Source organism: Ctenocephalides felis, unplaced genomic scaffold (assembly GCF_003426905.1).
Source record: "Ctenocephalides felis isolate EL2017-DRISC unplaced genomic scaffold, ASM342690v1 CF-g0.4_SCAFFOLD_01170, whole genome shotgun sequence".
Classification (NCBI taxonomy): domain Eukaryota; kingdom Metazoa; phylum Arthropoda; class Insecta; order Siphonaptera; family Pulicidae; genus Ctenocephalides; species Ctenocephalides felis.
In genome coordinates, this window is record NW_020537324.1 from 30,469,774 (window position 1) to 30,541,862 (window position 72,089).

A 72,089-nucleotide genomic window follows, 5' to 3' on the forward strand; every position below is an offset into this window, starting at 1 on the left:
ATATTATTTAGTGCTCTGGAAACATAACATTCACTCCTTTTTACCAAAATCTGTATATACTATACTGACACTTTTTTTTTTAATACATACAAGAGCTTGAATACATTTAACTGCAATTATTATTCTAAATTATTAATTCATTTAAGTCATTAACTGCCTAATCGTAAAATTAATTATAAAAATATGGCAACTAATAGAGCAGAACGCAGATATGACAATATTTTATTTGTCCAATGATCCAGCCACTCGTTTGAGCACAAAGTTTGTATAGAAAAATATTCAATAGAATTTCTGTAAAATTGCATTTTGTTACGTTCGTATAATCTGAGTTTTGCTTTAAAGTTTTCAGTACATTTCATATTCATAGTAACGAGAATATAACAATGACAAATGAATTCCAATAGCCGAGTCATAAAAGCCGTTTGTTTCATACGGCAACAGATTTGCATAGGGTCAGAGGAAGGGAACATGTGCGGTGCGGATTTTTAATATAATATTATATTTTGTCTACGTCAAATGCAGAGCAAATTATGTGCAGATGCAATATATAGGTACAACACAAAATACTATGCAGGATGATTTACGATCCGTTTGACATTTTAGTTTCTCAAATGTGGAGAAAATTATAAAAGCATGAATAAGGAAGATTGTTTAAGATATATGTCACACATTTAAGTAAAAATGATTACATCATATAACAATTTTGAATAATGTTTATTAGTAATATGGTAACACTTATGATGCACATATTTATTAGTGCTAACCATTATACACATTTACATAATAATAAATTATAAATTTTATATTTATAATAGCATTAAAAATATGTATAATATTTAAAAACAAAAATGTAATTAAAGTCATACTTCAAATATGACATGATCGGTTTGTCATTGTAATTAGCATTTAGAAATGAACCTTCATTAAAAAAATGAAGTAATTGCTGATTATTAACTTCTATAATATTCGTTCACACAGTGGATTATCTTAAACAACGTCTAAACAAATATTGTTATCGTAACTTCACTCATCATGTAATAATTGTGTTTGAAGAACTTCATGTAATTAAAATTTTATCATCACATACATTCATTGACTGATGGTATTTTTTTACTTTTTCGATGGCAATATAATCTCTGTCTTTGAACAGCTGTAATATCTGTTTTGCCTAAACATATTTTCCATTTTAATAACCTCAAAGATTTATAGAAACTACGAATAATATAGAAATTATTTCAATAAACTTATGTTTCATACACGGCGTAAATGTTGCGTTTGTTTTATTATTTTCATTATTATTTACGGGGACATAGTAAAATATTCTTCTGATTCAGGCATTTTTCATTAAATCAAGATTTGTACTAAGATGTAACTTTAAAATATTTATCTATGCCGATTTCCTTGTTGATATCGGTACGCATACAACGTTGACGCCGGTACGCATACAACGACAGATCTCTATTCACATACGCAACGACGAATGACGAATCATTGACACTTGAATCTTAGCTTATCTTATCTGCTGTAACGCACTTCCGTTGCATTTGTACAGATTTATATCCTAGTCGCGCCTAAAGAAGTTTTACTTCAAAAATTAAAGAAAATATTATCAGATAATAATTTAACTGTACACTAACTGAGAGAGGAGAAAAAACAGCCAAGGTTTTAAAGGAAAACAAAGACTGATTAACTGTTTTGCCATGTACTAATAACGCACGCCGCTCTCTTAAAAGGTTGTTTTCACCAATGGACTTATACTGTAAGATATCATTAGAAAAATATATGTATTAATAGAAGTTTTTTTATCTTATGCAGGAATAACTTGCTTTCTTACAAAGTTATCAATTTTTTTAGCAAAACTTTTTGTTCAATCCGATGAATATTTTATTCTTCCCCAACCATCAATAGTAAATATGAAGTTGAATTTTATATTTCGTACGACTAGCGATGAATTTATAAACAGCCGTGGGCACAAACTGGAAAAAAGCAACTGGCACTAGCCAATAATTTTCGCGAGTTTCTCATTTTCATGACACGATTTTTCCATCAGCGCACTTCGCTGAAATTTATGACGCTTGTGACTTCAATTGGTTCCGATGTGCCTCTGTTTGGTATATTTCATAAATTCTGAGCTCTTGAAATGAGAGTTATGACAAGCTAATAAAATGCTCGATGGATGGAAACAAATTGAACTACAGGGCTAAACTAATGGACAGGATTTTACGAGTATAGGCGCATTAAGGTTAGAGATATAGATATTAAAGCTCTGCTTCACCTCAAGATCTGTTCGACGTTGTTTATCTTCAAGATTTTAAATTTAATATATATTAATATATATACAAATGTAATATATATACGTGTAATATTGTTGATATTAATCACTTTCAATAAGAAAAATGTAATGACTACATTATTTTTGCCGAAGAGCATCTGAAACGTGCCAAAAATTAAAATATTGTAAGATCACACTATATCTTTGGCAGATGTAATTATATAATTCAGTTTAACAGATGTAGAATTATGAATGTACTTGAATTTTTATTTAAGAGCTGTGATATATGTTGAATTCAAAGCCGGTCAAAAATATGCCAAAATTATTATTACCAAAATGCAAAAACTTTGCATATCGTTAACTGAGTGCAATATCAAAAACAGATGGCAACCTTTGCAACAAAATTACATTAATGTTGACACGAATTATTCTACTCGTATGAATATATAAAATATTTTCTATATATATTAACAATTATGCCTAACAGGGCACACACATTTTAGTTTATAATAATGCATACAATAAACTTTTGCGGAATTAATTTAGAAAATTCACGTTTTAGTCATGACCAACTAAATGTGGCCTGCTCGAGAGTTATATTAGAAATCCAAACAATTTATTCATTTATAAATCTACAGATCTTCAAAGGATATTGTGTATTCCTCGACATTAAAATAAATTAATATGTTGAAAATCAAACTTCCAGTTTGATTGTGTTAGAAAAATTTGGTCAAACGAATATTGTTAATATAAACTATATTATATTTAACAAAAAGGGTTTAGAATTTTGCTTTCATTATACCTTATTGTCTATACCACTCATACAACACGTCCTTACAGACTTACAAGAAATTAGAAATTCTCGATTCTCTAGAAATCGTTTACAAATGATTTATATGGTAAAACAACGTTTTACAAGGTTAGCTAATATATATATAAGTATATATATATATATATATATATATATACTATCTTGTGCTTCCTAATATTCTATTCAATGTCCTTCCATTTATGGTCTTAGCATAACCTATATACGTAAATATTAGAAACTGCAGTTTTTTGATCTGTATAATAAATTCAGAAGGAATAAATATAGTATGGAAAAAGTGGACAAAGAACAATATCACCTTTGTTATTTTTAACAAATATAATTGCTTCAATAATTTATATAATGTATAATAGTCTATAATTTTTATAATAGCATACCCTATATTAGTTGCTTTTTTGCAATAACAATTTCTCAATTACATTTTTTTCACTAGTAATTTAATAAACATTATTACTTTAATTAAAATATTAGGTGAATTAATTTGTAAAATGTAGTTCATATGGCACTGTTCAATTCTAAGATTATGTGCTTGCTAAATACTTCATATTCAATGCTAAACAAATGAATTTTTGATACATGAAACAAAAATCTAATACATCTTTTTAATAACTAGATTCTTTTATATAAATAATTTAGTAGAATAAAGCAAAATATAATATGCGTAAGTTTAAAAAATAATGTATATCAATTTTGGACGTATGATGTTATTTATTATATTAAATTATATAATTTCATCTGCCAAAAAAATATTTTCTTATATTGTTTTAATTTCTGGCACATCTCAGCTGGTTTTCGGCAATAATTTTGTAGATATTACATTTTTCTTATTCATAATCATGAATATGGATATTATATACTAATATTAAACTAAATTCAAATTTCAAGTGAATTGACGTTTTGACCAGATGACAGATCTCATGTATCAAATTATTTTTAATGTCAAATAATGACATGTCGTTTTTTGCAATTTTTTTTCCATTTATTTCTACATTTTTTTTATTATCTCTTTTATTTACAACTGTCCAGTAAAGGACATTCAATAAATTTGATGAATATACAATAGTCGGCCGAAAAGGGACATTGTATACTACACGGGCATGTTGAAAAAAACAACTCTGTAGTTGTTTTTTCCATTCGATATAAAATTCACAATATTTTATTAACAATTATATAATTTTAACTATTTACTTATTGAATAATTTCTTATAAATAATGATTAGGTTATCTCCATTTTTTATCAGGAGAGTTGATGGCTTAAATCTAGTGGCGCTTTTCTTTTCAATCTTCTTGGATGTTCTCTGTTATCAATGAGTTTGCTAATGAATTTCTACAATATTACTATATTTTTATAATCACATACTTCCTAAAAGAATCCCTGAACAAACTTCGGAATAATTTATCAAAATCCGAATAATCGTTTAGGAGGAGTATATTTACATACATCGTTACAGAAGAATTTTATATATATATATATATATATATATATATATATAAGATATTAAAGTAAAATATATGTCACTGTGTATATATTCATTCATGAGAAGTACATGACATATAAATTTAATGCCTTCTGTCAAAGCAATAGCATGCACGATCTTCTGAGCACGTATACACTTGTATAGTTCCCCTCGGACTTCCGTGCGGTGGCGATTAGTACGTGAAAACTCGAAGGAAAAATTTGGCCGAATTGTAGTAGAAGCTGAGCGATCGTCGTCCTCGTTTAGCACACAAAGCCACATCGAATTCTCTATAACTACACAGTCATCACATGCCTTACGAACAGCACACACTTCAAACAATCTCCGAAGTCAATCGATACATTAAGCCGTGACTTTCCGTCGATAAGTTTGCACAACTTTCCTACTCTATAATAAATCAATCTGAAAACCCGAGCTTTCGTTTGCAGACGATTCGCGCTCTACGACTGCGGCTTGCACGTGCGTCTTGGAGCATATAATTACGGGAAAAATAAAATATAAACATAATAACGGGAAAAGTAGCCAATTTATATCCTATACATGGGTACAGATATATACGTAGTAAGAGAAAACTTATTTATTTCCAGATTTAGGACAAATTCAGGTTTATGACCATGACTTTCTTATATTCTTACCAGACCCCAGAAAAAGTTTTTTTTTAATTGAGAAAACGAATTTTCAATAAAAAAATTAAAATTCATAGCTTAATCTCGGATAATCTGGTTGTCAATCTGTTACCTTATCATGTTTAGAAACATATAAGCAATCAAGAACAAAACAATCAATTTAATTGCATAAATGGTGTCCCAGTAACATCAAGCCGAAATTAGATGATAGTATTGACCTTAACTCCCTTGAAAGGAATTACAAAGAAAATATCTCACGTTATCTGGAAATTGAGTTTTTTATTACAACCCTGAGTTTAGTGTTTCTACGTGAATATTTAAATAAATTTAGAACTTTAGCAGTGGCTTTTGCTTGACAAAATCGTGTATAATCAATTAAAGTCAAAATATTTCTGTTATCGGAGCAGACAGCACACTTTTAGGATTTTTCTAGCAATGCTATATTGCAAAATAAAGAATCATTAGCATAGTAAACTAATAAACGATCACTTAAAGTTGATATAGTCGGTTATTATTTTTACAACTTCTACAGTCAGCAACACACCGATCACTCCAGGTACTGAAAAATAAAATATACTAATTCATTTTCTGATATTTGTAAATGTGACTTCAACAAAAAAATGGTAAAATTATGACCATTTTTTGTTTTTGTGGTTTGTTTTTATTTATTTTTTTAACTTTGAATATTTCAAGGGCCACAGTATAATAGTCATTTCAGGTCTGTATTTTTTTACTAAAAATTCTTCAATAATGAAATTATGAAGTATTTTACCATTTTACAATCCTGATCAAATTAATTAATTAATTAATTAAATACGTCAACTTAGGATGAAATTTCTAATACACTTTAGTAAATGTTTTTTTTTTGAAAAAAAGGTCTTCTCAAAGTCGACTGACATTAACAATTTTTATTTCATAGATCAACAAAGTTCAGGTTCCAAAGTTTCTCGGCACATAATTAACCACAATAATAATTAACCCCAATAACCGATAAATGATAATAATTTTACCGACGTTTTTGGTTGCACTTAAAAGTTCATAATTCGCAAACAACGTAAATTTTTTTTTAGGACGGTTAAGATCCTAATCACCCCGGCTTGACTGCTTCGCGTTAAGTTCTTGGACACTCTGTATATTTAAGTTATGTAGATCATTGCTGTAATATGTTAAATTAATAATTCTGAAGACGAAGCTAAATATTTTAAATAATTCAATGTCTCTACTCAATAATTTTACCAAATTCATGTATAAGTTATAATTTTAATTTCATAGCTGAGCACTTGTTCTAATAACTAGCTTTATATGTTATGATAGATATTTTTATAGTTTTTACAAAATACCACGTATTTAAATTTTTACATATAATTTATAATTAAGAAATGAAGTTTATAGTTTTGAATTTAATTATAGCATATTATTAAAATATTATATCTGCGTCATGATATTTATATTATAACTGAATATAATATTTATATTCAGTTATAATATAATATTTATAATTTTTTTTCTTATTTTATTATCATATTTTCTTAAAGCTGTACACAAAACTAATACTGCTGTTATTATCAATTTTTGTAATGTGAAGTAAAATATACAACCAGATGCAATCTCAGTATTTTTACGTCGCAGAGTAAATGCATTTCCAATGAGTTTTTAAGGATGTTTTGATGTTATGCTGAAGCAGATATCACTGCAAGAACATTCGCTTTGCATTTCATCATAGTGAAACATCACTTGGTTGAATTTATTATATAGTTTGCTATGTTTTATTGGCATTTTTTGAGGAAGTAGATATACTAAAAGTTTACGTAGATATATCAAGAATATTCCAATTTTAATTTGATCCAATAAAAAATATTGCCGACACTTGTTAAAGCTCAGTGTATTGATATTTTCTCAGAAGTACTTATCTGTATTTGTACATATATTATTGCCAATATTAAACAACTATTTATAATTGATCGTGGTGTATATGTGTATGTACTCGTATATGTAAGTTACATGAATATCCGCATGTTCACTTTTTTCTATTTTTATGAATATCAATCAGAACTATTTTCAAGCATTTTATGAGCTGGTGTGAAGTAATTTTTTATAACATAGTATTATTAGAAGACAACCCACTGGTTGCCCTCTAATAATGATTTGTTATTAGACTATTAGATATTTTCAGTAGTGCTATGTTCCATTATGCTATTTTCGCTTAGATTTTAGTTATTATTTAGTTAAATTTTTATTTTCACTACATCTTCATATGGTAATTTTCTGGCGTGAATAAAACCTACAATATTGTGCTTGTAAGGTTAAAGCTCTTACCACTTAAACCACGACCAAACCTTACATAATAAATAAACGACTTTAGAAAGTTTTTCTTAAAAATAGCAAAAATAAAACTGTTAGTACTGTGTTTTACATAATCTAGAACTGTGTTATGAAATATTTAACTTAAGCATCTCTGGCTTACAACTTAGCGAGTTAATTATTATTATAAGCCATGAGTTCCATTGTATTCGCGTGTGTGGTAATTCACAACTTTTGATATTGTTTATTATATATTTGATATTACTTTTTAATTATTCTGTACTCCTTTAATATATAACATTTCGTTGCCAAATTTTTGATATTTTCGATTTTTTATGCCATTGATGATTTGAATAGTAAACTATCTGAACCAATGAAAAATGACCATAAAGGTTTATAATTTGATTTACAGTAATTATACTGTCTAAACCTAAAAAACTATGTCACAGCCTATAACACAAATGAAACAACCAACTATCGAAATATGGTTAGTAAAATTCCCAGTTAATTCCCATTTTTGTTTTTTTCTTCTGTTTTTCTTTTTACTTCTGTCTAAAATTTGTCATCTAGTCTTTTTTTACTTTTTAGGCGGGTAAAAAGGGAGAACCAAGGTGCAACAGATCTAACTTCGTATTCTTAATTTTATAGGGATCAAATAGTAGATACAATATTTAACCAGTGCAATATACAAATTTCATGGGCACATTTTTTACAAAGATCACCCTGTTTATCACCTTTATCTAGAATTTTTTCAAACTGCAATTTATCTTTTGACGGCGATGTCGTAAAAATTTAGCTGACAGCTTTTCACCCTCTACTTTAAAATAGTGTAGTTAAAAAGATCTGTACTTTATTCCTTTGTATTAAATTTTTGGTTATTGGTAGTGACCGATAGGATGCTCCTACGATCCTATTTGAACGACTAAAATGTATAAACATCTATCAGAAAAACACAAACTGTTTAGTTTTGTTGGAGCCACCAATGACACCAAAATATTTGAAATTCCACCGCTGCCACCAAATCAATGTAGGAACTATCAATGAGACCAAAATAATGTTGGAACCACTGATGACACCAATAAAATGTAGTTCTATGTGTCGCTAACAAATATGGAATCCGCTGTCACCAAATATGTGTGAAAACATTGACCAGTATGGACAGAAAATGACCTTTGATATGATTATATATCTCATTATTAATTTACACTTCACAAAACTGATTTACATTATCGAACTTCTGAATTACAACTGCTTAACACTGAAATACAACTAATGACATGAGCTTCTAATTACAAACTAAACTTCTGCGTCTCAACCATTTTTAAATAACAAAATGATTTACAACTTTGTTGATTTCGTTATAGAGTACATACATTGTAAGAAACAATAGATGACTAAGAAAATGTTTTTGCTGTGCCTTGGTGGTTTTAGCAAGGCTGATAAAGCAGATGTTATCGATACACGTGTGTGTTTCTAACAAGCACAAAGACAATTTACAATATTGTAGGGAATGAGTAATCCACAGTTTACGTAGTTTATGCATTAACCGTTCTAGTTATTAATAATATTATTAATTGTTCCGAATGAGGTACATATCTCTAACAATACATACATACATTCATGTATCGTATTCGCAAATAATTCATTTAACATATCTCTATGAACGTAGTTCCGTCATGCGTCTCTCTATCAGTACCTCTATCAGTACCGGCTCAATATGCCTATTCATGAAGAGACATGGAAGACAAAGGAGGAACAAAAAACGTTCGCTTTCTGTTGGAAATCAACGGGCGTGAACATTGATTGCATGTTCGAATGTTTCATTACAGTCGAACGGCCACACACAGAACATAACATGCAGACTCCGATAACAGCGCGGACCGGAGCGGGAACCGGAGCGCCCGGAGTAGAGACCGAACGCCGAACGCCGAACGCCCGGACTCGTTGCGAGACATAAAAGCTGATACCGCCGCGACGCGTAATTATCGATGTATGCATTTTCGGTTTTTGGCGCTTGGCTGATTTCATTCAGGCCAAATTAAAGTGCGAATTTTATCATAGACCTGTAATAGATACCACATTAAATGATTTAAATTTTTGTGGTTAATGAGAATTGAACATTGTTTGAAATAGACAACTTTAGAAACTGGAAGTAGTTGCGCTAGAGATACAATAGATGGAGCTAATATACATATTAATTGTCAAAATCGGGCAATACTAAATCTCTGGCAATTAAAAAGATAAGATGTGGCTGCCACATGAGCTATTAGCTTTAATCATTTTGCTATGTTGATTATTGGTTACTTATTTTTGTTGTGTGAGGTTTGTTTTCGTATGTTTTTTGACTTTAGTATTTTTCGAGAGTTATCTATTTTCCACGAAATAAATCTTATAATTAATTTCAACTTGCTTTCCTTATTGTGTTTGGTGTATTAAAAGTCCCGGTGAACTAAGAGTTCCAGACTTCAAACAACTACAATTTGTTCACGATTCCGAGTGCACGAATTAACTAATTTGAATGATTTGTGCCATTAGTTTTTGAAAAAGACAGGTATAGCTGTTTTGGAGATACAAAGCAAATATTGCTAAAAATGGCAGTTTTTGAGAGGACTTAAGATCTGATTCGTATGATTCAAACATCTTTCTATTTCTATTGACGGAGTGAAAAATCGATTAAATTCGCCAAAATTGACTTTTGATGGTCACAATGATCATCACAATTCATTATTATTGATGCATATGCATGTAGAAACACTAATAACCAGATGGCCAGTAGACAGGTGAACATGTAGTTATGTAGAAAGGTAGACAAGTAGATAAATAGGGAAGTCGACTGGCAGATAGAGTGGTGAATAGGTAGAAAAGTAGACTGCTGAATGGGTCGACAAGTAGGCAGTTATAAAAGTAGACCAGTTGAAACTTAGACAGGTAGTCACAGAGACATTTGTACAGGTAAATGAAATGGCTCTCACATAGATATATAATTTACAAATCTAATATTTATTGATTTAATCTTATTTAATTTATTTAAATGATTAGTAACTTATCTCGACTAATGCTTTTTAGTTTTTGGAACTGGTAATACCTCATTCAAGAAAATTATATTTCAGAACATATGCATTTTAGGGTTCTAATCATTACCTGTTATCACGATTTGTTATTTATCCCACAGTTGTATTTCAATATTCGATTTATATTGATTATCTCATACGTCTTTTTTACATTATTTGAGATATTGTCATCAAAACGACATTTATACATTATAGCCCCTTTTTAGTCACTGGAAGGCTTTATACAATATTTTTAAGTAAATGGATTTAATTCATTTTAAGATTTTGTCCAGTTTTATGACTCAATTGTAATAATAAGTTAGTACTTTGTAACAAAGATTTTTGGGATATGCAATAGAATGAGCAAGCAGATATATTGCTTAATTTACATGTTATTTTTGTGAATCGTTGATAACAATGAAAATGATCAAAGCACGTTGCGTATGACAGAGAATCTACAATGTTTAGTAGTATGAATAATCTAATGTACTGCGTAGTTTGAATATATGAACCGATAGTAATAATGAATATGATCGATACACGTGGTGTCTAACATGTTCTATTAGTACATACTTCAATAAATTACATTTACAAGTTACTAGTATAAATACAAGTTAATCAATAACAGATTAAAACATTATAGAAAAACTACATATACATAAATTTTATGTTTCTGTGAGTTTTTATTATATGACTTCAAGAGTTATCTATTCCCTTCAATTAATTTCAACTTGCTTTCCTTATTGTGTTTGGAGTATTCAAAGTCCGAGTGAGCTAAGAGTTCTAAACTTCAAGCAACTACCGACTAGAAATGTATGTGTTTCGTGTTTCTTTTTTATCCACGATTTCGATGGATTATCACGGATTATCTAATTTGGATGATTCGTGCCAATAGATACAAACCAAATATTGCTAAAAATGGCAGTTTTTGAGAGTACGCAGCATTCGATTAGAATGATTCAAACATCATTATATTTCTATTGACTGAGTAAAAAACAAACTATGTTAGTACATACTTAAAGTTAAAAGATTAAAACATTATAGAAGAACGACATATATAATTTTTTAATGTTTCAGGGAGTTTTTATTAAATATATTAAATTTTAAACCGACTGGCGTTGTTTAATAAAATCAAACAAAATAATAACCAAAACCTGTATATTCAATTTAAACTTTTTCACTTGTCGCAATTCCAAACGTATTAAAGCAACGGCTGAAGATGAAGTTAACAATACGTATTTATACGGATGCCTCCCGCTGGCGTTGGTGTACGTGAAATTAGCTTCTCTCTCGTCTAAAGCACGCCAAATATACTTACAAGTAACGCAGTTACATGCACACATGTATTACCGGCAAGAGAGGAAGTTCAAAGCATCGATAGAAATTAATTCCATGTCATGTTCTGCGTCTCGCAATTTAATGATCTAAAGATATTCCGAACTCGTCTGTGCGAGCACAAGAAAATGAGAGAACGGCGACGTCTTAGAAAGATATCCCTCCGACTCCGACTACGTATTGCCATGCACGTTCATTGTACGTGGAATTGGTTATAATTAATCACATTCAATTAACAACGCGACATACGCCTCGTCAGCTCTTGATTATGGGCTTTGGCTTGTTTGTTTGGAAATTGCCTCGAGGATTATTACATCAATTTTTAGTTGTATACAATAATTTATTCGAACGACGTTTACTTATTATAACCTTACTGCAAAAAGGATGCCATCAATTTTCCTCTTATATTTCAGATAATTTTGAATATAAGCTAGTGGGACGCATGGCATCGTGCCTTAAGGCAAATTGCTGCAACATCCCGAAAATTGAAAATAATCAACAATTGTTTTGAATAATTTCAAATAAATTTTATATTCTATATATACTTATAAGTGCTTTTTAAATTAGGCGACGAGCATATTCTACAAACAACTTTGTGTATGTTTATAAGAAATTTGATTATTTTTGATAATTAAAATTTTTTTTTTTGAAGATTTTCAAAATTACGAATGTTTTTTTAATGAATTTAATCGGATGATCCGTTCTCTCAAAAACTGAATTACAATTTTTGGCACTTTTTGCCCCGTATCTTTGAAACGGCTAGACCTGCCTATACCTAAAAACTGATCACTTTGTCTACTTATCAATACGAAACGAATGTTTTTTTTTTAATTATTCAAACCGTTTATTCCATACTGTCGAAAGAGTCGAGGACATTTGTTTGAAACAAATAAGTGAATTTTAGAATTGAAAATCTTGGTACGGAACCCAATAAATGTACACAAACTATGCACACATTATTAAAATCTCTATAAAATATCTTATAATTTGATGTACATATATCCAATGAACATTTTTGACCGCCAATTGGCATTTTTTAACTTATTTTATTGAGAGTCCGTAACCGCTAGTCCTGTCTTTCCAAAAAACAAAAATTAATAATCAGTTGTTTATCTTGCCAATACAAGCATAGTGTTTTTCGAATTATTAAAATCGGACGCTCGGTTCCCTTGAAAACTGAGTTACCGTTTTTGGAACTTTTTGCCCCGTATCTTTGGAACGGCTAGACCTGCCTTCGCCAAAAACTATAGGAGCACGTCTCCTTATCAATACGAATCGAATGTTTTTTGAATTATTCAAATCGGTTGATCGGTGTTCTCGAAATCGTCGACGAAAATTTGTATTCGCACGCACGCACACATCCATTTTTTCTAAGGTATACCAAAATGTTCGGAAACTTTTGAAACGTAAAGATATATACAAACTTTCATTTTCGATTTTTTTTGCGATTACTATAATTTATCCTCCGGGAAGTTAATAAAGAAAAATCTATAAAATTCATAAAGAACGTTATAAATTATATATAAGTACAAACATCAATAATATAAGTATTATTATATATAAGTACAAACATCATATAAACGAGTTTTTCTATCAAATTTAAATTATATCTACTATCTCTAAAATCACATAATTATCTTTTTTGCCATCAAAAATACATCCACAAATAAATTTCTATTCGAGCATTTCGAAATTTTCGGATTTTGTAAAAACGCTAGAGGGTATTGCAAGCTAAATTTATCAAAAATTCCACGAATTTAGAAATTCAAAAACTTACTTTCTCCACACTGTCCCTTCCAATCACTTGAATTTTGATTGATATAAATATTGTACCAACTATCATACAGACATCATTGTTTACTGACAAGTCAAATAAAACTCAAAAATGGCTCATTTAATCGCTGTATTCCTGGCTACAATCGCTGTAGCAAATGCTGGTTTGATCGACGCACCAGGACACTTGGCTTACACTGGGGATTATTATGATTTAGCAGGTTTGGGTAGAAATTTCTATGCCGCACCTGCACCAACTTATGGTCTTCCTGTAGTAAAAAGTCCGTCAAAAACTGTGGAATATACCTCGACCACAGTGCATCCAGTGCCAACTCCTATTTTCAACTATGCACCAATCCAGGCGACATATGGAGCACCAGCTCAAACTTATGGGGCTCCTTTGAGTATCCAAGCTCATGTATTGGGTAAACCGATTGTGTCCAAGAATTTCCAATACCAGCTCCAGTAATCAGCTACTCACCAATTCAAACAACTTATGGAGTACCAGCCCAATCTTACTCAGCACCAATGTTTCAAAAACCGATTATTGCCAAGAACTTCGCATACTCTTCAGCAGCTTTCCACCCTGTCCAGGCACCAGTCTTCAGCTACTCTCCAATCCAATCAACTTATGGAGTACCCGAAGTGAGTTATGAAGCTCCTTTTGAGACACAAGTTTCTTTTGAGGCACCAGTTAATGTACCAGCATCTTATGGACCACCTGCTGACAGCCCAAACACACCAACAACCTTACCAGCTGTACCAGAGACAACATCTAAACCAGAAACTTTACCAGCTGTACCAGCCTTCAGTGCACCTTACCCATAGTAGATTAATTATGTAAATAGTTATGTACCACCTTAGTGTATGAATAGAAATAAAAATAATTTGTAGAATTCGCTGTCACATATAATATGTTGGAGCGCCAATCAGTTTTGACAAACAAGGTCTTTTTTTCTCAGAACATTAGTTATATTCTATGAGCTATTTGATTGGCAATAATAAAATATATTTATATATAGTAGTTACCTCAATGGGTATGTACTATTTGATGCAGTTGCACTAGATTAAGTTATTTGTCTTCTTGATTGTTGTGTATGGAACAACGGAGCAACGAGTGAATTTGGGGGATTTTCTAATTTTTTTCAGGGTCATCTTCTTGTTATTATAAGATCTTTTTTTTGAATTTGCATTCTAAAATTGCAAAAAAAATGATCAGATAAATCAATTTTCTGTATTACTTTAATTTTATATACGAAATGGTTTGAAATTTAAGGCTTTTTACTACATCGCAAGCAATGCTACTTGTTTTAAGAAATTCAGAATTTAAACTTCCTAAAATAAGACGAGTGTTACTTCCATAGTGTATTCATATTTTGACAGATTTTCTCTAAATCACACATACAGTCCACCATAGTTTCACACTAGCACATAGATAATGATGAAAAAACAGAATTATTTGAAATCGGACATTAATAAAATTCTAATAAAAATAAAATAAATTTAATCATTACTTATTATATATTGATACAATAATCGAAGCTAAACGTTTGCGAAGTAGCTGTATTTATGATTCCCAACCTTCTACCCAGAATCAAATTAAATGAATCTTATTCTAAAATAGGAATCTCATAATTTTCGTTTTTCTGATAATCAATTAAACTTGTAGGTATATATTTTTGTGACTAAAATCAAATCTTTTCATGTTTAATAGAAAATGAAGATTTCAAATTCTCTGTAGATATTGTGTTGCTCTGCACGTACATCGTACGTGGAATTAGTCATAATTAATGACATTCAATTAGCATATACCTTACCTTGTCTTGAACAGAGGGTTTTCCTATTACTTTGATGACTTCTGTGAGAATTATACTATCAATTTGTACGCTAATTTAATAAAAGAATTGTTAAAATGTAAATATACTAAATACAACACTTAATCTCTTATACTATGTTAGATATGAGAAGGATGAAATCAGAGCTGTTAGAAAAAAGTACATTAAAAGATTTCGGAAATTTGATTCAACCATTAAATGTATCTCAAATTTTATACAGCAGCTCATTACGTATATTTTTAACTTCCCGTAGGGTAAGTTATTGTAATGGGCCGAAAATCGGAATTGAAAATTTTTACATTTCTCGACGTTTTGAAGGTTTCTGAACGTTTTGGCATACCTCAAAAAAAATGGATGTGTGTGTGTGTGTATGTGTGTGTGTGTATGTATGTGTGGATACAAATTTCCAGTCACGTTTTAGGGCGCACGGATCAACCGATTTGAATGGTTCAAAAAACATTCGATTCCTATTGATAGGGAAAGAGCTGATTAGTTTTTGGCAAAGGCAGGTCCAGCCGTTTCGGAGATACGGAGCGAAGAGTGCGGAAAATAGAAATCGAATTTTTGGGAGAACGGAGTATCCGATTTGAATGATCTAAAAAACATTCAATTAGTAATGATTGGGAGAAGTGTTTATTAGTTTTTGGCAAAGGCAGGCCCAGCCATTTCGAAGATACGGAGCTAAATATGTAAAAAATGGCAGTTTTTTGAGAGAACTAAGCGTCCGATTTGAATGATTCAAAAAACTCTGCTTGTCTTAACAAAATAATTGATTTTGGAAAAAAAAATTTTGTTAGATTTTTTTTTTTTTAGTTTTTTGTTGAAACAAATAATTTCAACTTTGCAATTCAGTTAATATAATTCTTATAAATATTAGACAATGTTACAATATTTATAATAATCTGTTTGAAAACATTCAGTATTCCTCGAACATTTCGTTACGGTACGGGAAGTTCCAGCAATTTGCCTTAAGGCACGATGCCACCCACGCCACTAAGGGGACATTTATTTAAATTATCTTTAATTCTTATTATTGTTGAAACAAATATTCATTTTCACAAGTATGTAATCTTGAACTTGTTAATATACTTCAATTTCAAGTAGCTTTTTCGTGGTTATGCGTTAATAGCATTAGTCTTGAAACCGTACGTAACTTGATATGAAGCAGACAAAACTTTTACATCGGGGTTCTTGTATAAAAAGTTAAAGTTAAAGAAACATTGCTGAATGTTGATATAAGTTGCAAACCTGAATATTTCACTTCAAATTACTCAATTTTTAAAATTAGTTAAAGTTACTTTGAGCTATTCAGAACATGTAACAATAAGTATATTCTTCAGGGTCATCGTTGTCTATTTTATGGGCATTCCAGAACTTACTGTAATCGGCTATATGTATGTTTGAAGTGTAGTGATGCCCATTCTACGTCATTATGTATAATGATGTATGCCCAGCCTGCAAACTATGAATCATGTAAATTTTACCCCAAACATGAAAACATTGAGACGTGTAATCTCAATTATTGTGTTCCTGCATGGGTGTTTATAATTCGAAAAGTGATTTATGCTGTTTAAAAATCAATATCTTAATATTAATATTAATATTAACAATTTTATAAAGGCTAAGAAAAGAATTGTTATTTTCAATCCTTCAATTCAAAAAAATATTAATTAAAACTATTTATATTATGCATTTGCAGAAAACTATTGTAATATATCTAATTTTTTATATTGTTCTATGAGTAAAATATAAAATTTATAAATTCAATATTACATGCATGTTTTCTGAAAATATCCAAAAAGACAATAATGAAAATATACAATAAAATTTGCTAAACAAAAGTTTCATGTTTCGAGTGAGAAATGCAATAACCGCTTCACATCTTTCAATATTGCGACCGAGCGATAGGATACGCATAGCAGTGTAGCATCAGGCCACAAAGAGAATGTTTGAACCCAAAAAATAGAGTTGTGAAAAACGACATATAAAATGGTTTAGATACGTTAAAATGCATTTCTACTCGTATGTAGATAGTTTTCGAGCTAACGCATATCGTCTGCTTTCGATTGCGAATGATTTTCATCTGGTCCTTTTGGTGAATATGCACCATTGCTATGGACGAAGTATGTTCCGAGGATTGACACGATGAATACGCTTGGAAACATTGCAAATTGGATTTTTTTTTTCAAATTTCTTGGATTTTTATGATTCTCAATAACTATTGGTAGGCGTATCAATAACTTCACCAAAAAAAATTACTTTATAAAAAAGACAAGAAATCGCGAATCTGAAAATATACGTAGATACGTATTTACTCTACAGGTTATAAGGGCTCAAATGTCCATGGGTAAAAGGGTTTACCGCCATTATCTAAAAAAAACACTAAAGTATATAAGTTTTTAACGATACTATTTTGATGTAGAAGACAAAAAAAATATGTAACCACCATAATTTTTACGACGTTATCAGAAGATAAATTTTGTTTTTAAGTATATGTTATTTAATTGTTTTAGTTTATTTTGTTATTATAAAACCTAGATTTTACAATTTTATGTATATAATTTCTTTAGAAGTGTACATGTAATTGGGGTAAAAAGGACCAACTTAACCCTCACACTAGAAAAAGTGTAAATAATAAGTAAATGGTATTTGAAAAAGTAAATTTTGTTAAAATAGCAATACTACGAAAGATGAATAATAATATTATAATTTATTTCAATTCTGTTGTTAAACAAATCTGTTAAAATGCCTGATCTAGGTTATATACATATTATATATATATATATATATATATATATATATATACATATACAGTGATTTTTGTAAAAATGTGTTCAAGTAGTTAATTTTTGCATTGGTTCAATAATGTAGCAATGTAAAACCTTTTTAAGATTGAAAATATGACATTGAATTTGTAAAAAGGGACAAATGCCAAATTATAGAAAAATGTAAAAAGAAAAAATTCTATAACTAAATATTACCTGAAAGTTTTACTGAACATAGTTGTTCATTGTATACGTGTTACATTTTATATTGTAGTTCCTTTGGTTTAGACATTAAAATTTTTCTCTGTTCATTATCTTACTTATTTTAATTTTTAAAATAGGTTAGTAATATTTGTTATATTTTTCCTTGTTAAATAATTTATTTTTAATCGTCTAATTTTTTATGAAACCTTACAACTCAATATGATTTATACAAAGAAAAAGTTTTGTCTTACAAAAAAAAAGAAAAATTCAAGCATATTTTCGATCTAGTATCGACTTGTTGGACTTACAAAATAATTTCAGAGCATTTCACATATTTTTATGTAATTTTGCACTTTTAGTATCAAATTCCATGTAGTTTATGCTTAATTGCTGAATTATGACATACATATCAATCTTGTAATAAAGGTACAGAAAAAAAGGTTAAATGTTAGCCATTTGATGATGATGTTGATGATTTAACCCGCATCCGTCCCTTAAAACTTCAAACGTTAAAGTTCCTATGTATCAATTTGATACAGGCTAGAAAAACAGGCATAAATCATACAAAAATATAAACAAATCGATTTGTTTTTGTTGTTGATCAAAGGTTGTTTATTTGTGAGTATTTCTAAAATAACAAAAATGTAAAAATTACGTGCATTTGTCACAAATTTTGAAGAAATGCTGAGCACAAATGTACTTTTTACACATGTCACAGCGACTTCTGTACAAATTCGAGTTATTTTTCGATGTACAGATATGACAACGGGATCTTTTGTTTGCCGGTGGTAATTTTTTCTAATACCCACTTGCTCTTGAACTGGAAGGATCTTGGGTGTCGTACAATAATTTTTTTGTATGCAGTGTACTCAAAAGAGTAACACACCGGTTTTTTTTCGGTATATATGAGACCATAGTAAGGCGCAAATTATGATCGAACATAAACTCTGAATGGTATTGTGGCTTTCGCTTCATGTCCAATAGAATCGGTGGTATTTCTTTGCGGTTCTTCCTTATGGTGCCAACGATCGTCATCTTGCGTTGTTTCAGCTCTTTGCCAACTTTACTACTATTGGTGTAGATTTGCATGTTGCGTTGTTATCTACTTTTGGTGTAGATTTGCATGTGTATGCATAAAATGTACGCGAGTCACATAACGCCCATGCTTTTATGCCATATTTGTACGGTTTAGATGGGATGTATTGTGTGAACGGTGATTTGCCACGAAACGGAATCAATTGTTCGTCGACAGTAACGCAATCGCCAACCACATACATTGTTCGCAAATTTTTATTCCATTTGTCGAAAACATTACGAATCGCAGCGAGCTTATCTCTTGCAAGTCGATCAAGTCGATTCTCTTTGTCATCGAAACGTATGCATGAATTCAAATACTTGAAGTATTTCAACGACATTGTTGCTCTAAATATCGGCCGTCCACGCTTGTCATCCCACAATTCAGTCATGCATTCACCTTTCGAACGGTAAACACCCGCCAATAATAGCAAACCAAAATAAGCTCGTAAGGTGACCAAATCGATGTTTTCCCATGTCTCTTTGAATTTCCTTAGACCATACAAATTCGTCATATCAAGCACAATCGTCTCGATTGGTTTCAGAAATAGCAAAAATGCAGAAACTGGATTAAGTGATACGTGAAGTAGCATATGTAGTTGGACCTAAACATACACAAATGTGTTATTTCATATGATCAACGACAAGCCATAAAAAACATACCTTTATGAATTGTTGGTATTGAATTTCTTCGAGTATCTGGTGGACAATCATCTCTCGAATATTGAATTTTTTTGTCTTTCGATAAAATCCATGTATTCGGTTGAAGAATTGCTTGCTCACGCTCTTCTTGAGTGGCACACACCAATTCATCTTCGCTCTCCTCACCCTCCTCTTCAGTTTCAGCATCAATTGGCTGGTTATCCTCATCGTCATCACTTGAACCACAATACCAAAAAATAAGTAGAACGATATATGTACGTATACTATACTCTATACAGCTGTATGTGCCACACACCAATAATGTATCAATATGATACAAAGAACCGATTTGTAACATTTTTTGTAGGGCCTTTCCATGACGTCACGCACATGCATTGAATGTTTTTTTTTGTTCATTTAGAATAGTTAGGAAGGTAGCCAAAAACTCGAATCCAAATATTTATACGTATCCCTTTTTTTTTTAGTTTGAATTTTGAATTTGTATCAAATTGATACTAGGGACGGATGCGGGTTAAAAAGCAATACTAAAATTGAATATCCACAATGTGTTGTCATTTGGTTTTTATTCTGTTTCCATTTTTTTTATAAAATCATATTTCGATTTTTATATCAGCATTTTTATCACATTGAAATGTTATTTTCTCAGAAGCAAATTAACAGTTTGCTATTCACTGAACATATAAGTCGAATTATACTACAATACAAATAACTGCCTAATTAAGGTAACTCAAATTATTAAATTTTAGTATGAAATATACTTCATTATAAATATATATATATATATATATATATATATATAAATCCTTATAGAAATTTGAATGTATGTGTATTTATATATTCATGTGCCGCATAAATGAAGCGCAAAGATTTGGAAAACTCCCCTTAATTTAATTTCCTCTTTGGAAAGTTATGAACTAATTAAAATATTGAATTCGTTTCTGATTATTTAATAAGATAATTGAATATAAAGTCATCGGGCATATTATTTCTCTGAGTTTACGATGATATAATTATTGTGCTTTGACGGTTTCAGATGTTTTAATTCGAAATTCAGCTTGCAAGTCTGCGGGTGAACATATTTTTAATAAAACGTAGCAATATATATTTCTTTGAAGATTTCAATCGTGAAATATTGGTTAAAATGAATTTTATCAGATATGTGGTTGACTATATTTTATCATATATACTAAGTACTTATAACCTATATCATATTCTAGGCAGTGAAAAATAGAATGGAATAAATTATATCTAACTGCTTCTTTTGCAGTTTTACTTTATTAACAATTAGTATACTTAAATTTATTTCATGAATACATAATTATTGTTTGAAGTGATAACGATAATAGATATACATATGCTAATTTGTTAATCTGTTAACTTGAAATAAATCTGTACATCTACACATCTACATTCACACACTTTTCTTACAGATGATTATAAGTAACGGTTGATAATTTCTTCTAAGAAAAATAAAAAAGGGCAATTTCAATAGTGGTCAAATAACCTCTAAGGAAAAATAGTAGAATAGTATACAGGCTCAAAACGGCTCGGTTGATTTTTATCTTAAACTAATCAGCATCATTTCCAATTAATGATTCGAACAATTTTTGATTTTTTAAATTCGATTCGAGTTGAACACCTTTTCCCAAATTATAAAGAAACGGCTCGACAGATTGTCGCATAAAACTGACGAATGATAACCCTCATCGAGATACATCAAATGGATTCTAAATTTCTGAAATTGGTTCAGACGTTTTTGAGAAAACGTCGATGAAAGGTCTGATTTTACAAACACCAAATAGACGTTACTAATTTTTGCAAACTTGGACAAATTTTCAAAAATAAACGACTTGTCGTAGGGCCATAATATATTAGTATGATCTAGAAGACTATGGTATCTACCGTCAAAAAAATCGTAAAGATCGTCAAAAAGTATCATACTTATATCAGAATGTTTTATAAGTTCGTAATACGTCAGTAGGCTAAATTTATTATGATGATGTAATGAAGTTATGCTAATAACTTATTCATATAATTATGTATATACATATATGGAGGTGTGGTCCATATTAAATACCAAAATGATAGACAATGATAAATTTCATAAAATATTATTTATATTTCGTTTATTTTATATATGATTAATATCCACGACACTATGTGTTGTCATACTGATCATTAATAAAACGTTATTGGTATTTTCTTATTTATAATAGAAAAGAAAGGTTTCAAGAATTATACATTTTTTTGGCAAAAACTACTAGGGAGAAACAAAAGCCATGTTCGATCTGACACTTGAATTTCCTTTTGTTTTTCTCCGTGCTGTCACTATATGGGCCAATCTGTCCAGTAACATGTGATGCGTGTTGACGAGCCGCGATGCGTGTTGACAACCCGCTATACATACATATATATATATATATATATATATATATATATATATATATATCATATTTGTCGGAACTTTATATCCGAGTATGAGAATCATTAATTTTATTTATTGTCAATAACTTTATGTTTGAAATAATTAAAAACTGGTTGTGGAAAATTGGTGAACAGAATATTTTGGTGCTTATTTACAAATTTCATGTAGAACAAAGTACTGTATTGAATCGAAAAAAAAATAGTGCGATCCGTGTAATTATGATAATAATAAGGTTCAACACAAAAGCCTGATTTATGGAAATTTTATATCTACTAAAACCGAACAATACAATGATAATTCAAATCCTAAGTAATAATTATATAATACGGAATATTTTTCCATTATCTTGGTTAACAATTTTGTAACAATAATATTTGAATCAAAGAAGACAATACCCGTCGAACAATTCTATGATAAAATCAGATTGTGCTATTCTCATATTATTCTGGTGGAAGAATTATGGCACTTAATAGAGAGAAAACGAGGTATACGAGTGAGAAAAAAACGAACAAACAAATATACGGAAAACATTCCCAAGGATTTATGCCGAGGAAACCGGAGCCGGCTTACGAATAAAACAAATAAAAACCCAATGCAAAAATACTTACTTTATAGAAAGAGTTTATTATTTTATGAATTTGTATGCAAAGCAATATAAAACATCTAAGCCGAGATTTTGTTAGTTTCAGTATTATGATTTATTGTTTTTATGCAGGTTCTGTAATCCTGCCGTTGCAAAATGTAGAAGTTTTACTTTAATGGATATATTTTTAATACGTTACGGAAATTGTTAAAGAAAATAAAAAAATGTTGTTTCTAGAAAATTTATATTTTATAAAAATAATTATTTGTGCTTATAATTAATTTATATTTTACCAATTATGCAATGCAATATATACTTGCTTTTCTACAAACTTATAAATAATATTTATAAAGATTAATTCAATTAATTATAAGCTAGGTTAAACATAAAGCATTTAAAATCTGTATAATTGCAATTTGTGTATTACTTATCCTGGGGCAACTTATTATAAACATAGACGCTTTACAACTTTTTTACAATTTTAAAAGATTTATTGAGAAACTCTCTTTTTTATAGTTTCAAAATTAATTTAGATATTTCAAAGCCTTAGATTAATTCATCAAAATTTATCAAAATTTTCATACGTGTACAGATAATATAAGTAATTGAATGAAGTTTGGAATAAAAAAATCCTAAATTAAATTTTAAGATTTATAACATTGTATTTACATTTTTTACATTTTACATTATTATTGAGTTCAACACCATCAACATAAAGATTTTATTTTATTCACCTAATAAGTATAAAATATGAATTTTCTTCAGTAGTTATAATTTATTAATACAAGCTAGTGGTGCATGGCATTGTGCTCTAAGGCAATTTGTAGTAACATCCCGTACCGTAAATAAATATTCGAGTAATAAAGATAATCAATTAATAATTGATAATTCATCAATGATAATTGTTTTAAACAGTTTCAATTAGATTATTATCTATACTTACAGGTCCAGTCTTTTTCGAGATACGGAGCAAAAAGTAAAAAAACGACCAAAAACCAATAGAAATCTCTCCCCATCAATAGGAATCGAATGTTCTTTTAATCATTCAAATCGGTTGATCCGTGCTATTGAGAACTTTGGGGAAAAATTGTATCTGCATATACATACACACATACATAACTACATATATACCCATATACATACACACATATATACACATATATATATACATATATATACATGCATACATATATACATACAAACGTACATACATACACGCATATGCATCATTTTTTTCTAAAGTATGCCAAAATGTTCAGAAACCTTTGAAAAGCAAAGATCTGAAAAAAAATCTAGTTTTTAGTTTTTGCGATTTTTGTAATGTATCCAATGTGAAATTAATAAATATACTTACACTCATTACACTATATAAAAAATCACATACATCAATTTATTATAAGTTATACCAAAATGTTTAGAAACTTTGAAATTTTGTATTTTCGTTTGTTTAATTATACAGTTTTTCTATGAATACAGATTTTTTGATTATGTGAAAGTAACTTCCATGTTGAAAATAAAGAATAATGGTTTTAGGCTTTACGTTCATAATAATAATATAGTTAATTAACACTTCAATAAATACGTCCTTCGAATTTGTATCCAATAATTCACATTTAATTCCCCTGATGTAGAATCTCGACAATCTGATTTACAAATAAAATATTGCCGGACCAGAAGAGATCTGTTTGCGAAGCGATAGAACGCTAACGCTCTCTGAGAAAAGTAATAACAAACCCTGGAATTATAAATTGTTATTTATGAACCACGCTGAAAACTTACAACAGAAAGCGACTCGAAACATTGTCAGGAAATAAATAAAGTCTTGTTAAAATGATCTAATGAGGAAAAATTACACAAGTTTCTTTTGTGCGAGAGGAATTTCCAAGAATTAATATTTTTTATGGAAGCCAAAGAAGTGGGGAAAGCGATTTAGTTCAACCTTTTTGTGCTTTACGTTATTATATCAGTCATAAAAACCGCATTCGAGATAAAAAATAATGTGATGGTAATATTATACGATTTATGCGGACGAATATTAACTTTTATGGAATGTCTATGAAAACAATTGTTTGTAATAATTTAATGTTACAAACTACTGAAGTAGTCGGTGAAAGCTCATTTGTTGATGATGCCATGACAATGAAGCAAATAAACTAGCGCTGCATGGCATCGTGCGTTAACAATTTAATGGAAGTTTCCGTATCGTCATATAATATTGTTATATATTTTCAAACTTTCGAAAATTTTGAGTTTTGATTTTTTTAAATTGATTTTTTGAACTTTTTTTAAAATTTTTGAAAATTTAATTTAAAAAAAAAAAACCTTTGAATGTATTTCAATGTGATGGCGTTGCGCTGCTCTTTTAGATGCAAAATATTAAAGCGCTTAAGCGCCTTGTTGCCATATCAAGCTTCAGCAATATAAGTCTTGGTACGGAACGTTTAGAAATGTAAACAAATTGTACTTATCATTAAAATCTTTGTAAAATATCTGATAATTTGTGTGCATATGTCTAATGATCATTATTAGGCGCCGAACGGCAGTTTTTTTTTTAACTTTTTTTTATTGGATTTCCGAAACCGCTGGACCTGCATTCTCAAATATTCAATTAAAACAGTGCTTTGTCAATACATGTGAAATTTTTTTTGAATCATTAATTTTGGACACTCTGTATTCTCAAAATCTGAATTACCGATTTTTGCACATTTTGTCCCGTATTTTTGCCAAAAACAAATCATCAAGTTTCCCCATCAAAAGAAATTCAATATTTTTTAATTCATTTACATGGGTTGATTCTAAATCGTCGACGTTCGAAGATTTGTATTCGAACATACATACATACACATACTACACACACGTACATCAATTTTTTCTAAGTATGCTAAAATGTTCAAAAACCTCTAAAACGTAAAAATATGCAAAAATTTTTACTTTCCATTTTTTTGTGATTACTATAATTTGCCCTATGGTATGTTAATAAAACTTGTTTTTCAAGTGAAATCCATTTGAAATGCTACTTCATAAAACACATAAAAATAGATAAAATAATAAATCAATTTCATTGTACAAATTACATATGCAATAATTTAGAGAGATCTTCATATTGTACGTTTTGGTCTTAGATTATAAAATATACACAATAAAAAAATAAGAATTACTTACAAATATTACACATCAAATGCAAAATTCACAATAATTTTATCATAGATATTTCTTAAAGTTGTCTAAATTAGAAGATAATAGTTGTCTATCTCTATCTTAAAGACTACAAATATTGTGGCAATATGGCAAGCCAGGAAAATTATCCTCAAATGACTGTTTTAAGTAGTGATTTATAATTAATTAAATGTTTAATACTATTAGATTATATTTTGGTTAAATACTTAGTTTATGTTAAGTGTTATGCATATATTGTAGAAGCTGTCTATGATCTCATACTCTAATTTCCCCAAATATTATCTTTAGTTTATAACTTGTACTCTTTAAAATGTAATTATATTGTATTATTTCCATGGGCGTTAATTAAAATATATATATATATATATATATATATATGTATGTATATGTATGTATGTATATATATATATATATATATATATGTATATATATCTGGGATGTTCAACATTGTATTATCACCCAAAAATATTTGTTCGGATACCCCATCAAGATCTATGAAGGTATTTCTTATCCATTGCCATGAGGCTATAAAACTTGACCGTACCTAAAATAGCATATCCTTATTGTTATCATGTGTATTATTTGGATATCATTTATTTTTTATCCTGATGGAAAAAGTAATATAAATACGTCTGTGGGTGTTTCGTACAACAGATTTATATGTAGCTTCGAAATTTATAATATTATTATTACATGTATTTATATAGTATTATTATTTTCGATCCGAAAATGTTTAGTTAAGCCCGGTGCACACGACGCCAGTTTTCATGCTGGACAGTTTTTGTTTGTTTGTTACCCTAGGAACGACATGATAAACCATAATTTACGATCTTGCGCGACATAATTTGCGATCTGGCCTGCTAGATTTCACGCATTCATAACGGCGGTATACTCATCATAATTTCTAAGTAAAACCGTTGCCTTAACAACGTCGAAATTTGATTTCATAACAACTTCAGTCCTTGCAAATTCCTGCCGTATTTTACGAATGGAGCATGTCCTATGTCGGCGATAGATGAACGATCTCGTGGCCGATACCTCAGTGTCCAATAGGAAAGCTGTATTTTGACACGAAAATATCAATGCGTACTTGATTCATTTACTTCGATTTGGAAGCGCTTAGTTTTTATTTTGTAAATAGCTATTGTGTATATATAGCGGCGTGAATAAATGATTAGTTTAGGAAAGGCAGTTCAGTAATTTTAAAATATTCAAATTTCCGAAAAAATTTAAATATGCATTTTTTTTCAAATTTTCGTAATTTTATCTGAAATATCAAAAAAAATCAAAATTTCCAAAAAATTACAAAAAAATTCAAATCGTTTTATTTCAAAAATTTCGAAATTTGCAAAAATACTCAAAATTAAAAAAAAATTAGTTGGGTGTATGGCATCGTGCCTTAAAGCAAATTGCTGGAACTTCCCGTACCGTAACGAAATGATCGAGGAATATTAAATGTTTTAAAATAGATTATTATAAATATTGTAACATTGTCTAATATTTATAAGAATTATATAAACTGAATTGGAAAGTTGAAATTATTTGTTTAAAGTATATTAGAACAGAATTAAAATAAAAATCTGAATTATTTTCAATATACAAAAAAAATTTTTTTTTCAAAAAAAAAAATTTGAAACAAGAATTTTTTTTCCAAAATTAATTGTTTCGCTAAAACAAGCAGAAAGTTCTTTGAATCATTGGAATCGGACGCTTAGTTCTCTCAAAAACTGCCATTTTTTGCACATTTAGCACTGTATCTTCGAAATGGGCTGGGCCTGCCTTTGCCAAAAACTAATTACCACTTCTCCCAATCATTACTAGTTGAATGTTTTTAGATCATTCAAATCGGATGCTCCGTTCTCTCAAAAACTCGATTTAAATTTTCTGCACTCATTGCTCTTTATCTCCGTAATTGCTGGACCTGCCTTTGCCAAAAACTAATCAGCACATCTCAAAATTTTTGAAGAAAAAAACTAAATATCTTTTAAGTTATCGTCGATCTCCAACGGCACAAAAAAGGCCTTTCACTGCTGCAGTGATTCCGGCCTTCTACGTGGATCAAATCCAAAAAAAAAATCGTTAAACTAGATAATGTTGTCTGTAAAATGAACTATGATAAAACAGAAATCAAAAAATGATTAAATGGCGGCGTTTTTTTTATAAAAAAGTTTTTGGACTGCAAAATTCGATTTTTGATCCTATCAAAAAATCGATAGTTTATTTTACGAGAACTATATTATAAAGCATGTACAAAAAAAATGATAGTGATCGGATCATTTGTTTTTGAGTAATCGCTGCAGCAAATTCGAAAAATGCTGTTTCGAGAAAAACGCGTTTAAAGATAAAATGATCGTTATACTATATACTATATATATACTCTTTAAATGGCTGTGACTCAAAAACTATTCAAGATATCGATTTGAAATTTTGGTATGTTATTTTTAAAGGTATAACCTATCGAAATATGAAAAAATATGAAAATTCGACTACAGTTTGAAAATTTCACGCTAGTTGTGCCCCTTAAACTGAAGCATTTTATTATCTTTTAATTATTATTATTTCACTTAATTCTAATCAGATGCGATACGTACATGTTTTTGTTTACAATTCATACAATTCTCTGTTTGTACACTTATAAGCATTAGTGTATTTTAGACCTATAAAATATAAATTGTGAAATTCACAGTATATATTTATAATAATCTATTTGAAAATGTACGAAATTAATATTAATCATAAAATAAGTGAAAATCTGGCGCAAAATTCTTGCTCGCTAGAAATCCTGTTACGATAGAAATCATATTACAAGGAATACTGGCGTCGTGTGCACCGGGCTTTACTAACTTCCATTTTTATTATTATTATTACATATCTATTATTAATATTATACTATATTTTACATGGTACATTTATTTATTTAAATCCGCAATGGTCGTATAATTTGTTCTCTTGAAGATGTTTTATTGTGGAATTAACATATTGAATTACAATTTTAAAATAATTTTTTATAATGTTGCAAATAACATTTTTATACAAATTGTAATTAATTTTTTTGATGTAGTAATCCTATGACTGCATGTCGATAGCATTTAATTAATTGAATTAAACCCATAATTATAATTTTAATTAGGTGTAACTCTACCTTTTTTTTCAATTGTTAATACTTGAATAATTGTTTACATATATAGTATGTACTGTTAGATTTTATATTTAGTATTCAATTAAATAGTGTGATAATTAATCAATTTAATCACGTTTATTAATATTGCTTTTTATGTGCAGCGTATTACCTTTTTTCTTATATTTATTTTTATTAATATTGATACTTTTTTCTATAACTTGTCAAAAATTTCAGCTTGTAAGAATGTGATAAAATATGTATTAAGAATTCTAAAATTTACTTTTCATACACATATAATAAAATTAAATACCTGGGGTTTAAAGGTCCGTGAGTAAAAAGTTATCTAAAAAAACAAGTAGAGTTATTTTAAAGAAAAGAAAAAGAAAAGGGAAAGAAACAGAAAAGAAAAAGTAAAAGAAAAGGAAAAGGAAAAGGAAAAGGAAAGAAAATAAGTAAAAAAAGAGCGGAATAAAAATGCAAAAGAAAGGAAAGAGGAAAAAGAAAAAGGAACAAGAAAGAAAGAAAGAAAAAGAAAGTAAAAGAAAGAAAGGCAAAGAAAGGAAAAGAAAGAAAGGTAAAAGAAGAAAAAAAAAAGAATGATGTGTAATCAGTCATTGCCTAAAATCGAACACTAGACATCGTCGAATTCCTATCTAAAATATTTTTAGTAGTTGTTGATTTGTTTTTAAATGAAACACGGTTGTTTATTTTGCAAAACCTCAAAAGGAAAAAAACACATAGTTCTGCAAGTTTGGTTTTCAAAGTATAATTACTAGAAGTCCCGGGTATATACAGGCCTGTATCAACCTATTGCTCATTGTTATACTCGTCTTTCTTTAGAATTCACAGTTTCATATAAGCAATAAATATAATTAATAATTTCTATGACATTTCATAAATGTCGTTAGATTTCTATAAGTCAAACAATTTCAAAGTATTTTTATCCTAAAAGGTTTTATATCGTACATATATGTAACCTCTTACATCCCCAACCTATTACCCATTCTATTTCCGAACTTCTCGACTTCTTTTTTGCTACGCTTACCTAGTTCTGAGTTTTTTTTTGTTATAAATACCTAATATTTTGGGAAGCCGTCAGACTCGTGGTTTTCTCGTTTATATATCGAGGATTTAGTCTGAAAGTCCCAAGTTCTTCTCGGGTGAACGACGTTCCTCTGTCTGGGGGAGAAGAGCCGGGTCAATCCCTCACGACATTATCTCTTCTGTGCCTTCGCTGGCAGGCCTTGCGGCCAAGTTTGAAATCGGAACATGTAGATTATTTCCCTAGATAAGTCAGTCAGAAAATTACTAACGTAAGATTTACGTCTGACGCTTTGATTAATTGATTCCGAAACGAATGTGGGAAATTCGTTAAGAGTTTAAAGGCGTTTTTAGAGCGCTCTACTTACGTGCAGTTGTTTGACCTGAAAGATTTTTATTAAACGAATTTGTAGTGGAACGTATTTGTAGATCGATATTGATCTAATTGTTAATGTATAGGCATATTGTGAAATTTCCCTTTAATTATTACATAATTGCTAGGTGACAACTATTTCGAGAACGTTGAAATACACGTTTATATACATTCATATACTACTAACTAAAACTTTCCATATGTCACATCAAAAACAATACACTCATTTATACCATTTAACTATACTTTTCTGACAATCATTCATATTTACATCATTTTTATTCATATGTCAACCCATCTATTATTTGCTCACCCATCTATCATTACAGACTAAATTTTTATCAAAATAATTTTTCACTGTTAAATATTTTATAAACAATTGTTTTAATTGAACTTTCGAATAATATACAATAACAACAAAACTGTATTTATATAAAAATGATAACAATAGAATTTTAATAAAAAGTTTGAAATATGTAATCACTTTTTGTTGACATAATATCTTTATTACATTAATATGTATTATCAACAAGTACTATAATTCAAAATTGATTTTCGAGTAGTATTATTTATGCAAATATTCAAAGTAGTGTAATATTATTGTCTATCAATAAAAATATTGTAGTAATTTACATAAAACGTGAAATTTGAAGAAAACTTGTTAATTTTTATGTACTACAATCAGTCTCAATCAGAACAACTATTCATCAGTTCATTTTTTAACCAAAGGCAAAATAATTTTAATAAGCAATTAATCATTTATTGTCGAGGCGAGGTTTCAAATTGAATATAAAATTCATTAAAAGCAATAAAATATTTATTGTTAACTGTATGAAAATTATTTGTTATAGTTTAAGATATTTTGTCAATAACAAACAAAATCATTGTTATAAGAGCTTAAATAATTTTGTACTTTTCTATTGATTCTTAAAAAAATGGTCCGACTGATCGTCTCTTAAAATTAATGTTCTAAACGCCAATTTTTTATCGAGTTGCATATAGTATCCTCTAAATTTTTGAAGCTCAAATGCATTCTAATTTCTAATGCATTTCATTTCTAATTTAATTTTAGTTCCAATATATTGAGAATGACGAAAAAACATATCAGCAAGTTCGATTTTTCATCAGAAACAAACTTCGCTTTCGACCAGTTAATTTTTTTAATATAAATTTATATAACATAGATTCATTTGGTTTATAAAAGTTTGTGAAAATATAACAAATTAACATGTTCGCGGACAGTAAAAGTTCTAGTAAGATAAAAAAAATTACAGTCGTTTTAATTTTAAGCTGATTTGATATCAAAAATTTTACTAAACGCGGTTGATAAGCGTAGTGAGATTGTGAATATATAATCGTAATATACGACGAATGCTTTAGCATCCACGTCAAGTACAACCCTTATATTTTACGCAATGTGCTCGCGCAAACTCTAATTCATGACCAGAAGAAGAGACACGATAATATAAAAATACATATATAATCTATTAGTCATTATATTGACATGTATAATACTTACTAAAATTAAATTCAAAATAATTTAATTTAAATTTTGAATGTTACAGCATCTTCGTCATTTTGCATCATAATGCAAAATTTTCCATCGACTTTGTTTCTAATATCCAAGGTCACTTTGCTTTAACTTTGAAAAAAAGTATTTTTTTGCATTGTCTACGTTTTTTCTTTCATTAAGAACTCATGCAAATTTAACAATTTCTAAGCATTTCAAATTATATATCTAAAGACAAAAAGAGCGAAAAAACAGACATAAAATCAAAGTGCAAATTGATTTCTTTTGTAAGCGAACTAAAAGGATTGAAAGCAAAACGATTATTGTTACTCTGAATGATTGGGGATTATAACCAATCATCTAAAAGCTTATAGGCTTACTTTGTATATTAAAAAGAGTTTTGTACGCTCTTTATTTGAATTTGTAATTTTGAATCGACCAGTTTCAGCGAAAAGATTATTAACAAGACAAACAAATGCTGAAATCGTATGGCAAAGTAACTTATAAATAGAGCTACAAATAATTGAATGAAATTATTGAAATGAAGAAGTGGATTAACTTTGATATGTTAGAAAAATTTTGTATGAGTTTTAGAACACTATCTTGCATTGATTTCAAAAATATCTTATAATAGATAGCCACTGCTTACAGATTACGTCTGTAGTTGTATTATTTTTTAAAACACGCAATGAATGAAGTGAAACATGTTAAACGAATTAATTTATTTTATACAATTACAGATATTATAATTATGTTCAAAAAACATCAATATAACAACGTTTTTAGCGCAAAAGATTTTAGAATAAACAGTTGAATGTTTTATCTAAATAACTAATTGTAATTCTTGCTGATGAACTCCATTATTTACACAATTGGGAAGTTTGTGTAGTTTGCATTAAGGCAAAATGCTACTTAAAACTAGTTCAGCATTTATATAAAGTCGCTTTGTATATGAATTATACATTTGTTTCTCAAATATAGTTATACAAGAAATAACATATATTCTCAAGTTTCATCTACTGTTACCAGATCTGTTGCCAAATTAGACGTAAATATTAATAAGGACAGAATAGAAGCTGAGGCTATGAGAATGCTGAGTTGATGCTAAATCTCATCTATTATTAACACTGTCCTGAACGCACTCTCGTATCACCATGTTCCCTGAGCTTGCCATTTTCCACATTGCCCAAATGCAGATTTTATCACAAGATCGTAAAAACTTTTTAGGATTTTACAAAGTGTTTTGGGAAATTAACTCTCGCCTATGTTGATACGACATGCAAACGCTTGTAGGCTGTAACCAAGCTGTAACTGATTATACAACTTATTCGTTGTAATCCTTTTTTTCTCTAGATTCAAGATTTTTTTAAAAAAAATTTTCTTCCAAATTCAAAATTAATTTGGCAGCACTTCCAAAAATCAATGATATGATTTGCTATAATTTTTTTTATTCAAAAATTGGATTTTTAATTTATTAATTAGACTAAATTCTCCAAGATCATATTTTAATGCAAACTCAAAAAACTTTCTAAGCACTTTAATCATAAACCTTTTACATCATTTGATTAAAATAAAATGTATCACTAATTTACCAATACTAACAAAGTAAAGCGCAATGTTAGAGAATAATTATTGTTCTCTCCATGAACAATATCGCTAAATTTTATTACTGATTTCAAAATTAAATTAAAATGTTTTAGCATTCTAAAGGAGTTCATGTTCTGAGTTCAGAATTATCGGTTTTCTCCGATAAGCCCGTTTTAATTGCAAGAAGTTAGATTTTGTAATTCGATTGTCGGGAGCATTTTAATGCCTTTATACTCTTCTACCTTCATCCTGTGAATTTGGGGTCACCGATTATCTTTTCAGAGCTATCTTTTGAAATATACATAAAATCAGCTAATTGAAAACATTATTCTATATTTCCATTTGAAAATTTATTAAATTCTTAATATTTATGCTAGCTTACAGGCTAAATATTTTTCTCATGATAGTTTTTTAAAAAATATGATCAATGTACATACTTTACATATTAGTAATTTATACTATAAACGAATAAAATGATGATTAATATTTTGAAATTTTTAAAAAATACACATGTTTTAAATTATATTTTTTATTTTTAAATCGTTTGCTAGTCTTTGCCATTTTCTACTAATCTGATTTAAATAACAAATATTTGTTTCTTTTTTCATTCGCAAAGTTTGAATTTTAAGCAATTTAATCGGATGTAATTAAAGCGATACTTTTTGCTAGTGTAACATGTTTTTGAATAAAAAGTAAGATAAAATTTAGTAAACTGCTTATATACATCTTTACCAAATCTTTGCAAAAAAAAAATGATTATTTGAATTTTTTATGATAAATTTTCATTTTGTGATCCGGACGGGTTGTGTTTTTTCTATTTAGCATGCAAGACTGTACTAGTTTTTTCAAAAGGACCAATATGTTCAAAATACCATAATTTTATAATTTTCAGAGAATAAGTCATTCATCCCAAAATCTTTACTGATATTTAAATTCTAAGTATATGCACCACTTATAGGGTAGAACGGGGATTAAAGGACCGCCGGTAAAAACTCTTATTTTTTAATGATAATATCTTATTTGAAGTTGTAATACAAGGACGAAAAATTTGTAACCAGCCAACATTTTAAATTGGTTAAATTCAATGTAGCAAGAGAAACGGTCTCATTTTCAAAATTTTATCAAAAGTCACTTTTTTTGTTATTACTTTTTTGTCATTTTGTTTTAGTTTAAACATTTAGTTTAGTATACCTGAATGTAATTTTAAACTAAACGCTAATTATTTGTTTCATAATTTGTGTTGTTATTTTTGCCATACCTATTCAAGAGTTTTCTTATATAACCTTATAACATTTGATAGGGATGAAAAGGACCACATAAATCTTTACACTGGCAACATGAAAACAATAAAAATGATACTTAATAAAAATGCAAAATAAGTTAAAAAATAGACAATTTTGTATAGATTGAGTTAATAGTATTTACAACTCTCAGATTGAATTCTTTCGACAAAGTTACATACAAAACTGCCCATGAAATATGTGTTTCAAAAGTTGAATTTATCTTATTTTATTAATTATATCTTGAGAAACAATAGGTTTGATTTTGATAATTAAAATTAACTACTAGTTAAAATCATATTTTAACAGCAATCATGAACGTCCTATAAGCGGTAGGGCTAGAAGATTCCTTATTTACTATTATTTATTATTAATTATGGTAATCCATTCATATTTGATAATTATATTATTAGCTTTATCCAATTGGACTAACTTATTAGTCAATTTGGTGCAGCAATGCCCGGCAAAGAAATTTAATATCTATATTTCTAAGTGAAAATTGATATTGCTTCAAAGCAATATATAGTAGTAAGAGTTTATAAATATTTTTGTTCATTATATTTAACAATATATATTTAGATTTATAAGTATTCATTCACCAATAGCAAGACAAACAGTTCAACATTTATAAACACCACAAAGTCCATTAAATATTATTATCTCTATATATTTTTGTTTATCACAAACAATTCTCTGTATAAGCAGACCGAAGCAAATAGAAATTCATGAAAATCCACTGTTTGAATAAAACATGTGATTGACGATTCCCTGCCGCTATCTCAGTAACTGTAGCATTACTGTTACCGACAACAAGGAAATTCCCCAAGCGGTGGCAGGTGTGGATACGTGAACGGCAAAAGCTCAACCTCACCCCGCACGGTCAATGTACAATTGGACGATTAATAATTGAATCGTATTATACACCAGCCGAGTCCCACGGCGGCGGCATAGGCGGCATAGGCGGTGGAGGCGCCCGGTATAAGCATCCGACCGCGGTATTTGCAACATGGGATTAACGCTAGATTCAAATTGTACTATGGCGGATAGAAGCTGTAGGATAATTCTGCTGAATAAGGAATTCACATACAATTCAATTTAATAATATACACTATTTTAATTTTTTTGTCATATTGATAACTCATTGTTATGCAAAAATGACCACAAGCATAATTTTAAATTGATAAACTAGTGGTGTGTATGGCATAGTGCCTTAAGGCATATTGTTGGAATTGGCAAATTGTTGAAATCCCGTACCGTAACGAAATGTTCGAGGAATATTAAATGTTTGCAAATAGATTATTATAAATAAATACTGTAACATTGTCTAATATTTATAAGAATTATATAAACTGAATTGCAGCTGAAAATATTTCTTTAAAGTATATTAGAACTTGAGTCAGAATTACAATTAAAATCTAAATTATTTTCGATATACAAAAAAAAATCACCACTTCTCCCCGTCATCACAAATTGAATGTTTCTTGGATCTTTCAAATCTGATGCTCAAATCTCTCATAAACTCGATTTTTATTTTCTGCACTATTTGCTCCGTATCTCCAAAACGGCTGGATCTGCCTTTGCCAAAAACTAATCAGGACATCTCCCTATCAATAGGTATCGAACGTTTTTTGAACCATTCAAATCGGTTGATCCGTGCGCCCGAAAACGTGGACGAAAAATTGTATTCATACATAGATACACACACACACACATTCATTTTTTCTGAGGTATGCCAAAATGTTGAGAAACCTTCAAAACGTGAAGAAATGTAAAATTTTTAATTTTGATTTTTGATCGGTTACAATAACTTCACGGGAAGTTAATAATTCATTATAATAATTATAGAAACTTCGGATAATAAAAATTCAATTATTACGAATAGTATGACAGAATAGTGACAAAAAGGATAAAAGGGAATTTTTCTTTCTGCATAAGAAATTTATAAATTAACTTAACCCTCTATAGGCTCGAGTAGCTTCAAGTTCACATTGCAATTTTTTCGAGTATGTTTCCAAACAATTACGGCGTTTTGTGAGAAGACGCGTATTTTAATGTTTATACTATTAATGTATAGTCTATACTAGGATTTTCAACTTGAAAAAACATTTTCATACAAGTGCAAAAACATTAGAGGGCGCTGTGACTTGAAAGTCACATACTTTATTAATATCAAAAGAATGTTTTAAACAAAATTAATTTTCCGAAGGAGAAGACTGTTCTCGCGAGAAAATCCGATTTGCTAATTTCATGATATCTCGAATTTCCAAGTGATTCTGAATCGATTGAGACCAAATTTAGTAAAAGTTTATGTGTGTGAGTTAATTTATGACCTCTCGTCGGCGTTTTCTCAAAAACGACTGAACGATTTCGCAAATTTGAAAGCCATTGGAATAAAATCGATAAGCAGTAAGTTTACGAATTTGTTATAAATCAGATAAAAAAGCGTTATATCTGTCACCTACTGAGCTGCGTACAAAACTCTAGTTATTTGTAAAATGTTACCATTATTTTAAATAATATTGATAGTATTTAATCAAGAACTACGCATATGGTATACGTAATCGAGATGGTATTTTCAATATCATATGCTTAATATTTCACAAAATAAATAATTTTTCGACTTATTTATTAAAATTTTGCATGACGGCAAAGTTCATGCACTAAACAGTCGTACAAAAATTGAGTTATATAAATTAATAAAAATTTGGAATAATAAGCTGCAATTTTAGGATATACCAGCACGTGCTTGTTCACTGTGATTAATATAATTACAGATATCATAAATGTGTTTGATAATTATTGTGAATTAAAATTTTTAGATTTAAGTGGAAGGTAATTTTTTTTTCAAAATGAACAATTGACAATTTTATTTCAATATCTTATTTTCACTTTGGTTGATTAATTAGACAATTATTAGACAAATCGGGAAGTTTTTGCAACTTGCCTTAAGGTGTTTAGTTTGCATATGTAGGCTTATAATCACTGATTTCTTGTTTGTCTATTTTTTATATAAAACGTTAATTCGGACCCATGGTGGATTAACATAATATGTATAACAATTTAGAATTGTTACCAAATACAAAACTCAACCGACAAACAAAACCGACCTCAAGCCTTATTAAATTTGCTATATTATTGGTAAATGATATTTTATTATATTATTTATGGAAACTTTATAAACTTAGTACAAAATATTAGATTTGAAATAAAAAATTGATCTGAGAAACTTCTGACAAAAAGAAAACAATTTTTTTGAATAAAAAACTCACTCATACTAATTATCTAGCTTACACTATTTTTTATATGATTAGTAAATAATATTTTTCAATAATATTTATAATTTTTTTTCATAATTTTCAAAATGTTTTGAATTTGCAACATATTAACGATTTAAAAGACTTCTTTAAAAAAAAACTACAAACTAGAAAAAAAATTTATTAATCTATTTTTTTAGTTCAAAAACAATACTTTTAATCCTTTCAATTGTACAGTGGGCTGTGAAAATGGTGTAGATAACCAGTGTGGTATTTGCAACATGGGATTAGTGCCTGATTCAAACTGTTTCAGACCCGCGCAACTATAAACTGCTCAAAGCACTTCGAAATATTAAACATAGGCATATATGTTCAAAATTATTGATAACTGAGAATTTAGGACTCAGTTTATAGAGCTAATGGAATTTTAAATATGTTTAGATTTTGAATAATAAAGTACTAAAGTATAAGAATAATAAAGTACTTATGTTAGTAATATAAACTTAAAAGTAGTATCCAAATTTACTAGCAAACAGAAAACTAACGTTGTAGATTGAAGAAAAAATCGCCACATAATTTAAGTCATCAATTTTCCTGATGAAGATTGAAATAACTTAATTAACGTTCATAAGAAATTATTTATAAGAGAATAGTTAAGTTTATATTATTATCATTAAAATATTGTTAATATTATTTATAGCGAAGGGAAAAACAACAGGGTTATTTAGTTGTTTATACTATAGAATGTCCCTTCACGGCTGATAATTGTAAATTCCACAAATTTACTAAATATCCTTAACTAGACAGTTGTAAATGTAATAAGTAATAAAAAAATTGGCAAATACATTTTTTGACAATTTGCTATTTGAAAAAACAAGGCTTTTGTAACGCATTATGATCGATTCGTTATACGTATAGAAACAGTTAATGAATAACTTGATAAAATCATATATTCCGCGATGGTTCCAGCATATTTGCAAAACGTACAGACTTGAATATATCATAGAGATATCAGTCAAAACTTGCATTGATTAAATTTGTACGAATATGGGCTGTATAACTTCTTTATAATTGGAATCATAGGTTTTGCTATAAACTTGGTTTTAAAATTTAAACCCTGCTTCAAAAGTCTTGATTTGAATCCCAAATCGCATAAAGATTTTGAACGCAATTAATTCATGGTACTTATCAAACATTCAGTAAAAAATCTGTTCGTTGTTTTAATTTAGCAAGCAAATTATATTGAAAATTGGCGCATTTAATAAAAATTGAAAAATGGTAAAGTACATGATAATGTTATCATAGAAAAAATTCAAATAAAAACTAGTTGGTTTGGTATTTGGCCTTGAGGCAAGTTACATGAACTTCCCGATATGTTTAAATAATCGACTTAATCAATAAAAAATAAATTAATTTATGAGTGATTAAAAGTATTCCGAGTGCATTTATTACACATCATTGAAAACGAACGAACACTTTGACTCGGAGTATTTTCTAAAAGCAAATTTTCAAAAATTAATAATTTTTATAATTGAACCAATTTCCAGGACTTTAGTAGTTTATTATGTTCAAGACCAAGTACTCTATCATTATACCAAATAAATAGTCTAATTTTAATTTTAACAAATGTCAAAAGAACTACTCATTTTCTCAAACTTTGATGAATTTTCAAAATCAAACTATTTGTCGTAAGGCCGTAATATTTCAGTAAGTTCTATAAGTCCATGGTATATATCGCTAAAAAAATTCCATAAAAATCGGCTTAATTTTTTTCTTCAACAGTTAACTACAAGAAAACGGCTCGGTAGATTATCACCTAAAACTAATCAGTACCATTCCCAACTAATATCTTTCGAACAGTTTTTGATTTTTTAAAATCGGTTCGGTAGGATGAGCTTAAATGTGGACGAAAAGTTTAACACTTTTTTTCAAATTACAAAGAAACGGCTTGGCAGATCGTCGCATAAAACTGATAAACGATAGAACTGAGAAACGATAATCCCGAAATACATCAAATAGCTTTTAAATTTCTGAAATCGGTTCAGGCGTTTTTGAGAAAACGTCGATTAAAGGTCTAATTTTGTCTAAAATGCCAAAAAACGATACCAATTTTTGCAAACTTTGACGAATTTTTAAAGCTAAACCAGTTGTCGTAGGGCCGTAATATTTTAGTATAATTTAGAAGTCTATGGTATCGTCGATTTTTTTTTTTAAACTTTATTACAAGAAAACGGCCTGGCCAAAAACTAATCAACACGATTCCTAACCAATATCTTTCGAACGGTTTTTGAATTTTCAAAATCGATTCAGAATTGCGGGATAAAACTTAGACGTAATTTTTTTCACTTTTCTGCGATTTATAAAGAAACAGCTTGGCCGATCGTCGTACAAATCTGACAGACAATAGTTCTCATCGACATACATCGAATGGCTTCTAAATTTTTGAAATTGGTCCAGCCGTTTTTGAGAAAACGTCGATTGACGGCAAAAAATCTGTTCACACACACACACACATACTTTTTCCAAATCTGGCCTCATTCGACTCAGAATGACTTGAAACGTCGAGAAAACATAAAATTAGCGAATCGGATTTTTTGATGAAAACATAAACTTCTCCTTCGGGAAGTTAAAAATAAAAACCAAAAAATAACACAAAATATTATAAAAACGCATTTCACATTCAGTTGAAGATAAATATCAAACCATTTTCTATGACTTCCTGCAAAAATGCAATCAACAGTTATTTTTCAAATGTAATTATTTGTATCATTATCCATAGTTCAATCAAATATGTCAAGAATGCTGAATACAGGAAAATGTCGAATAGCAATCTGCATACGATTGTATTATATTGATTGATAGTACCCATTGCTGAACCCCGATGAGCGTAATTGAATTGTTGAATAGTCTAACGTTAATATCCCAAATTATTGACATATTTCCATGAACAACAATGTTTGCCTGAAACCACAAGTATCATAACATGTTGTATATATGTACATATACTCGTCCTCAGACAGGAGAGATAAGCCAAAGTGTGTGCATACTTAAGTATGTCTAAATGGCGCGTTGCAACCTGTGCAGCAATGCGGCGACTGCTGGCACAAATATGCAGCAGTGTTTTGAAACCTCGAATGATTTTTTTGGAGAACAAAAAACATGTTTGTGTACATTTTGTTGAGTCATATATGCTTGATTAATCTGATTTTTTAACTTTTCGGTACGCGCACTGAATGCATCTAAACCACAATAGATTTCATAAACACTAATATCGAACTCAACCGATTTGAATTATTCAGAAAGTATTCGATTCGTATTGACGTGGGGAGACGTGTTGATAAGTTTTTTGGCAGAAGCAGATTCAGTGGTTTCAAATATTTGAAACAAAAAGTGCAAAAAATAGCAGTTTTTAAGATAATGGAGTATCCGATTAGAATGATTCAAAAAGTCTTTGATTTGTATTAATAAATGGAGACGTTTTGATTAGTTTCTGGTAAAGGCAATTTCAGCCGTTTTGCAGATTTGCAGCAAACTAAAATCATTGATCAATTTTTCTTTTATCAACTTCCCGTAGGGCAAGTTACAGTAATCGCAAAAAAAAAACGAAAATGAAAATTTTTAGATTATTCTGATTAGTTTGAAAGGTTTCTGAATATTTTGGCATGAAAAATGGATGTAAGTATGTGTATGTATATGCGGATACAAATTTTCGTCGACGATTTCGGGAACACGATTTCAATAATTCACAAAACATTCGATTCGTATTGATAAGGAGACGTGCTGTTTAGTTTTGGGCGAAGGCCATTCCGAATATACGGTCTAGCCATTCCGAATATACGGAGTAAAAAGTTCCAAAAACGGTAACTCAGTTTTTAAGAGAACGAAGCGTCCGATTTTAATAATTTAAAAACCATTTTACTTGTATTGACAAGATGAAGAACTTAATAAAAACTAATTAAAATATGTCATTTGGCGGTAAAAAATGTTTATCTGACATATGCATATTAAATTATCAGATATTTATTTTATAAAGATTTTAATAATGTGTACATATTTTGTGTAATTTTTTTTGGATTCCGTACCAAGATTCTTAATTACGGTACGGGAAGTTCCAGCAATATGCCTTAAAGCACGATGCCATGCACCCGACTAGTTATTAATTAATTTCATTTTTCGAATGTATAATTACAGTACAAGAAGTTACAGCCATTTGCTTTAGGGCACAATGCCATGCATTGGTAATGTCATAATCAATTCTGCATATTAAGTTTTAAAACAATCCATATAATAGATTTAATAAAAAAATCACGATTTTAATTGTAATAACTCTTGTAATTTTTTTCTCCGGCAAAAACTATCTAAAAATTTGGATTTTTATATCTATCTACTAAAATATTAAATTCAATATTTTATTTTACTATTTTTTTTAACTCAGTTTTATTCGGCAATCAGAAATACATAAGAATTCCTATAAGCTAAATTGACAATATTTGAGAGCGATGTCTAAGAAGAACTCCAATGAGACCTTCTTAGTTTAACAGTTAAAAAGATAATGATATATTGAAGCTAATCTAAGACTAAATCTAAAGGCCATTGACGTTTAAATCTGCATGACTTCAATACGAAGAGAACGTTAATACGACCTCTAAAAATACATGTAATCACCTGTAAGGTCTAGCTGCTAACTATGCCAGGAAACCAAGATTACTTTTATAGCTAAACTTATTTAATGGTTTCTTGTATAATTACTTAATCAATCAACAGTTGTTAATAATTTAATATCTTATCTATGTGCCAAAGTTTCGTATCACTGCGTTATGCAATGTCCTTCTGAGTGTAGTTAAGAAGCAAAAAATAGTTGTAATTTATGGTTAAAAACAACCTTTTTAAAGTTGTCCATCTAGCAGACTTAATTATTGTAAAATTCAAAAAATGTTTTTTTATGTTTAATGACTACATGAAATTATTTAAAAACCTTAAGGTGAATATCCTATCTTTCTGCCTAAGTTCTGTATCACTGCGTTTTACAACATCCTTCCGAGTGCTGTATATAAATTACTACACATAGCGGTCAACAGTGGATTTCTGCATGTCTGAACCCTGCATAATTCACTTACCTACACCACATAATCCAGCGGCTTTCAAACGGGGTTACCTACTTGAAATCCTACTGTGATTTATTGCAAATGTCCATATTTGCCTATTATTAAATTAGTTTGGGGGATGTAGTTAAGATGTTGTAGAAGTAATAGTTATAGGCAATGGCGACTAACCTTTTATAAAAATAAAAATTACCTTCAAATTTATCTTGTATTATAAAATTATAAAGTAATATTTTTCAAATAATTATTGCAAAATCAAAACATGATCAGTATTTGATTATTACTATGTGATGAGTAATGGTTAAGAGACGATTATAGTTAGAAAAATAATCAAAACTAGTGGGGCGTATGGCATCGTGTTTTAAGGCAAATAACGGGAAGTTCCAGTCCCGTACCGTAACAAAATGTTCGAGGAATATTAAATGTTTTCAAACAGATTATTATAAATTCTGTAATATCGTTAAATATTTATAAGAATTATATAAACTAAATTGCAAAGTTAAAATTATTTGTTTGAAGTATATTAGAACTTTAGTCAGAAATAAAAACAAAATCTGAATTATTTTCGATATACAAAAAATTAAAAAAAAAAAAATTTTAAAAAAAATTTGGGACAAACATTTTTTTCCAAATGCAATTATTTTGTTAAAACAAGCAGAAAGCACATTTAGCTCTGTATCTTCAAAATGGCTTGGCCTAAAACTAATAACAACTGCTTCCAATCATTACTAATTGAATGTTTTTTAGATGATTCAAATTGGATGCTCCGTTCTCTCAAAAACTCGAATTCTATTTTCTGCACTCTTTGCTCTTTATCTCCGTAATTGCTGGACCTGCCTTTGCCAAAAACTAAACGGCACATGTCCCTAACAATAGGAATCGAATGTTTTTTTAACCATTCAAGTCGGTTGATTCGTGCGCCCGAAAACATAATCGAAAAAATGCGGACACACAAAACACACACACACACATCCATTTATTTCTAAAAAATAAAAAAAGACAACTTTTTGCCGACGTTTTTTGGACCATCGATTAACCGGTTTGAATTAAGCAAAAAACGTTCGATTCATATCGCTATTATTAATTTTAGGCAAAGACAGGTGCAGCTTTCAGATTTGAATGAATCGAAAAACGTTAAATTAGTAACGATGGGGAGACGTTTGGTTAGTTTTTTACAAAGATAAGTCGAACCGTTCCGGAACGGTGCTAAAAGTACAAAAAAAATTGTTTTTGAGAGAACGTAGCTTCTGATTTAAATGATTCAAAAAACATTTTGCTTGTGTTGACAGTGTGTAGAAGGTTTTGGGGAAAGCACTTTACAAAAGAAATCAATTTTTGTTTTTCAGAATAATTTTATTTATTAATAAAATAAATTCGAGTTTTAAGTATAGCTAAAATTTCAATACTCACCTATATACTTCAAATAAATAACACATACTTAAAAATAAATAAATTTTAAAATTCATTTTATATAATCCTCTGATATTACATTCTAAATTCTCTTGGTTAAGCTTTGTTGATTTTCTTTTCATGTTAACATATATAAATGTCTAATCGTCTAATTTTTAAACTACTAAAGCTACATCTACAAAATACAAATAATAAAATTTGCAGTATTTAAAATAATCTAATTGAAAGCAATTAAAATACCCGAATATTTTATTACGGCACTGAAAGTTCCAGCAAATTTCCTTAAGGCAAAGTAATGTCATGCGCCACTAGTTTACATTTTTTAATAATAATTACGATAGTGCGACAGTTTACATTTCATAATAATAATGTAAACGTAGGTTCAAATTGTGAATAATATTTATACTACCAATTATTTTAATTTTATGCATTGACAATTAAACTAAAGTTAATAATTACCTAAATTATCTTTAACGAAAATCCTCTCTAAATATTATCTTTGGATGTCTTTGGCCGAAAATCATTGAAAATGTTTGGCGACCGCTAATCTGACCTACGTCTGCGTTTTCGATATGGGAACGCGGTGGGCGCAGCCGCCCGTTAAACAATCTGCAAACACCCCCATGTACGAGTACGATGGCAAGGCAAGCAAGCAAGCTGTGTACTGCAGGCGGCACGCGCTCGGACTGACTCGCTTTTATGAGCTGTTGTGCAAAGACTCAATTTCAAAGCTATGTTTGTTACAGACACACCAAATGTTTCGGAAGAATTGCACGAACACCACGATTTAGATATTGGTTTTGAACACAGCTCGGAATTGGTTAGCGATTAAGGGTACACACCTAGAGGGGTTTTCTTTTTACTTTTACTATTATTTTCAATAGTCCTATATCTTAATGTGACGTGGTACATTGTTAACTAGTGGTGCATGGCATCCTGCCTTAAAACAATTTAGTTCAACCATATCAGAATTAAATATTCGAGGAAAACAATCAATAATATTCAATAAATATTAATCAATAATTAATAATAATTGTTTTAAACATTTTCAAATAGATGCCTATAATTATTATATATTTTATCCATCATATAATATAGTGTGACAAATTGACAATCTTATCGCTCAAAATACACTTACATTAAAAAGATATGCCAAATGAATTCATCTGAAGATATATATTTTTAGAGTAACACATGTGATATATATAAATTTTCAAACTTAATTTCAATGTAATTAACAAATATTTAATTAAATTATATTTTACAGTAAATTTTTAAAAATTTTGAAAAAAATATTCTGCAAATTTACAAATTTGTTTGAGCCGTATTAGTGAATTTTAAAAATCTTGGTACAAAACCTAAATAAATTGTAATAAAGTTTGTACTCATTTTAAAATCTCTATAAATATTTTTTTTATTCTTTTTATTGAATTACAATCTGTCTTTACAAAAAGGAAGACATTCAGTAATTTTGATGATATATGAAATATTAAACATTAGATCTAAAAGGTTACCCAGTAGTAAGCTTTTTCAATTTTGATATATTAAATTTAAATTTTGTGATTATATAGAGTAAACTTAAAAATAAAAAGTCTATAAAATATGTGATAATTTATTGTGCATATGTCTAACGATCATTTTTGACCACCAACTATCTCTTTTTTTTATTTTTTTTCTGTATCACCAAAATCTCTGGACCTGCATTTCCAAAAATTAAATCAATTTTGCCTTCTTTTCTCAATACAAGTCAATTTTTTTTTGAATCATTCAAATCGGGCGCTCCGTTACCTCAAAAACTGAATTATTGGCACTTTATGCCCCGTGTCTTTGGAACGGTATGGAAACTTGCAATGTTTGCTGTATGTTGTGCTAAGACAATGATTGGAATTCGTATCAAAATTATTAACTTGGGACTACTGAAATACTGCAGACATGTAGAACCCGGAGAATAACTAAATCAAAATATTATAAACTAGAGACTTTCAATGGTTTTAGATGAGATAAATCGTATTGAAATAACATTTTATGCAAATGAAGTATTGAAAAAAAATGGTTATAAAATGTCAACGTAAAATACTGTAGGATTAGGTAGAGCATTAAATGCGAGCGTTTATTTAACCCTTTTGCTACGATATTGTTTTCTGCAGGAGTGTCACTGCTGTACGGAACAACGTGTTGATTAGTAGTGCCGCTGAACTGATCAGGCACGACAATATATTTAAAAAAAATCTAACATCACCAATAAAAATGTATTCAAAATTTAAAAAATGCGTTTCGAATGAACTAAAAATTACAATAAAAGTTAGAGTTAGCATTAGTTTAATTCATAGTGATAAATTATGAAGCATAGACCGATACAGTCAATTATGGACCACACCCGTGCATCCAGCACGCCATGCAGATGTCGTCCATGGTCGACATCATATACACAGGTAATCGGAAGGATTGACATCATTGTGCAAAATATTTCTGCTAATCAAGTTTGAGTTACATCAACTATTTACTATTACAACTATGTTTTATATATACTACTTCCTATATTGACAACCTGGTAAAAAATTCTTATCGTTATAGCTTTAATGTAAATTTTATATCAAATCTATGTTTATAGCAAACGCTATTGACATCGATAATAATTAATTGTTAGTTTTCGATTGAAGATTCGTAATTGCAAGCGTTATTGTGCTTGTTTAGTGAATGATAGTAATCAACTTATTTGTTATTAAATATTTCTGATTCATTCTTATAAATATTTTATGAGTTTTTTTTTTGTAATTTACAGTAATTTTTTGTTCATGAACTTTTTGGGGGGTAAGTTATAGTAATTGTCCAAAAATCAGAAATTAATTTTTTTACATATTTTCTGAACGCATTAGAATACCATAGTAAAAATCGACGTGTGTGTATATGTATGTATAGATGCAATTTTTCGTCCACGATTTCGGGTGCATGGATCATCCGAATTGAATAATTCAATAAACATTCGACTCTTACTGACGGGGAAACGGGCTGATTAGTTTTTGGAAAAGACAGATCTAGCCGTTTCGGAGCCTTTTTGGTATTTAATTTTCATGTGAACGTATATAAACTTCGTCGTCCAATATAAAATCTTTTATATTTTGTCTATAAAATACGAATTTTTCGATTTTTTCATTATGGTACGGAAAATTCTGCCAATTTGCTTTAAGACACGATACCATTAACAAGTTTTATAATGAGTACCATATACTTGATAGATGGCCTGAAGATGAAACGACTATAGTTTTCAAAACATCAAAAACAAATATTGTTTTTAAAAAACATTCGGTGTTTTAATTTTTTGCTTGGACGCAACACGCACAAGCACAGTCATGTATATAATCAATAAACAATAAAAAATCAAAAACATAGTTTTGAAATATAGAGAATTTCTCGGAAAACTATAATATATTTTCCATTAAGCTTTTATCTCGCTCAATCAAATGTTCTGTAATATATATTATATCCCATGTTGAAGCAATCAGGCGACATTACATTTGACATGCAATTTCCAATGATAAGCACATTCATAATTTAGTTGAGACGTGTAAACTTCAATTAGTTCACAAATGGAGGATGTGTTGCCAAACGAAATAGCATGCTACACGGCTGTTAATTATAAAATTGATAATGTGCATTTATGTCATTATGTGTTTCAAATGTTTCTGATACACGCACCTTAAATTGTAAGGGTTGTGGAAATTAGACTCTATCGTTATGCTCATAATATATAATTAAATGTAAATTTTCTTGTCTATTTTAGCTATTCACAATTGACTAATTTTAACCTTTAGATTCAAATAGAACATGTTGTGGCAAATGGTTAAGAACGTGGTATAGTACCAATTGATTACATCATCGGCGACCAATATCGAGCAGTATGATAAAAAAATTTCACTTGATGTTGTGTAGAACACAAATATAATTTTATGTAAAAATGAACTTTGTTGTAGTCTACCTAAAAAATGAGAGCGGTTATTTGATGGGTCACCTTTAAAATCTCATATTAAAAAGATTAAAATAAGTGATTGAATAAATTGTGTGAAACAATTTTATAATATTTTTTAAGCAAAGAAAAAACCCACTCTTATAAGAAACAAGAAATTGTCGTTCCTGTTTTTGCAAAATAAATTGAATCATACTAGAAAATTTAAAATATATTTTCAGAAAAGCATGCGTTCATTTTAAATATACAGACTGACATAAATTAAGTTTAATGATGTAAATTCCAATTTGATTATGAATAGGATGTACGTCTTCAATATCATAAATATATCACAATATATTTGATAATAATAATTTAAAATTTTTGATAATTTATTCCACAAATCTGTAAAAATAATTGAGTTATCTCAAAGTTTGAATAATGAAAGATATTTTAATAACTTCCCGTAGGATAGTTATAGTAATGAAATGATATATTAATAACTTGCCGTAGGATAGTTATAGTAATGGGCCGAAAATCGATAATGAAAATTTTTGCATTAGGTTTCTGAACATTTTGGCATACCTCAGAAAAAATGGATATGTGTGTGCGTGTTTTGTATGTCTGCATTTTTTCATTCACGTTTTCGGCTGCAGAGATCAACCGATTTGAATGATTCAACAAAAAACATTCGATTCCTATTGATAGCGAGATGTGCTGATTAGTTTTGCAGAAAATAGAAATAGAGGTTTTGAGAGAACGAAGTATCCTTGAATGATATAAAAAACATTCAATTTGTAATTACTGAGAGAAGTTGTATTTAGTTGGCAAAGGCAGGTCCAAACATTTTGGAGATACCGAGCTTATTGTACAAAAAATGACAGTTTTTTGAGAGAATTAAGCATCCGATTTGAATGATTCAAAAAATTTAGTTTGTTTTGACAAAATAATTTTGGGGCTTTTGGGGTAAAAAAATCATATTTTACTTTTTTGTATATCGAAAATAATTTAGATTTTAATTTTAAGTCTCGCTAAAGTTCTAAAGCTCACTTATATACTTTAAATAAACAATTTTAACTTTGTAATTCAGTTTATATAATTCTTATAAATATTAGACAATGTTATAGTATTTATAATAATCTATTATATTTCAAAACTTTTAATATTTTGTTACGTTTCAGCAATTTGACTTGGCACGATGCCATACACAACTAGTTAGATTTTCTTATGATATTAAAAAAACACAGATTCAAAGATTTAGCTAAAACTATGTGTATATTGTTGAGAACATCATGTATCTTATTCAGTATATACGAAAGATTTAGAAATTATATATCATAATGTAATGAAGCATTATGATAGTTATAATTTGGAAAGTTCTAAAGAATTGCCTAGAGAGGGATGCATAGAAGCATTATTTAAGGAAACTAGGAGCCAATTCTCGCATAAAATAGAAATGTTATGACAAAGTTATGTTACGGGTCTGTCTTCATATGAATTGTTAGTTACGAACTGTAAAAAGCTATATATTAACCTAAAATCTAAGTTCCAAAACGCACAAACATCAAAAACAATTTTATCATAATTGCAACTGTTTGATGTTTCATTATTTTTACCTATATAATAACTTTTTGGTTGTTTGTTAACTGTTATCTTTTTGTTTGTTATGGTATTACCATAAGATATTTCTTTTATATTCGAGCATTGATCCCTTTAGAGTGAAAAATTGTCAGTTTCAAGCGGATATTGTTAGTTGTTTTATATCGAATACCAATACCGTGAATTCCCAGTAAGTTGAAATCAAATGATTAACTTCTTTGCTTCAAAATATAACAAATATCCACCACTTCACCACTCATAGGCTAGACCTTACGATATATTTTAATACAATAGGTTTATGATGTTATAAACGTCGCATATGAAGTTGTTTATAATAATTGTTAATAAAATTTACCCCATACAGTATAAGTTTTACATCTCAAAATAGAGCTTACGATTTTCAACCCTGTTCTTTCCGCCATATCGTCTGCCCTTGCGTTTTCAACCATTATTTTTTATGTCCCCGTATTATTACTCGGCGACCGTTAGATGTCATATCAAGTTCATTATCGTGCCGCTGGTAATGTACCGATGATCGCTTAGATATGAAATAATACACCTGGAACGCGACGGTGGAGGTGCAGGAGGAATGTTATACGTTTGGACGATAGGAATGGAAGAAGCCTTTTCGAACGTGTTGTAGATTGAAATCAATAGAACACATGCATTATCATTTTATGTAATTGGAGAATTATGGAATTATGAAATTTATCTCGATCGATTGTAGTAGATTTATAAAAGATTAATTATTTGCATCGTGATTTGGAGTAAATTACTGTGGATAAATATAATCTCTTTCACTTCGAGAGTATATTTCTTAAGAGTGTCGCTGCTGTACGGAACAGCGTATTCATTAGTAGAGTCACTGAACTGACTAGACACAACAATATACTCATAGTTTAAGGTATATCTATCTTTAACTTTATAAATTTGTTGATTGAGTTAATGCAACTTGCTTCGAAATATTAAAAGCTACGCCTCTAATAAACTAAAAATTACATCAAGTAGTAGTCACCAATAGTTTAACTCAAAGTGATGAATCTTAAAGCAAAGACCGACACAGAACGTGTCGTCTATGGCGGCAGCCGCACACATGCACGTAATGCAAATGTCGTCCATAGACGACAATTTTTTACACAAGTAGTTGAGTGATTGTCGTTCATGGACAACATTTGTAGCGAAAAGAATAAATAACATAGTTGTAAGTGATTTTTCATCTTAAGGCAAGTTGCATTAAGTAGTCAATATGTAAATGTCGTATGATATATTTTCAACGGGTATATAAGTTTATTATTTTAAATTGAATGAACTTTTATAATTAACCCTTTGCACTTGTATATTTCAACGGTATAACGTATTTTGTCGACCGTACGACGGCATACAAACGAAAACAGTTAAACAACTTTTTGCAGGCCTATAATATTTTAGGATTTATTAACGACTTGGCTGATCTATGCAGAAACTAATTATCACGGTTTCTAACTAACATCTTTCATACATTTTGTTTTAATTTTATTATTGGTTCGGGGATTTAGGGGAAAAACGTTGACCAATTTTTTTCAATTATTCACCAACTATAAAGCAGTCCCTTTATACGACCTATAGTCGCTCAAAACTAATCAACCCGAATAAAGTTTATGTTTTCACCAAAAAATATAATTTGCATCTTTATGTATATTCACGTTTTAAGTTATTTTGAATCATTCGACATTAAAATTAGAAAAAGTATGTGTGTATAAGCATGTGAGCCAAAATCTGCCTCTCGATTTTTTTTCAATAATGGCTTCACTGATTTCAAAAACTAACGAGCTGTGATTGAAAAAAAGTAATTATCTTGATCATAATTTGGGGCATATTGTAATACCTTACAACTAGCATCACAATTTGTTTACAACTAGCACCACAATTTGTTTACAACTGTTCCTATATGTGTTTCTTTCTATTAATCAAGCTAACTATTTTACACGATTTAAGAATCAAACAAATAGTTGCACATTATCAAAGATTGACAAATTGGAAACGAACTGCGATATATTTAAAAGAGAACTGAGAATTTAAAATTAGTCGATAATAATAACGCAAACCAAAATTTTATGTTATTTGTTAAAAGTGACGCATTTTCACACTTTTGTATACTGCTTTTGTATAAGATTCTATTGAAAAATGCCTATTACTACTTTACTCTGCTACAATAAGCACCTAGTTTCCGTACATAATTGATTATATTCTTAAGTTCCGTACAATTCAATAAAATCCATTTGTTAACGACATTAATTTCATTAATATGATTAAACATTCGGCAGATGATTTAATTATTTTTTCGATATATGTTAAAGTGGATTTTTTTTAATAAGATATTAAATTTAATATTGGCCGTATCATTAATCCGGTGTTCGATTTTGTAACGGTTAGCAAATTTGTATTGACGTTCATCCCTTCGGTAGACAGTTATTCTTGCTCTGAATAATCTGATATTATACAGCAGTGATATCAATTTAATTTAAAAATATAATTCAAGAAGATGTTTCTGATTGAAAAATAGCAATTTCGGGCACTGCGATTTGAATCGGCAATGAGAAACTCACTCTATTTTGCTATGAATCAAAAGTTGTATAAACTTAAACTCACTGACCTGCCATGGGTCCTGCCAATAATATTATTATATTCACTTATACAAGTAACCTTATTTTAATACTATAGTCTATATTTTTTATTATATTTACTAAAGTTTTTTATTAAATGGTAGTGTAGTAGTCCAAAACTATTATCGCCTCCATTTTTGCTGAATAAAAATGCGGTCTCGTAGTTATAGTTTTGTATGCGGCGTACGTTTCCAGTTTTCCACCTCGGCGTCGTCGCGCAATAGGTGGAAAGTTAATATCGGCCGAGTAGTCGGGTAGTTTTATTGTGTTATTGACCTGAGGCGCGTTATTTATTTTATGACACATATTACATATTATTATAAAGCCGCAATATTGATATTTCTTTGTTCGAAAATACGATTTTGTGATCGTATTTGTTGAGGGTGATTGCCGATGATATTACGACGATCCGATGTAAAATGTATTATAGATGCGCGTACTATAATAATCATTTGTTTGATGTTCTACTAAGATTACTGAAATAAAGGTAGTATACAGTAATTTGACGAAGTTAAATTACTAGTTTTTCAAAATAGACATTTATGAAATAACGCTAATATATGCAATAGTATTTTATATTTTTTTTATATACTTCCCGAAAGAAAAGTTCATATTTTGTCAATAATTAAATGCCAATAATTAATTTTGTAAATAATTTTATATTTTCACAACGTTTCAAATGACCTGAGTCGTTTGAGACTAGAATTGAAATTTTTTATTCTCTATTTTATTTACAATTGTGCAGTTAAGGACAATTAGTAAATTTGAGGAATTGTCAGCCGTAAAAAAACATTGTATATTATAGTGACATGTTGGAAAAATAACACAATAGTTGTTTTTTCGTTTGTTGTAATATTAACAATTTTTCAATGATAATAATATAAACTTAACTATTTTTTATAGATCATTTCTAATAAATTATAACAAAAATAATAAACTTAACAATTTTTATAGATCATTTCTTATAAATTATAACAAAGTTATTTCAATCTTTATCAGGAAAATTAATTATTTAAATCAAGTGGCAATTTTATCTTTTCTACATCGATATTTTTGTTATTAAGGAGTTTGCTAGTGAATTTGGATGACTGATGAGCTTTCTATATTTATGTGCTATTTTTGTTATTACATATGTCATAGTATGTGTGTTTGTATCGAGATTAATCAGCCAGTTCGGGATATATTTTGGTGCTCCCGAGGCATTTTTTTAAAGTTCAGTAATTTTTGTATTGTTTCTATATTAGTCCTAAGCGCACTACCCTATAATTGTATTCCAGAACACCAAATTAGTTTCAAATAAGTTTTATTTAAAAGCAGCTTATTGTATGAGCTTAGTTTAAATTTAGTCCCTAATAACCACACATGATTTTTTTGAAGTACTTGAGCAAAGTTTTCTCTCAAAGTGTTTCTCAAATTCCAAATTGTATAAGCCATTCAATTGGACAGGGAGTTGCGTTGATTTTGCACGACTATTATCAAAGCCCTTTCTTCATAATTAGCTAACTTGTGCAAATTTTTTTATCCCTGTTTTGACCAAATATTCCATTACATTTTGAAAGATCAGTTAGGAATCATGATCAGTTCTGACAAAGATCGGTCGTGCCGTTTCTTCATTACTGAGTGTTAATTTATTTGTATAGAACTTTTAATGAAACTTGCATGGTGTTTTAATTTAAAAATTAAACGAAAAATTTAAAATAATATAATCCTAAAAATAATAGTTTTTGATTTAAAGTTTGGAAAAATGGCCGCGCTTTTAAGACATACAACAGTTTATTGAAATTAATAACTTTTACTACTATCAAAAATCTTTCTTTAGTGGGTATTTTTGTCTAATTTATTATAATTATGTTTATTGAATTAAATTATTACACATAGGTGAATATAACATATAAAATATGTATTTCTGTTTGAAATACATATTTTATATGTTCATTTTTATTAAGAGCGCGCTGTATAAAAATCCTTCATATAGAACTTGTCAAAAATATTTATTATTGTAGATTGAATAAATATTAATTAAATTTATTTTATGTAAATTTGTGTTTTAACTATATTTTTTCTATTGTTCACACCTTGCCAATATAAAGGTTTTGGCAGTCTTTTTCCCCAAGTTCAAGCAAACCTTTTCAAAAGCTTTACAGAAATGAAACGGTTGACATTAACTTAATAATAATAATACGTCTTTTAAACCAAAAATATGAAGTATACTTAAATTATATTCATATGCACTTAAATTATATTCAGGTTTTGTAAACTAAAAAACAGTGCTGAATAACAAAAAGACTAACAGCGAAAAAAAAACTTCATGATTTTACAATGTGGCTGTTTTTCATGATTACGACGATATCGATCGATTTAAAACAATGACAAGCTATACATATTTTGCCTCCTACTTGTTAAAAAAAAATCTTATATTTACTTATTTCTGAAATTTTGATGGTAACCTTTTTTACTCGTAGTCCCTTAAGTTCCACTCTACCTTATCTATTTATATGAAAATTATTAATATATAATTAGAACATGAATTATTGTTTGATTAAAAAATATTTTTCATATTCCCATGCTATGAAAAGAAAAATGCTAATATTTTAATTACGCGTTTGAGCATTCTCAAAGCAATGAATGAGCTCTACAAACTTTCCCGTAACTTAGCGTTTTAAAATGAAAAATTACAGATTATTTTTTCCTTGTTCTCGAATCCGCTTAAGCATATTAGAAGATTTAAAGAGTTTGTGTTTCCCTAATGAATCATTAATGCCGCTGCACTGATTTAATTATTTCATAAAGTTATGACCTCGTTTACTAGAACGAAGTTACCAACTTTAATTAGACAAAGAAATAAAAATTCTTTGAAGTCTCTAGATGCAAAATCTTACATTTACTTCTCTTGAATGAAGTTATATATATTCAATTCGAGCGCTGTTTATGAAATGAATTGGCATAGAAAATAAAAATATACAATTCTTAGCATATTTAAGAATTTGATATTAATACAATTTTTTTTGCATTATTATTTTAGAAGATTATATAAATCTGAGTTTTATAAGAGTTTAGCATAGGGAAAAATTAATTAATATTCTTAAAAAGTAAAAGACAGGTTATAATTTAACTTATATTAAATTAGATTTACAAAATCCAACATGTAATTTACAGTATTCATAATAATTATTTTAAAACATTTAAAACAATTGTTATTACTTATTGATACATTTTTATTGATGATTGATTATTCTTATTTCGCAAATTTTAATTTCTGTACGGAAATTTCAGCAATTAGTGTTGAGGAGTTAGCCAGCTGTAGAGGCTCTAAAAATTCGCTTTTTTTGAGGAATTGTTAGGAACGGAAATAAATTTATTATTTGAACGACACCTTCAGGTTGTACTGTTACATGTTTCAGCATTTTCTAAATTTTTTTCATTGAAATATATATCATAATAAAAGAAAGAAACTGATCACAATTTACAACTAAAACAAAAAACATTTATATTTTTTTTCATTATTTCATTATTTATTTAATGATATAGATTCTAGTTAAATCTAAAAGATTCGGAAAAATTAAGAAATTCGCTTTTTCAATGTTTTGTAAGTTAAAAAAAACAACTTTTTTGATAAAAAATTCAATTTAGATTGTTTAAAAAGTGGGTTAGTTATAACTTTTTTAATGCTTTTTGGTTCATTTAGAAGAGAATTTAATTTTAATCCTGAATTAAAACCGAACCAATTTTGTCTCGTTTCTATAGGATGTTAGGTTATTTTTCTATATTTCCCGCCATTTAGGTAAAACTCCGAAAATAATTTGAATTTGTTTCTGAAATTTTAGGGATAGTCTTGGCTAGTTTTCGAAAACATTTTTGCGAAAAAAATAGATTTTTTTAAGCTTGTAATGCAGGCTACTCCCTTGAGGCACAATGCTGTGCATCACTTAATTAATTAGTAATTATTAATTTAAAATAATATATTTAATTTTATACACGATTAATTAGTCTGTAGACTACTTAAAAATTATAATTGAAACCAGCCGCAAATAATTCTGAAATACTAAAACATTTTAGAATTCATATTAAATTATTCATCGTACTACAATTCGAATGACTGATTGACTTTCTATTATGAATGGTTTTATTATATCTGTGTAACATCGCACTCAATTGTCAGGAATGAATTTCATAATTCATCCCACCACCTTCCATTTCAATTATTGCAGCAAAAGTTCGTAATATCATCAATATTCTTTCTTCAAATCTTTAGAATGCCATTTCTAGCTCTTTTGTCCTTGTCGAACGGTCGACCATTCAATGCGAACTGACAGGAATTCTTTGAACCTAGTAATATATATATATATATATATATATATATATATATATATTATATGAATATGTGTTTTTCCATGTGTGAGTAAAAAGTTGTATAATAGCATTTGCTGAGGAAAATCCATTGTGCGAATTCTTAAAGCTCGAACTCCGAGAGGGCCATTGTGATCGCAATGCGCTGAGTATTGTTCGAAAGAAAAACTCATTAAATTGAGGTCTTAATTGGATATTTCTGGCTTATTATTGCTTTGTGCAAATGTTGACTTACTCCCAACGGCCTCAAGTACGAATAAACAGCATATATATTTTGATATCGTTTGCGGCGACGGTTGTCTGCCGATATTGTTGTGTATTTTACATGAAGCAAATGTAAATGGAATTTGTAATGCTTAATTTCTAATGGCATTTTGTTGTGTACTTTGGATATAGAATGACAGGTGCGTGGGTTTTTAAAATTTCCCGACAAGACAAGAACATCGTTTGGCTACATTATTCATATTATTTCTGCATTAATTCTTTGGTCTTCCGAGACATGTCTAATAATATCATATCTTTCATTATATCTAGCAAATTATCATTAATTTTATAATACTCATTTATATTTCCTGTTTTTTTATTTTAGCACAAAATTTATACTTAAGTTTTACTTCTTAACGACAATGGCCCTTAGACTTAGTCTTAGATTAGGTCTAATATATCATATTAATTGTAAAACTGAGAAGTTCTCATTGGAGTTCTTCTTAGGCATCACTCATAAATATTGTCTTTTTAGCTCATAGGAATCTTTATGTATTTCTGATTGCTAAATAAAACTGAGTTACAAAAAAAAAAAAAAAAAAAGTTTTACTTCTGTGTTTCTTATGAAATGTCCTACGTTGAAATTTTTTAAGATAAATTTACCTTATTTTATTTTTTTGAGACAAATGTGCAATAGTATTTGTTGTGAATGAGTATGGAATTTGCACTTTTTAATTTTGTTATATTCTAAGAAGTTTCTTGAATATATAATTAAAGATTTGTGACTTTCCTAAAATATGGTTTTCTCATAAAGCGTGAAAGTTCTTAAAATAATAAAATATTAAGTCATTATGATGGATGACCTGAATCAGAGGTTTCTAGCTCAATCCTGCTTCGAGCAGCCCAATTTCAAGCATGAATGACATTGGCTTTTAGTTGGAAATATAAACAACAATATGTTTCCAAGTGAAAATATTTCTTATCCGGCATTGCTGCATCAATAAATAAACATTAGATATTCTACAAAAAATGTAATAATAAAATTCATCACGTTGAAACGCAAACTTTTTCGGTTGTAATCTGTAAAATCGACATAGTATTATATTTGACTTATTAATGGCGTTAATTTATCAGTTTATAGAACTTTAAGTTGTGATCGAATTATAATAACAAAATACAAATTTTTCCTTGTTAATTGAGTGCATTTCATTATCTCCAACAAGTAATCATTCATATAAAATAGTTGTTATTTACAGCTCCTTCAAATTTTTATGGGGTTTTTAATTCAAATTGATCATTGTTGGATAATATCCATGTTCAGTTTGTCCTTGTGCCCTTTTATGCTATTAGTATATTTTCTATTTTTTTTTTTTTGTATTTTTCACGTATCTTATTTGAATTTATTCTGAACAATGTTCTTGTTTCAAAAATTTAACCATTTTATTAGTCCTTGGAAAAGTGTGCCTCATTTTTTGTATTGAATAAGATACCAGGACAACTTCTGGTAACAATTTGGAAAGATTGGAACAATTTTCTGAAGCTGGTAATTTTTTTTACCGGATAGTTATATGGGACTAATATTGATGCCTTGTTTTGCATCTAATCATATTGATTGATTTGATTTCACAACTTTTGAACAGTCACACTCTATGTTCATTAAGTTTTACTATATGGCTTAAAAGAAAAACTAATATTTTAATTACTAATAACTTGAAATTCATATGATATTTTAGGCAAAGTTTATTTTAATGGCTACAAATTGCTTTTTGATATTTAGTTACAAGAATTAAGACACATTCAGTAGACACTTTTGTGTCATTCATCCAACTTAGTTATGTTTCATTAAGCATTTTACACCATATGATGATGTTAATAAACAAGTCACAAATAATTTTATGTCATGAATTGATCAGTATTGAGTTGTTGGGCCTTTTGTCTTCTCTAAAATATAACGTGATTTTCATTTAAAACCGTGCTACAAATATTACTTTCATAAAGCTTTAAATTCTTTTTGTATTGCAGGTAATAATATATCCTCATATAGCATTAAGAAAGAAATCTCTTAAATATATTTACAGCCTAGTCATGATGCATCAAAGCAGAAGCACAAAATAAAACGTAACAAAAGTTTTTTTTTTCGCCGTCATATCATCGTGACGTGCTCGGATCAAACGAATCTCGCAGACGAAAAGCTCAAAAGCTCAAAGCTCCGGTCATTAGGCACGGCTTTCTCGCGTTTCCTGACGACACGTTTAGGCGTTTATCTTCATTGTAATTAAATTAGCGGATTAGTACATTAGTACATTAGTGCATTAGCACCAACAATAACGTAAATTCTCTTCTCTTTTTATACCACAGATCGTTCAACTGTGAGAAACAAGAAAAAAACATTTTATAACCTAATCCCACTCTCTAGTATTCTACAAGTTGAATACTACCTTTATTGTATATTTACACCATGAATTTTAAATTCGAATTATTTTGAGCATATTTGTGTAACCTACATTATCACCTAATATTTTTCAAGTAAAAATAAAATATGTAAAAATTGTCTTACATACAATGCAAGTACTATAGTTATTTATACCTTCAAATTTGATCTATTATATCAAGAAACTTATCCAGTCCTGTATATGAATGCCATTAGTGATACAAACTAAAGCTTTTGGAATATTTTATTTAATTCGAAGTATTTTTACCGCAACAATAACTTTGTGAAATAAATAGCTAAATTATAAAACAAAAACTTTCTTGGCTCTACATACAAATAAATAAGGAATGCCTGTAGTCTAATTTTATAGAGCGCTTTATAATTCAACGAAAAGACATTTTTTATATATAAAAATATGTACTTTTAAATTTTGGTTGAATTTATTTAATAGACGCACATAAATTTTATAAAGAGGACATTAAATGCTAATGATATACTGAATTCTTATTTGGTTTTCATCTGTTTTAGAAAATGCAGTAAGATTATACTGAATATTTTGTTCTGCTTAAATATTATTGATATCACTTATAAATTCTGCACTCTAAAGTATTGTTATTTCAAGCTATGGAAAAACCAGATTAAATGCATCTTGTTTCGTGTATTTTTTGGTATGTATATTCCTGATTGCCGTCATTTACTGCCAAAGATTGTTGTAGTTAGAAATATGGCCCCTTACTTTTCAATAAATTATATATCTGAGGTATTTACACTTGAACACAATTTTATTGTTCTGTATCTTTGAAGTATTATTTTCTGTATTTTCTGAAAAATACACAATGGCATTATTTTGACTTGTACAACTAAATGGTCATAAAACTGCCTGTGAGACAAGAAATCGACCGCTTCCTTCCTAAAGCAAAAACGCAGTAAATGTCTGCAAGAGTTAATAGATTTAACACCAGTATATAAAAGTCGGATATGATAAAATCTCCGACACAACTCCGCTCGGATTCACTCCGAGGGAGGAGTTGTATCGGCGTGATAACTCCGGAGTGAGTCACCCATTTCTTATATATATATATATATATATATATATATATATATATATATATAATTTTCACCATAGCTTGGCAACCACAGAAGACAGTTTCCCCAAATTTCCGTAACGGCCGTCAGTCATGCAATTCGTACGTTTTGCTTTGTATTCTGAAATGTTCGTCTGATTTTTTTTACTGTCGTTTTTGTATTTCGAGTTAATTTCGTACATATGAAATGTCTGACGGACTTTTTTACATGAAAACACGGCATATACTTATTTGTGTACGATTTATGAACGCTGCAGGCGGCGGCGCTAGGACGGCAATTAAAATATGCGGCACTGAACTCAAGTAACTTTGTATATCAGAAATAATGAAATAACTCACTATATATTAGCAAAATTATGAAATAGAATTTTACAGGGAAAATTTTCAGTTTAAAAAATTATTATATAAATATACTTGGGTCAAAAGGAAATAAATACCAGGAAATATTTTATAGTATATCTACGCAGCCAGTAATTTTGTGTATCTCCAAATTTTATTATTTCTTTGTGTTATTTCTCATTACTCAGCAATTAACAATTGTGTGCCACAGCAAAACGTGGCAGGGTACATGTATACATATATATATATATATATCCATATATATATTTACTGAATAATTTTTATCTTTTTATAAATGAATTTTTAGAATAACTATGTATTTTAAATAATGTATTATAAATTTTGCTAAAGTTTTATTTTATATATATATATATATATATATATAATATTATTTCCATCAAAATTACATCTTTTCACAAATATCATTGCAAAATATTAATTTTAGATTTTTACAAGCATTATATCTTAGTTGATATTTTATTACTGCTTCGCCCCACCGTAAAAACTCTGAGAAAATCCATCAAAAGTTTATGCAATAAATTTCACTAGAAAACGTAAATCGTAGTAAAGCGTTCATTTTATGAGTAAAAAACTAAATGCCTTGCACGGATAAAAACTTAACGGTTTCTCTCATTTTACCTCATAAAACATTTTGTTTAAAAACGTGTAGAATATTATGATCATTTAAGATGGAATATTCATAATATTCATTTTCTAATAAAGACTGTTATGAATTGAGGTTTTTAATTGTAATTAAAAATAAACATAATTATACAGAAATAAAGTTTTTATGTGACAAATTTGCAGCAACGTAAATAATAAATGAGTTACTAGAACGTAATATATTATTATTTCTTCATCCACAATTGAACTATCTAACTCGTGTGTGGCTTTTTATTTCGTTTAAACTAGTGAAACAAAATATTTGAGGTTTTCTTTTGTATCAATTCATCTTGGAATGATCAAATAATCGTTGTGACCATACCATTTGTCACAATATCAAAATGTATTAGATAATTATGTAAGTGTGCATCTAAATTTTGAATTTTTTTTAGGTTGCATATATCAATTATATTATAAATTGAATTCTAGATTTGAATCCAATGAAAAATTTCAAAAAACCTAAAATTCATCATATCTTAATGCAGAAATTGCATGCTTTTAGTACAAATTTCAATTTGTCAATTTGTCATAATTTTCATGGTATATAAGCTACTGTAAGTACTACAATTTGTTCATAAAATATAAGCTTTTTATAGAAGTCAGATCTTGAATATTTCCATGTTTTTTTTTCAAGATAGATTATTTTTATCTGATATACTGTTCGCAATGTTTCAAGGTTCAGTACTGTTATTTCAAGTATCAAATTGTTTAACTATTGTTAAATAGTTAGTTAGTTACATGGGAATATTCTTGGATATAATTTTTTTGTTAGTTTATTCATTCAAACAAAGTTACCAAGGATGAACCTATAAGTTCTGCTTGCTGTTTAAATAATATATAAATAATGGTGTATGGCATCGCGCCTTAAGGCAAATTGCTCGAAATTCCTATAACTTCCTTAATTATTCTTATTTTATGAAAAGTAAATAAACAAAACTTAATCAATCGGATTTAAAATGAAGAACATTGATTGAACATGAAAAGTATTATATAAAAAAATTGTTTGAATATTAGCAAAATGATTATGTAAAGAAAAATTCCCCAAAAGCAATCGTTTCGGCAACCCGAGCAGAAATTAAGTTAAATCATTCAAATCATATGCTTAGTTCTCTCAAAAACTGCCATTTTTTGCACATTTTTAACTCTATATCTCTGAAACGGTTAATCACTACTTCTGCCCATCATTACGAATCGAATGTTTTTTTGATCATTCAAATCGATTGATCCGTTCTCCTAAAACTGATATTTTTAGTACATTTGGCTTCATAACTTTGAAGCCGTCGGACCTGTCTTCGACAAAAACTAATCAGAACGTCCCCTCATCAATTAGAATCGTATGTTTATTGAACCATTCAAATCGATTAATCTGTACGGCCGAAATCATTTTTTTTTTTTATTTTCTTATAAATTACAATCTGTCTAAATAAAAAGACATTGAGTAATTAGTTTGACAAATAACATTAAATTATAAAAGGAAAACCCAGTGGTTTACTTTTTATTAATGTACTAAATTATATTATAATTTTGGTATAATAAAGAAAAAATGAAACTCAAAAAAACATACAATTATAAACAAAGTAAAAAACAAAACAAAACACACACCCATTTTAAATAATATTGTAGAATAACTTATTACTGATTAATATGTTAGATTAATTAATTGTATTCTTTTTAATCTTATATTGTGTGTGGTATTGTAGAGACTTGCAATCAGTTCGTTTGGATGGTGGTCAACTTTAGTCTTGAAATTATGGGGACGGCCGAAATCATTGACGAAAAATTGTCACCACACACACACACAAACACAAAACACACATCCATTTTTTCTGACTGAGGTATGCCAGAATGTTCAGAAACCTCTGAAACGTGAACATATGCAAAAACTTTCATTTTCTGTTTTTAGCCCATCACTTCAACTTTTCTATGATAAGTTAAAAATGAGTGAATAAATCCTGTATCGAGCACATTTTATTTCTATATAGCAATTGTAACATAACATACAGGAGTATTACGAGTTTAAAAATCACAATGCAACATTACTCTTATCGATATGGCTTCGTAATTTTTAAGTCACAAAACATCGTATCGTACAACCTCTTGTACAACTTCTATATACCTCTCTCCCGGTATGATATGAAACTCAATAAACCATTTCTTGCAGTACGTATCACGGCTCTTGCGTCTAGCGCTCCGATTCCCGCAATATTATATACTACATTATTGCATTCTGCCGACAGTCGTTCATAACACAATCATCTCTCGATTGCCGCAAGAAATGTTGTTATTAATAACAATAACAGTGAAGCAGCGGCTTTCAACTCACGGAGCAATGTAATATTAAACAATAGTTTTCTTGCCTTGCCTCTATCCCTTAGACGGGATTCAAGTTTTGAGTTGAACTGCGGCAAGGAATGTTTATTTATATATCAACGTAGGTTCGAGATTGAAGTTAAAGTTTAATCACAATGTGTTTCGGTGAGTTGTGGTTGAATAATATATAGAATATACATAAGTGGCCTTAACATTTGCTGTTAGTTGAAATTCTTAGAACTCCTTGTTCATCTCTATTGGTTTTGCCTAAACTGGTATACTGGTTAACTCAGACATGGATAGAATATGGATGGCTACATAGTTTTTTTCCTCGTTGATTTGTCATAACCAATGATTGCGCCAGAGCGGCGTTAGATTTAACATGTGTCGCCGCTGCCAATACCGTATCAATATCTGGATACCGGTATTCGATATTTGAAATGTGAATTACCGGGATCCCGGTATTAATACCGGTATTGTCAATGAAAAATTTACTAGTCATCTTTTTATTTAGGGCTCGCCCGCAGGTAAGCGGTTAAGAGCGACGGGACTTATTTAAGAGGTCCCGGGTTTGGTACCCACTTCAAACAGCCTGTTGTCAGGCAACATTGGCAACGATTTTCACTTGGAAATACAGATAGCAATATGTTTCCAAGTGAAAATACCCCTCACCCCGGCATTGCTGCACCAATAAAATGTCAGCCCTATTAGATTAATTCTAATAACAGAAAATCATCAAATATGGATGGATTAACTATTGAGTTAATCCAAAGAAGTTTCAGCCCAACAGCTCATAGGACGTAAGGTTCTGATTGCTGTTCAAAAATAATAATAATAAAAAAAAATTATTTGCCGCAGTTGTTATACTGATATATTAATATTATTATTGTTCTAAAATGAGTACATATTATTTATTTTATGAAGAGAAGTAGATAGATACAAAAAACGTGCAAGGAAGAAATATGACCTTGTGTCATCAACACAAGTTTTGCATGTGTATTGCCGACTGGGCCGCCGAACAGATAACCTCACTTTCCTCATATTCTCAATTTTTTAAATCCTTGGAATAGCTATTGAATAAAATATAATAAACTAATCCCAAAGGGTCCAATCAACCCTCATCCTGAACTCATATCTGAACCCTTAAAAAGTTTGTTCATTAAAGAGTTTCTATGTATAAATGTGTTGTTGGTCAATTTAATCACATATGTTTCACTTGTTGATATAATATCTTTTTGCATAGCTTCTATTAGTATGTTGGGATAATATTTGTTCTTTTGATGAAATTTTATGCTTCTTACAGTTTTAAAAAATTGTCCATTTTTATTTATAATTTAAATAATAATGTATTTTTAACTGATTCAAAGATTGTCTGCAATTATTATATTGTTTTCACAAAGAACATTTCAAAAAATTCGCATTGGTATTTATTTAGATCAAATAATCAATAGCATATATTTATATGTTAAGAGTTTGACTAAGCTCGTGAACCTACCCTAGGGTCTGATAAACCAATTTTTTATTATGGTCTTATTTATATATATGTACAAGTTTCTTTAAGTTTCTTCAGCGTAATATTTTTTTGCTTTTCTCGTATATTGCACTTATATTATAGCAGTATAGTAGAACTTACATATTCTACTATACTGGTTTATATTAAATTGAACAAAAATTTTATTAGCTTCTTTCTTATAATTTTTTATATCACAAATTTCAATGATGTAATTTTAATAAAAGCATCTACGTCGTCAAACCAGTATCGTTGGCTAATAATGTACATAATATCAATATATTATGCATATTGTTTTTCTTTATAATTACTGTGTACAAATGTACTAATATTCCACTTAATATCTCAATTGCACTATGCATATTAAACCTCACTGTAATTTTTAATAGCTCCCCCCTCTCAATAACTCCATCTGCTGCCTTAATAGATTGCTTTGTTATAATTTCAATTGCATTCATCTCTGGGTTGGCAACGCCTGGCTCTCAAAGTTGGCTCTAAAATATGAAACAACAATAACACAATGCACAATCGAGTCAGCACAATGGAGCGAATTTCAATTAGCAAAATTCTCCGCCGTTTTGCAAGCCACACCACGCTCTCCTTGCATTCGGGGGTAGATTCGAGAGAGGGTTGATTATTATTGTATTGAACCCCCAAGACAAACAACTGGATCGAGTCATATTGAATGCTGCTTGATTTGAGGTAAAAGGTTTACGAGGACAAATGAAATTGTTTATGGGAAATTCAGTTCGGATTTTATTAAGGAGAATGTTTAGGTTTATGGAAGATTTTGGAAGTTGTTTCTATGGATAATCTTTTGGAAATCTTGACGAGTTAATTGATTTTATGATGCATCAATAATATTGTCTTGGATATAATAAAGTTATAATTTTATTTTTATCGGTTTTTATTATTTATTAATCTTTAGCATTGCCGAGGCATATACAGGTCTTGAGAATCCTATTAAAATTTTGGAAGTTACTTCCGCATTATTGTTTCGCAGAAATATTTGCTATTGAATCATTATTTGAACCAACTTACTTGTTATTGAATTAAATAATTAAAAAAGAAGAGTGCGCGTAAGGTACACACGCTATTGAAGTAAAACTTATTTGCTACTGTACAATATGGCATTTAAGTAAAAATAAATACATATAACAAATTTGAATTATGTTTATTGGTAATATGGTAACACTCGTGACGCACACGTTTATTAGTGTCAACCATTATACATATTTATATAATAATAAATTATAAATTATATATTTATAATAGCGTTAAAAATATGTATAATATTCAAAAACAATAATGTAATTAAAGTCATAGTTCTAACATGACATGGTCGGTTGATCATTGTACTTAGCATTTAGAAATGAGCCCTAATTAGAGAAATAAAGGTATTGCTGATTAATTAATTCTATAATATTCATTCACACAGTGGATTATGTTAAACAACGCCTAAACAAATATTGTTTTCGCAACTTTACTCATTATGTAATAATTGTGTTTGAAGAACCTCATGTAATTAAAATTAACATACATTTATTGACTGATAGTATTTTATTTCGCTGGTGATATAATCTCATTCTTTGAACAGCTTTAATATCTGTCTTGCCTAAAAAATGTTTTCCATTTTAATAACTTCGAAGATTTATAGAAACTACGAATAATATAGAAATAATTTCTAATCAATAAACTTACTAATCAATAATCTTATTATTCAATAATTTCAAGAATGTGAATGTCAACGATGTCTCGTATGTGAATAGAGATCTGTCGTTGTATGCGAACCGGCATCAACGTTGTATGCGTACCGATATCAACAAATAAATCGGCATATATAAATAAACATTTTAAAGTTACATTGTAATACAAATCTTGATTCAATGAAAAATGCCCTAATCAGGAAAATATTTTACTGTGTCTCCCGTGAATAATTATAATGAAAATAATTAAACAAATGCAGCATTTGCACCGTGTATGAAACATAAGTTTATTGAAATAATTTCTATACTGTTCGTAGTTTCTAGAAATTATTGAAGTTATTGAAATGGAAAATATTATTTAAGCAAAACAGATATTACAGCTGTTCAAAGAATGAGATTATGTCGCCAGCTAAAAGTAAAAAAATGCCATTATACAATGAATGTATGTTAATTTTAATAACTCGAAGTTCTTCAAACACAATTATTACATGATAAGTGAAGTTGCAAAAACTATATTTATTTAGGCGTTGTTTAACATAAATCACTGTGTGAACTAATATTATAGAAGTTATTAATCAGCAATTACTTCATTTCTCAAATAAAGGTTCATTTCTTAATGCTAATTACAATGAAAAACCGATCATGTCATATTTTTACGCGCGCACTCTTTTTTTGCAAGTGTCATACAATAGTATGAAACCCTAATTTTAGAACATGAGTGTAGATTTAAAACAATATTCGATAATTTTGTGCATTTAGTTAATATCTGCTATTAAGAAACTATTACTAAATTTTCTAACAAATATTATTTTTTATATCGAATGTTTTAGGGATCATGTAACTCGGTTGATTAAGTCTTCCAAAAAACGCACAAAAACCTAACCATTATTGAGTATGCCATTTAATTAATAGTTCAATCATTCAAGAATATAAATTAATCTCGTTTTAGCTAAACACTTGAATTACTATAATGAAATAATTAATAGAAACCCTCAGACCTTTTGCTTTTCCTTCTTCTCTTCTCTAAATTGCCAAGAAAACCGAGGAATTCGTTCGGCTAATGACCTATGATTCGTTCCTACAGATCCTACAGAATGCTTCTGTGGAAAGTCGTCCATAGTTGAAAATGTTTTAATTGAGTGAGATTCTCATTATTCGAATTTTTGTCCTGCGCGATTTTTCTAATGAAAGAAATTAAGGGTATTCTAGAGCTAAGTGAAATATACGGAGTAGAAATAAAATATAGTTGATAGATTGATTTTTGTAATACTTAAATAATTATTTATTATGTATAGATTAATATATTAAGTATTTGACAGCATGGTTTTAAAACAGTTAGGCGAACCCACCACTTTTTTATTTTAGTCATACAATTAAAAATCATAGTTGATTATCAATTAGTTTTCTAGCGAAATTTTTAAAATTTCGTTTAATGCTTTCTCTTTAATATTTACTAATAAGTTTAACTTTTTTCTCTTCAACTTTCTTATTTATAGAGGACGACTCATATTTTTAGTATAATGTTAAATAAAATAGCTAACCATGTAATTTGTCAATCGGATGTCTTATTTGATATATTACCTTACAACTGTTCTATTATTGACTTTAAGCACAATTTTTTTAGATGTTATTTTGTGTAATGTTTATGCAGTATTTGAACTTTAATATTTTATGCAAAAGTATTTCGCTTTTTTATTCAATTTATATCTTTATGTGACATTTAGATATGCAAAACAATTCAAACTTACTGATTTGAAAAATTAAAATGCTATAGTGCTAAATTATGTTTTCTCATTATTTTTAAATAAAACGATGATATAGTAGAATTTGGTAATAATTGAAATTATTACAATATAGGTTAAAAAACATTATTGAAATAAGCTGAAAAATATACGAACAGGTTTTGAGTATTTGGGACCAGACTGCCCTTTGTTATAAAACCGGCGCAAATTATTTTATATTACATTACATATTTTTGTTATAGTGAGTGAATATAAGTTAGGATGTGCATTTTTGAATAGTACGTTTCCTAGAATTTTTTTCATATTTATCGATTACTATTCAATAGTTAGTTTTTTATATAAAGTAGAGCGTGGCAATTATATTGTTAAAACCAAAACATCACATATACTACATATCAACCAACAACTGTCTAAGTTCAGTAAAACTTAGAAGTAATTCATGTGTTTTTGCTGTTTTTTTTATTTCACTCCTTGCTATTTCTTCTGAAATAGCTACATTTTTTACCAATGCAGAATATAAATTTCATGGGTATTTTTACAGAGTTAACACTGCATATAACCTTGATATGGTAATTCGGCAAAATAATCACCATATTTTGAATAATAATTTATTTAACACATCTTTTGTAAAATCGCTTTTTTAACTGTACTTTGCACACTTTTGCCAGGGTTTAGTTGGTCCTTTTTACCCAGCCATGTAAGCTTTTATAGAGGTTATATTGAAAAACCTGATATATCTAACTACAGTTTAATAATACATCTTGTAAAATAATGAAATAAAGTATATTTAAAAATTAAATTATGCTCTCTGCTTACAACTAGGACAACAAAAGAAAATACATTCGGTACGGATTTTCAAACATTGCCATTTATCTCTTGATAGTTACGCCATAAGGATCAATGTGATGGCTGCTTATGCATCTTTTGCCCTCTACTTTTAAATATTGCTGTTGAAAAATTCCTAATTTAACTAGTTTTTGAGATATCGGCGGTGGGCCTTTTTACCTGCGGACCTTTAAGCCCTGTTCTACCCTAAGTATATTTACTAATAACAATATTATGTATCCAAAGATAATATTTATATCAAAATATAAACCAAATATTAAATATCACTAAATTCAAATGCAGTTTAACAACTTGCTCTAAAAATAATTTCTAAAGAACAATGATTACCAAATAATCCGAGGATGACAGTAAAATGGCATATACCTGATGTGATTGAAACAAGTCAAAGTTATAAAAAATGCTTAAATTTTGTGTAAATTAAATTAATAAAATAACTATCAAAACTAATATATAAATTTTAATCATACAGCATTATGCATTTGTTTAGGCTTTCTTCAGTAGATTTAAACCATATTTGTAATATAAAATTATTAAAATTCTGCCCATATGAGGCACAAATTATAAAATTTAATATAATAACAATCAATTATGATTCAACCAGCTAATTTCATGGAATGGGATCAATTCCTCTTAAATCCATAATATTTTGGCCAAACACGGACGTCATAATATTTTTGTTGGTACTTTATGATCCCCTAGAGAAATCGCAATTTGAAGACTGAATTTGTTGTTTCCTATTCATTCTTGTCAGCTGTAAGAACAAAGATTCGCATTATCAAGAATTTATTACGCATATAGAACTCCGCAAATAAAAGCTTTAGGGGATTGTGTATAAAGTCCAATAGCGTTGATGATGAATAATTATTTTCCTTCTCAATTTCTCTCTTAAAAATCATACTAGTAAGTGCTTTTGAATTCAAAACAAATAATTCAGTATGATTATAATTCTGATTAGTATGCAAAAAGTAATATTTTATATAATTTTTTATCTAGATTTATCTCATACTTGAAATCTTTACTTCTATTTCTTTTACAGACTTAGTCTGTTTAAGTAATTAAACAATTTATCGAATTATTATGAAAATTACTTACAAATTACGTTTTAAGTTCTATATAAATTCTATTGTAATCAAATACATATTAAGTTTGAAAAAAATATTTTCAATAATAACTGGACTAAACAATGATAAAAATAGTTAAAACTTTGAGCATTGCGACGAAAAAGGCGTCTGTCTTTTCAATGCAAAATTTGTATCGCAAGGTGCCAGCATTTTTTATTAGACAGTTTATGTGCATTTAAAATCAATTAGTAGACGAAGTTGAAAGAATAAATAAATAGTTTTTTGTGAACATTTTCTTAAATATAAATTAAGCCACCAGTAATTAATTATCTACATAATTTACAATTACAAGTTGTAGTAATGTATACATTACTATAGTTGCCTTTTTAAAAACTACGTAGTTAAAACAGTGTAAGCAGGGCCTTACATTCTGATTGTTGCTAAAAAAAATAATTTAAATAAACAAAAAATAAACTTTTAAAATAATTTTTGTCAACATTTAAAAAAATAATTACATCATATAAAAATTTCGATCACTCAGTTTCTGATAACAATAAAAATATACCGTATACTTCATTAAATAACTGTGCAGT

At 28.9% G+C, this 72,089-nt stretch overlaps 1 protein-coding gene across 1 annotated transcript; it reads right to left on the bottom strand.

Annotated features, from left to right (window-relative positions):
• Nucleotides 1–19,514: 19,514 nt before the first annotated feature.
• On the bottom strand, nucleotides 19,515–20,057 carry LOC113367073 (piggyBac transposable element-derived protein 4-like). The gene has a single exon (XM_026608702.1). It carries the CDS (start codon nucleotides 20,055–20,057, stop codon nucleotides 19,515–19,517), a length of 543 nt encoding a protein of 180 aa, XP_026464487.1.
• Between the last annotated feature and the right edge of the window lie 52,032 nt (nucleotides 20,058–72,089).

Coding starts and splice junctions, on each gene's coding strand:
- LOC113367073 (XM_026608702.1), bottom strand. CDS start 20,057: ATGACGAATTTGTATGGTCTAAGGAAATTCAAAGAGACATGGGAAAAC.